Source organism: Diuraphis noxia, unplaced genomic scaffold (genome assembly GCF_037042655.1).
Source record: "Diuraphis noxia isolate RWA-SAM2 unplaced genomic scaffold, SU_Dnox_SAM2 contig0006, whole genome shotgun sequence".
In the NCBI taxonomy this organism is placed as follows: domain Eukaryota; kingdom Metazoa; phylum Arthropoda; class Insecta; order Hemiptera; family Aphididae; genus Diuraphis; species Diuraphis noxia.
In genome coordinates, this window is record NW_028301716.1 from 2,596,008 (window position 1) to 2,668,096 (window position 72,089).

The 72,089-nt window shown below is 31.2% G+C and overlaps 8 protein-coding genes across 8 annotated transcripts; 5 read left to right on the top strand and 3 right to left on the bottom strand.

Moving 5' to 3' along the window:
• The first annotated feature begins 543 nt into the window (after positions 1-543).
• Positions 544-2,182, top strand: LOC107172135 (uncharacterized). The gene is made up of 3 exons (XM_015522414.2): positions 544-868; positions 967-1,795; positions 1,888-2,182. The coding sequence occupies exons 1-3, from the start codon at positions 544-546 to the stop codon at positions 2,180-2,182; spliced, it is 1,449 nt and encodes a 482-aa protein (XP_015377900.2).
• An 11,234-nt stretch (positions 2,183-13,416) lies between these two features.
• On the top strand, positions 13,417-18,503 carry LOC107172674 (52 kDa repressor of the inhibitor of the protein kinase-like). Its single transcript, XM_089230121.1, has 3 exons — positions 13,417-13,506; positions 15,915-17,628; positions 17,704-18,503. The coding sequence occupies exons 1-3, from the start codon at positions 13,417-13,419 to the stop codon at positions 18,501-18,503; spliced, it is 2,604 nt and encodes an 867-aa protein (XP_089086247.1).
• A 4,395-nt stretch (positions 18,504-22,898) lies between these two features.
• On the bottom strand, positions 22,899-28,225 carry LOC149054553 (uncharacterized). The gene is made up of 6 exons (XM_089230122.1): positions 27,932-28,225; positions 27,623-27,823; positions 27,359-27,555; positions 26,292-26,431; positions 24,804-25,402; positions 22,899-23,045 (listed from the first exon to the last, which is right to left on the bottom strand). The coding sequence occupies exons 1-6, from the start codon at positions 28,223-28,225 to the stop codon at positions 22,899-22,901; spliced, it is 1,578 nt and encodes a 525-aa protein (XP_089086248.1).
• A 9,029-nt stretch (positions 28,226-37,254) lies between these two features.
• LOC149054554 (uncharacterized) lies at positions 37,255-39,906 on the top strand. Its single transcript, XM_089230124.1, has one exon. It carries the CDS (start codon positions 37,255-37,257, stop codon positions 39,904-39,906), a length of 2,652 nt encoding a protein of 883 aa, XP_089086250.1.
• Positions 39,907-39,930: 24 nt separating this feature from the next.
• LOC149054555 (uncharacterized) lies at positions 39,931-42,451 on the top strand. Its single transcript, XM_089230125.1, has 2 exons — positions 39,931-40,803; positions 41,096-42,451. Exons 1-2 carry the CDS (start codon positions 39,931-39,933, stop codon positions 42,449-42,451), a joined length of 2,229 nt encoding a protein of 742 aa, XP_089086251.1.
• Positions 42,452-59,410: 16,959 nt separating this feature from the next.
• Positions 59,411-60,706, top strand: LOC149054556 (uncharacterized). The gene is made up of 4 exons (XM_089230068.1): positions 59,411-60,133; positions 60,193-60,285; positions 60,346-60,429; positions 60,491-60,706. The coding sequence occupies exons 1-4, from the start codon at positions 59,411-59,413 to the stop codon at positions 60,704-60,706; spliced, it is 1,116 nt and encodes a 371-aa protein (XP_089086194.1).
• A 172-nt stretch (positions 60,707-60,878) lies between these two features.
• LOC149054557 (uncharacterized) lies at positions 60,879-62,129 on the bottom strand. The gene is made up of 2 exons (XM_089230126.1): positions 61,727-62,129; positions 60,879-61,645 (listed from the first exon to the last, which is right to left on the bottom strand). The coding sequence occupies exons 1-2, from the start codon at positions 62,127-62,129 to the stop codon at positions 60,879-60,881; spliced, it is 1,170 nt and encodes a 389-aa protein (XP_089086252.1).
• Positions 62,130-64,030: 1,901 nt separating this feature from the next.
• On the bottom strand, positions 64,031-64,840 carry LOC149054558 (uncharacterized). The gene is made up of 2 exons (XM_089230127.1): positions 64,750-64,840; positions 64,031-64,692 (listed from the first exon to the last, which is right to left on the bottom strand). Exons 1-2 carry the CDS (start codon positions 64,838-64,840, stop codon positions 64,031-64,033), a joined length of 753 nt encoding a protein of 250 aa, XP_089086253.1.
• Positions 64,841-72,089: the final 7,249 nt, after the last annotated feature.

Here is a 72,089-nt window from a genome sequence, read left to right on the forward strand (position 1 = left end):
GCTACCGCGGCAGAAGAAAACTATCGATTTGAATTCGAAGATTTGTATTTCCAAGCTATTGCAAACAGCGAAAAAATGTTAAATAAAGCCGGTCATAACGTGATCCAAAACTTAAGCAACAGTGAACTACCGGGAAGTACAGCCAGCAGTCATCAAGCGTCAATTGTCAAGTTAGCAGCACTAAACGTACCAGAGTTTAGTGGAAATTATAAAGAGTGGTCAACGTTTAACGATATGTTCACTGTACTTATTCACTCAAATGATGCGTTAACCGAAGTTCAAAAGTTTTTCTACCTTAAGGCTGCACTGTCTGGAGACGCAGCCGAAGTTGTAAAATGCTTCGAGACATCCGCAATAAATTATAAAATTGCATGGGATTGTTTAAACGAGCGGTTTAACAACAAACGAATTATGGTACAAGCACACACAAAAGCGATTTTTGACTTAGAACACATAACAGAGGAATCGTCAGAAAAGTTGAGGCAGTTCGTCGACAAGCTGTTCAGTCACATAAAAGCGCTATAAGCGATCGGCTACAATCCGATGTCATGGGGTCCGATGCTATTACATATCATCTCGATAAATCTTGACAATGCCACGTTACGAGCATGGGAAACCCAAGCTCCTAAAACCGAGGTACCAAAGGTCGAAGAATTGATAGCATTTTTAAAAAACCGTTTCCAAATCTTAGAATCGATTGAAAACGCGCAAGGCTTGCACAGATTTGGAAATGGGCTGTCACAAATGCCGATAAGAGACAATAAAATAAAGGTAAACATTAAGAACAAAAACAAGTCATTATTTGCACACACCACGGTAGTAAAATTCAAATGTTATGTTTGCGAAGAACCTCACGCGATTTATAAATGTAAACAATTTTTAGATCTCGCGGTGAAGGAGCGACGAGAAAATGTTATTAAATTAAAATTGTGTACTAATTGTCTAATTGTTTATCAAAACATAAAGATAGTAAGTGCAAGTCTAAAGGGTGTCGAAAATGTGGAGAACACCACAACACGCTGCTGTACGAAAATATTGCCGAACAAAATGCAGAAACTGTGCCATCTACGTCAATAAGTGCGCATGCAGCTAGTACATCGGGCGCTAAGGTTTTGTTATCTACGGCAATAATACAGATTTTTAGTAGTTCAAACGAACCATTTTTAGCCCGTGCGTTACTAGATTCCGCGTCACAAGGTAATTTCATCACTAACAATTTAGCGAATAAATTGAGGCTCGCAAAACACAAATTTGATTGCGCTATTTCCGGAGTGAACTCTGCCGAATGTCGAGTATCACATGTAGTCACGGCCGAAGTACGTGCGCGGTCCGACGCGTATACAAGATCAATCGAATTCATGACATTACCAAAGATAACGTCTAAATTGCCGACCGGTCCGTTACATATAAACAACACATACACAATACCGGAGTATATTGAGTTCGCCGATCCGACGTACGCGAAACCCGGAGAGATGGATTTGCTTTTAGGGGCCGAAGTATTTTTTGATGCGCTTCGTTCTGGTCAATATAGACCGATGGTAAATGGTCTTGTATATCAAGAAACCGTCTTTGGGTGGGTTGTTGCGGGGTCTGTACAACAGGACTCGCGCGATGTAGAGCATACATTTGTCGCACAGACGATTATACCGAGCGATTGCTGTCAACAGCTAGAAAAACAAATTTCCAACTTTTGGCGTCTGGAAGAGTTAGGAAGCGTAGAATCCCACAGCCTTGAAGAAAAACAATGTATTGAACATTTTGAAAAAACAGTGACTAAAGGGTTAGACGGAAGGTTCATTGTACAATTGCCCTTCAAAGAAAATCCGATTAAAATAGGTAGTTCAAAATCGATTGCATTAAAACGTTTTGTGTCAATGAAAACAGATTACGCATTAACCCGAAATTAAAGGAGGCATATGTACAGTTCATAAACGAATATATAGAACTAGGTCATATGGAACAAGTAATCGACAACAATGAAAACGATAAACCAGTTTATTATTTATCACACCACGCCGTGTCACGCGATAACAGTTTAACGACAAGGCTGCGGGTAGTGTTCGACGCGTCGTGTGCTACAGATACGGGGAAGAGTCTTAATGACATTCTATTAAAAGGACCGTCAATTCAAGATGATCCATGTCATATGCTAAAGTTGGTCAGAAATACTTTTGGTTAGGTTAGGTTAGGTTAGGTTTAATAATAGGTTTAAATAAACGTCTCATTCGGTCGTACCACAGATATCTGTGGGTCGTGCATTGTATGCGGGGGGAAGGGTGGTCGATCATGATGATGATGAAGCGAGGAGTGGTAACGTTGCATACCCGGTCGTATATCGGTCCCGTCTATGAAAGTATGAAAACATTGAAAACGTCGCGATTATGCGCCGGTCGGCTATTTGCTATATAACACTAATTCTGTGACTATATTATATAATATATAATATATCATACAATTATTAGGTATTAAAAAGAATGTATTTATTTTTTATTATACAATTTTATTTATAAAATTCATAATAATACATACTATATGTTTTTGGTTATAAGTACCTATATATAGATTCTTTACACTGAAAAAAAAATATATGAAATAATGAATAATGTACCTATATAGCCATTTATATTAATGCATATATTATAATTATATAAATATAATATCTATACCTATATTATTTAGCCTACAAGTAGTATAAGTATATACTATGCATAGTGCATACATGTATGTATTTATTATAGGTATATACTATATGTCTATATGTACAAATGTTACGGATTAGGTTTAATGATAACAGAATATTGCTAAACTCTTCCATCACAGCTGCAGAACCAGTGACTTTTGGCCTTCGGGTTAAAAAATACATCTTATGCAGTACTCTCGACGACAAGCTTGGTTGTTTTTGTATTTATAAATAATATATTATATAATAATATAATAATGACCATGCTTACAGAGAAATATAGAATTTTAGAATTAATACTACTAAATTATATAAATTATTCTATACCTACTTAATAATAATACCTATACATTAGGTCTAATATATAATAAAGAGACATGAGTAATTGTCGTTGTATATAGTTACTTATAAGTTATAACTATAATTATAGTATATTAATATACAATAATATTAAGATACATTAAGCATTAAGCTATATATATGTATATATCTTAATAATATCTTATATAAATAGGTGTAGGTACTTTAATTTTGTTATGAATTATAATAATATATTATGGCCTTCGTAATTTTAATTATATAACAATACTCGTTCATTGGACAATGGTATATTATATACCTAATATATGATATATATATACATAGTAGGTACTATATAAAAAAATTATAAAATGTATAATATATATTCTTATTTACATTTTAAACTGCTGTCTCACTGCTATACAGTTTGGACATCATATTTAATCCGTGTAACCACATAATAATATGATCTATAAAATATTAACAAATTTATATAATAGCCAATAGGTATACTATATACTATACAATAGGTATATTATAATATTCGCTTATTACTTACCCCGTGCACTTCGCTGCTCGTTAAAAAAATGTTAACTCTATTATATTTTATAATAATATTGTGATCCAAACTTTGTTGAATTTGTTATATTATTATAAATAGTAATCAGTGTAATATTATATGGTGTTCAAAAATTAAACATTTTTATTGACCATTTTGAATATCAAAAAATGTGTGCAAGCATACCACTTTAAAATGTGAATTTCGTAAAATCCTGGTAAACATGGAGGTACCTATTAGTAATAGGCTATTACCATGAAAATTGCAAGCCTCAATAAGCTATGATTGTTCAGGCTCTATTACGTTTAGTCAGGACTCGGGACACACTGCGTGTCACTGTCACACTCGATTATAATTCATATTATATAGCCATTATTCCGCTCTACGTTACCTTATTGAGACTCACTTATTATATATATGAATATATGCGAGCAGTATATTATGAGGTAGACAATTATCCATCACCAACTGCAGCGCTGTGGTGAGTTGCGGACTCCGCTATAGGTGTTTATTACCTACGTAAGATTATAATAATTCTTAACTCAAAGTTATATCAAGTTTGTTGTTTTTACTTGATCCAACCTACGGTGCATATTACTATATTAGTTACAATAATATAATGCCATCTGGTGGTTTTTGATATAGCTGGTATAACTATAAACTTCACTGGGGAAAAAACGATCAATATTATATTAATACAAATACGGCATTTTATTGGTGATTCTCGGTTTTTGTACAACTTCCCAAAGTTTCATCGCGATATCGGACACGTTAATTATTATTCAACGTGTGCTATTTTTCCGCGCTGCGGAATATGATATTAAAAAATTAAATATATTTATAAAGAATAATTATTACTCAATCAACTAATTATTATTATACAGAATTGAAGACTAAATAAACCTGGTCCGTGATGATGATGTATTTTTTCATTAAAAAAAAATAAAAAAAAAAAAAATCAAGATGATTATACATATTCGGATCCGATGAGAGTAGTTTCAGAGAACAATATTATAGACAAGAGTGTAACAAATAAGTTTTCCATTTTAAAATATATATACAGGGTGATTTTTTTATCGTTGAACACTCATTATTTCAAAAAGTATTTAATTTTTTTCAAATTTTTAGATTCATGCTTTTCTACAATTGTACAACATTTAAATTTTTTTCACCCTTATATTTATTAGGTAAACCACTATCAACTTTTGATTTTCAAATGGCAACCCATACAAAAATTGTTATAAACTAACAAAGCTATTTTTTTTATGAATTATCACGTTCAAATTTTCATTTTTCATTAATTCATTGGCGAGTTATAGCTGCCTAAAGTTGGGTGGTTTTGGGAGGCAGTTATTGTGTGTAAATGTATTATACCTTGTCAGTAGATCAGGACGCTATCAGGATTTTTATGTCCCAAGGCAAAAGATATTACACTTTTCAAATTAATCCAAGTAGTAGGTAGGTACAGTAAGCGTAAGTCGTGTCCCTAAATGTATTTTATAATACCCATTTGACTGGGTGTCATGCAGTTCGCCCCACTGAATGTGATCTCGCCACTGGTCATAATAATACTTATCTAATATAAAGACCAGAAGTTAAAAGTAATAAATTCGATATAGTTCGAACACAAGATATACCTAGTAGTTATAAATGATAATCATTGTACCTACTCGCTACATTAACTTATCGTCATAATGTCGTATTTTAAGTAATCGGACCATAAGTATCACTCGTGGTGGCATACCTACTCACGTATCCTCGCGTAATACCCTCGACCCACTCATTACCTATGGAGTACGCCGTAACGGACTACCTACGGACAGAGAAGACAGAACAATACGGGTAATACGATATGATTTATTAGGCTGAATTGCGATTAGGTGAATCGCGGGTAAAACCGTAAAACTAATTTTGATCAGCTGTTATTTGTTTTGTTCGCTGTGGACGATTAAAGTCTATTATATTGATATCATGGTTCCATGGTCACATGATATGGAAGTAAATCCTATACCTGGTTAACGTTAACCACATACTAACAATATATGCGGAGTGAATAAACGGTTATAATTTTATAAGATAACTGATAAGTGATAAGTCATAAGAACAATATTTGAATCGTGAGTCGTTAAGGGGGTCGGAGCCAGTGCGGTTTTAGTGCAAAAACATGTCTTACAGGAAAAACTCTCGTGCTCTGTAGAATTGTCAGATTTTGTTAATTTTTTTTTTATTTAAAAGAAGAGAATATTATGCAGGTCGGATTAAAGCTCAATTTTTAAAATTAGAATTGTAAAAGCTAAAATGTGCATTTAAATAATACACAAAATTTGTTATTTTTTAAACTTATTTTTCTAGCACTGTTTAAAGTAAAACTAAAATTCGGGCTTTGATCCGACCTGCAAAAAGTTCTTATCTTTCAGATAAAAAAAAAAAAAATCAAAATCCGACATATAATGAAGGCGTGAGAGTTTTTCCTGTAAAAGCATTTTTGTTCATCTAAATAGTACTTCGATAAATAGTAATTGAAGTCGATCACTGACTTGTGCATGCGCGTGCGTACATATTCTTATCTGTGCGTGCATTTGTGTCACCACACATAACCGGTATACTCGTAAATACATCAATTAGCAATTCACCAAACAATAACTTGCTTTTGACGATGCGGCGTGTTGTAGGTAATAGTACGGTTTATCAGTAATAAATTGTAAAAGCCGTCCATCGTATATATTATTATTTATTATTGTAAATCATTATTTAAATAATATACGAATAACAAATAAAATATAAACTAAAAAAAAAATAGTAGATACATCGTACTTGACTAATTGCAGTTATAATAGCTTACAAAATTTCCATTTATTTTAAAATTTTAGGATTTACAATTTCATTCAATAAATGACAGTAATAAAATTCGATCAATTGCGTTTCCATTTTATCCCTCCAGAAGTCATCATCACGCATAATTATTTCTACAAAAAAAACTGAAAACAAAAAAACCATAGGTACATATTTAAAGAGTAACTATGAATTAAAAAAATATATGTAGCTTGTACTGTGTTACCTGTACCCACTAATGTACCTACTTAATTTCAAATGTTTATGTGTAAAAAAAAAAGAACGGTAATATTGGTTATATCTTATATGTAATATATTATTGTTTATTACCTTTAGGAGTCCAAACTATAAAATAACATGAGCATTTATTGGCTACTCTTAATTGACCCTGAACCTGGTAGTAATAGACATGGTTTTTGTTCAATTGCAGATCACCATAATCATTTATATTTAAATATTTAATTTTGTTAGCCACAACTCCTTGGCGAGGTGTCAAATCTTTACTATTGTGTGGGCATTTTATTTCAATAATTTGATTTTCTCCCACCAATCCGTCTGGAGAACCGGCTAAAAAGTTAAACTGTTCGTCAACAAATAAACCAGCTGGTAAAACTTTAACATCGAATAGAGATTCAAATGCTTCCCTAGCCATTGGTTCATATTGTATTCCGTATTTATATTAGCAAACAAAACAAAATGAACATAATAACAATTAATTATTTACACTATGCCTACATTCGTACATTATAGGTATTCTATAAAATATTAGCTGTCCCGTCCGGAGTTTCTCGCGTTAATAGAAAAAAAATTAAAATAATTAATAATTATTAATTAATCACAAATGCCTAAATAAATAAATTATCAACGTAACCTACATAAATAATATAGAATAAAATGTACTGTATAGTATTCTTACGTCATTGCTGGAGTCTTCGATATTAAATCTGCTGCGTACAATATATACTTGACAGTATTAGTCCGAGGAGTACTTTTTCTGAGCTTACATACTCTACCAAAGTTTGAAGCAGTCAGCCGATGTTTACGCTCAGTATGCCAAGTATCACATTTACCCTGAGGATAACATTGACACTATTAAAATCTTCAGAATCTCAAGCTTAATTTTTTTTTTAGTATCCTAAATTTTTATATAAAATTTATATCCTGTTTTTCAAACCTGATCTATTGTGTTTCTTTCTAGAACAAATATTTCTTGGGAATTAAGTTTTAAACTATTTATAACAGTTGATCGTTTGGCCTCCAACTCTGCTGATGAAATTTCAAGTTCAGTACAGCCTAATTCATCTAAGTCCCCATAATCCTTATCAGCCCCAGTAAAAATTTTACCCCGAGTTCTAGAACGAAAAAAAAATTGCTTTTACTATAATATTAATATAAAATAACTTGAAAATTGTCTTTAGAAAGCATACAATTTGGTTGATGTTTTAAAGTTTAGTTTTTTCTTGGTTTTTGACCTAACTTCTTTTGCCCTTTGCAACTTGGAAATGAAACGCTTCGTAAATCTACCGGGGCTTTCTTTTGTAGCTGTCTTGTGTAGTCTTCGTATATATTCCGGACCAAAGTTAAATGCCGATACTGCTGTCATACATCTAGTATATGTCCCTAAGTATATGACCCTAAAATATTGGTTAGGTGAGGTATTTTAATATTGTAAGTGATAAGGATTATCATATTATAATAATAGAGGGGGAAACGCACTAGCCGAGATGGCGTAGCAGTCGTGCCGTATATAGTCTTTGCATTGGATATGTTACCGGCAATATGGATAATCCGGTGTTTTGAAAAATACCTAGGCATTATATAAAATGCCGAAAATCACTCGGAAATAAACACAATACGAGCTTTGCCTAGGTATTATGTATAATGCCAGAAATGAAATAAGAAATATGATCAAAATAAACAAAATGTGTTGGTAAGACCAAATGTCAAAATAAAAAGTGCGGATCGCAATTGTAGTGACTCCCAAATACATGGTATGGACCATTGTTGATATCTTTTTTTAAAAATGTCACCTTTTGATTGTGGGTTAAATTTCCATTATTTTTCCAATGATCAATTGCTTTTGTTATTCCATACCTAAAAACAAAATAAAAAAAGTTATTATGTATGAAGACAATAATACTTATTATTTGACTAAACACTTACCTAATTCGAAGCTTACTATTTTTTAAAAGTTTTCTCAAAAATCCTGGTACCACCTTGCCACTAGAACTTTTTCGTTTGGCTGCCATGTCATTAAGTTTACCGATGTAATTTCGCAAAATATGGTTTTTACACTCAATCTTTTTTACCAAACAGTTGGGTCCATACGGTTGAGCAATACTTAATTTTTTTGTGACCGAACTATCACCATCTCCAATAAGTTTACGGTAAATTAAATTATGCATGCTTATGCTTTGCCTAAATCCTTCAAGTATTATGTCTGACTCCATAGCCGTTGACGTCCCTTCCCAATTTTTGTAACACTTGTGTGTTGTTGGTTCCTTGGAGGTTGCCTCTGCTTTCACACAAACCGAGCAATACTTGTTTCTGATTCCCAAAAAAATAACTTTTTTGGTTTTTTCACCAACAATGCAACCCTAAGATAAATATTTGTTATATTTACTGTCTTATATTATTTATAAATTGATAAATTTAACTATTGTTCCTTACAACTCCAGACAAAGCATTGTAATTTGACTTGTAGCTTCTCTTTGACCAAGCCCCATCAGCTATGACAGTAATCATAGGAAGTCCGTCTTCTCGGACATCACCGTTTGCCACTGCCAGTTTAGCCTCTTCTTCTGCGGCAAGTGACATTGACTCCCAAGCTGTTTCACTTGTAAACTTATGAACATCTTCATGTAGCTTTTGATACAACTTATTGCACATACTAGGCATATTTATAATAGCAGAAAAGGTTTCCAGCTGAGTAAAACCTTGGCCTGAATTCACAACTGCTGTTACTATTGCCGTATTGACGTTCATTAAAGTAGAATTTGGATTTTCAGATTCAATAACCTCATGTTTATGACACATGTTACATGTAAACAAGAATTCACTAAAAAATCCGTTTTTACGCTCTTCAACCAAAAGTAAATTACTAAAATTACAACCATATGGTTCATGGTATATTTGAGCAATTTTTTTAAACATATAACCAATATCAACTATACGACGTCCTTCAATATTGAATCTAAAAACAAAATAAAAAAATCGTTGGAAAAGGTCACTTGAATGGGTCACTGTATTTTTTCTAAATAAAATAAAAGTTGCATATTTTCGTAATTATGACGTATTTAGTCGAAATTCTAACTTTGAATGCTTCTCAAAAAAAATTGTGGAACCTTGTATCAAATTTTCAATCCTTAGCTATAAAAGTTAAATATTTTATAAATTTTGTACAATTAAAGAATTCGTAAATTTTCAATTAAACAAATGTTGTCAAAATTTTAACTTTAAATGGTTATAAAAAAAAATAGTGCTTATGTATTTTTAATATTTCCTATCTGCTATTATATTAACTTATGGGGAACGTTGTATTAAATGTTCAAGTTTTTTGACCAAACGAATAAAATTTTATTGATATTTATAGAATAAAAAACTAAAAAAACGGAAAATTTCAAATGTCTATAAATCACTTAAAAATTGTTGAAATATTTTGAAAATTTTATCAAGTATATTAATTTATGAAATACATTTTTGATGTAAATTTCAAGTTTCTATAATTATTCGTTTTTATATAACAACAAAATAAGAATATCGGTACAACAGAATTAGAGTGAATATCTAATATTGTAATTCAAATGCTCATAAAAATTTAATTTGACTCTCCGGTGGAAATTTTTTTTTTGATAAAAGTAGACAAACTCATGAAGAGTCTTGATTAGAATTTTCAAACCTTAGATTTAAAAAGCAACATTTTTATGAATTTCTAACTCAAAATAAATTGCTCATTTTCGTAATTTTTACGTATTTTGTCAAAATTTTAACTTTCAATGCTTATTAAAAAAAAATTGTGACTGCCTATGTATTTTTAATACTTTTTAAGTAACATTCCGAAATATATTAGGAGCCTTGTAGTACATTTTGAAGCTATTTTACTCAACAAATAAAATTGTATTGTCATTTATAAAAAAAAAAACTAAAAAGATTTAAAATTTTAAATGTCTATATAAATAACTTAAAAAGATTTTAAATATTTTAAAAAATTTATCAAGTATAGAAAAGGCCAGTATGAACATTCAGTAAAAATTTCATGTGTCTACAGTAATTTGTTTTAGAGTTACACCAATATCTAAAATGAATTTTCTCAAAAATTGATTTTGTGTAAAAATTTCCATTTTTCATTAATTTTTTTTTTGTTTTTCCCCCGGTGCTTTTGAAAACTACTGGGAAAGCTACCGAAGTTGAAAATCGAAGCATTATTTAGACAACTGATTGTATACACAAACAAAAAAAACACTACATTGTAAAATTAATGCATTCATCGATTCGCTCAGAATCTTAAAAATAATAAACCCAAAATTTTATATTTATTATTACTTAGGCCTCCAAAAAGCTCAAAATATAATGAAAATTGTAAGCTGCATATGTGAAAACAAACATTTGATAAAAATTTAATGTACCTATCAAAATCTGTTTTTTTTTTTTATAGTTACACCAAAAAGGCAAAATAATACTTATCAAATTTGACTTTGTGTAAGAATTCCCTGTTTTTTAGTACACACAATTCGTTTGAAGCATGTATGATGCCAATTTTCATAGTATGTAAAAAGTTTCAAGTCGTTTAGTTGGTTATTTTAAGAGAAATAAAAACAAAATTGTTTTGCATGTTCGCAGTACATTTCACCGTTTCGGGTAGTTTTTTTTACCATAACTTTTAAAATTTAAATTAATAAAATAACGAATACTTAAATATTATCGTTTCATCATAACTTACTTCTGTTCTGGGGCATTAGGCGTATCCTTTAAATTATTTGTTGAAGTTGCTGTATTAAATGAGGAATCATGGCTAAACACATAGTATAAATACATTTTATGAAATACATATTTATTTTAAATTTCTAAATATGATTACTTAAAAAAATCTTACTATTGATTAAGATCTTTTGACACATTTTCTATAACAGGATCGGGACATATCATTGTTGATGGTGTTTCTATTTTTTTAGAACTACAAACATTTTCTGATTTATTTTTTATAACCAAACTATGCATTATAATAAAAAAAAAAATAATATTTTATGAATGTTTTTCCGTGTAAATAAATGAAATAATTTGTTTACACAAATATTCATTGTTTAGTATCAGTATTCTCTTTATTAAAACCAAAATAACGTACTTACCGAATTTTTTTACGTCCTTTTACCTTCCGGTAAGTTGAAACATTTTTTTTTTTATTTGAATATTTTTGCTTTCTTTCCATCTTCTGATATTTTGCGTCAAAATAAAATAAATCAGCGTTTTACGTAGTGAAGTACATGCAATTTGAGACTGAGGAAGACTACAAGAGTCGGTCGTGGAAAGCAAGAGACAATGTCAAGTCTAATTATTGTTGATTTCCGGTTGATAATAATTAATAATAATAACACAATCCATAATAGGATTTCTATGAAACAGTAATGCGCGGACTAATAAAATATTTTATATACCATATATACACATACACATTATGAAATTCCGATAACCGCGCGCTGAGTGCGAAATATTAGCTCACTCACACTAATACAAACTTACACACTCACACACATGTACGGTCCAAGCGCCGCCGATACAACATGTGAATTGAATTGCCTAAATTGTACTCCTAAATAAATGACCGGCACCGACCCCCTTAATAAGTAATAAGTAATAACTAAAAGAGTATTTTATTTTTTAATACTTAACAATTTTAAGTGTTCAAATTTTGATGGTGAATTTATAATATTAAATTAATAAATTATAATTATTAGTTCTTGTTTATACTTAAATTATAATATTTAACACATATTGTATTTTATTTAGTAATTTAATCAAACATTTAAGTACCTAAATTGGTTAATCACACGTGAATTGGATACTTTGCAAAGTATCTATTGGTAAGTTTTACTAGTTGGTAGTTGCAAAAATTAAAATTAATAAAACAATATATCTCCTAACTTAAGACATTTTGATTTCAGTTCAATCATTTATACATATTATACAATTTTTGTTCAAATGTCTACCTAACCAATAAAACACTGGCACTTAGTAAACACAAAAATAAATATTACTATAGTAATTATAGTTACAACCATCTAATATGTACCTGAGAGTTACTTTAGTGTTTTACTTGCACAATTAAATGTGGCATATTGAGAGTCTATTAAGACAGATGATTTGAAGCATAAACTGGGTCTTTAAAATGTTGTCTAATAGTAGATTTCACTATGAAATATGTAAATCAGGAAAATCTTTATTATACATATTCAATTAAAATATTTCAACACACTACAAAATAAATTAAGTAAGTAAAAATATTTTTAACTGTAATATTATTTAATTATTATATTGACATACAAATATTTTAGATTATCAGGATAATTGCAAAGAAGTAGAAAAAATCTAGTTGGACTATAACTACACATTACCAATGATATTTATTGAAAAGATGATGTTGTTGTAATCGCAGAAAGTGAAAAAGACATCACTAACATGTTCGAAAAAATGAACGACATGCTTAAAGAACACTTAAGCTTCACATACCTATTCAATCACAAGCGATGGAAATAGTCATACAGATCCAGTATGTAGAATAGCGCATGCCAAACAGGCCTACTATAAAAAAATTAATCTTTTTACCTCAAATAGAATAAGTTTGGACAGCAAAAAATCAGTTATAAAAGGCTTTGTGTGGAATTTAGATATATATGGAGCAGAGATTTGGACAATACTGAAGACTGAGAAAGCCAAAATAGAAGCTTTTATAGCATGGTGTTGGAAAACACTAAAATTTCAATAGACAGAAAAAATTAAAAATGTTGAGGTTTTCAGGAGAATAAATACCCAAAAATCAATATGAAATATGCTAAGATTGAGAAGAAAAGCATGGATCGGACACGTAATAAGGAAGAAACCTGGAAGAGAATGGCTTAGAACTCCATTTCTGAAGCAAGTGATGGAAGCTATCAGAATAGCCCAGATAGCAATTTCATAACATTTATGTTGGGATAACATTTTAACTAGGTTGAATTTAAAATATTACCATTTTATCATTCCTATAATATTGTATTGTGTTTAAAATATTAATATAATTTTTAAAATATTTTTAAAATATTACGATTTTGTTTTTTTTGTAATATTCAATTTTGAACTATGCCAGAATATTATAGTAACATTTAGTTATAAATGTAAAGTAACATTATTTTGAGAATATTTTTTGCATGTTTCCAGTTGGTTAAATTTATAATATTTTAATTGTAATTTTCCCAAAACATTTAAATAATGTAAAATTAAAAATCTAAAATAAAATCGATTATATATATATATATATTGAATATATAATAATATGTATATATAATAATATATTATAATATGTTACGGGTAAAGTACAAAATACGGTTAGTGTTCTCATTACCCGGGTAGTGTGAACACTACCTGTCCTGTCAGGCGCGGATCTATGGGGGGGTCATGGGGGTCATGACCCACCCCAAAAAATCAAAATTAAGTCCTTTATTTTTATTTAAAAATTAAAATATGCAGAAATTGTGTTTTTAATGTTTCACAGATTTTTTTTTCAAAAAAAAAAAAATATATAAAATATAATATATAGAACATATTTTATTTATATATTATATTATATAGGTACCTACAGGCTACAGCCTGCATTTAAACTAAATCATCACTTGTTCATAAAATCATGATTTCCAATAAACATATATTTTCTAAGAATATTAATAGTGTTTATAAACTGATTGACGATTGACGATAATTAATAAGAAATCGGCGGAAAGAATATGTTCGTCGTTCGGCGGAAATATTATTTTCAACCCGTATAATAAATTAATAATATAAGGTACACTTACACAGTTACACTTACCTACCGTCTACACGCGACACGCGTACGTCTATATATTATATAGGTACTTGGAATGGCGACGCAGCCACCGCTAATCACTAATTTGCGTTCTAATAATTTGTTACAACCATATACCATATACAACGTTAAATGTTTGACTACTTATTGAATCATTTTATTTTGCTGTGAACGTCTGGGACACGTGCATCAGTCGTCGAGTACGAAAAAAAACTATGGCGAGTATATAATTATAATTATTGTAATAATCGATACAATTCCTATTCGAATGAAGTTTCAATCGAGCATTTTATTATTAAAATGATTATAATGTATAAGCTAATAGTTTATATTAGGAGTCTACAACTGACGCGGTCCCGCGTAATAGCCGTTTGAATTCAAACGGCCTGTGCGCGGAAATCCGCGCCGTCTATTCTCTCTGTCAACCGCCAATCGACGGCGGTCGACACCGACACGCGATAAGCGCGCCTGGAGATGTCGACCGCCGGTACCGCGAACCGTGTTGTAGCAAGTTAGTTCTACGACCGCGCTAAGAGTGACACGCACACCACGCACCAACCGTCCTCGCCGTGTCGCACGCTTCTCACCAAAACCACACATTGTGTTTTTTTTTTCGTTATTTCGAATCTAATCTCTGATTGTCGTAATAGTTTCTGTTTTGTAAAAAAGGAATAATGCAACGCAACCAATTCACGACCTATACAACGTGTGTTTAATTTTTTTTTGTTAACACCATCACGCTCACCTTTGTGGGATCCGTCCAGGACCGCCACACAACCTTTTTATGCAGTGGGCCTATTATTTTCTAGAAATCTTGAGGGACACATCCGTAGTAAAAACATGTATTTTGTATAAAAATTAAGTTTATATAATTTATAACATACTAACATATAATTGAATTTTAAATTTTAAATTTTAAATTCCAAATTATTTATTTTTCATTATTAAAATAAAGTACGAACTAATTCATAATATGTTTATAGCGATATCTTATATAGTCGTTAATTATAAGTTAATTATATTTGATTAAAATTATAGAAAAAATACAAGCTATACGTAAAATGTGATCCCGCAATGCAGTAGCAATTATGAAATGTGTAGCAATAAATTAAAAAGTGTGCAATACTTTTATAACATTTTTAATATATCTTTATTTATAATGCAAATTCACTTTTTTGATTCATAAATCTTAAGTTTCTCGTCATATATCAAGGACTTTTATTTTATAATTATCATATTCAACGGCAACATGGTTGATTGTTAATACTTAAATAGGTTGTTACTGGTATAGTTTAATATTGGTAGCACAATAAAAAAAAATAATATTATAAATATAATTTTTTATATTTGTTAAATGATAAAATATTTAATAAGTAGTAGTGATTTTGATTTCTGATATATTATTTATTCTATACCAATAGAAAATTACTTATAATCTATAGGTATACAAAAATATCTAAAATTATGTCTTTCTGTATTTTATGTAGGGTGATTCATTTAAAAGAAATAGCGGGTCGGTAAGAAAAATAGACACATTCTTCAGTAAGAAGCCAAAACTTGGGTCTGACAATCGACAAAACGAGTCATCTATATCTACTTCGGTACCTAATTCTGACCATAGAAATAATTTGGCGATTGACATTCCGTGTACGAATACGTTATCTGCATCTAAATCTGAACAGAAAAACGACTCCCATATCAATTTTGATTACTCTTCAGATATTGGTTGTTTTATAGGAAGCAAAAGCATTGACAATTCTTCTAAAGCTAATCTTCTTGAAAAACACTGGATGCCACCTATAAATTACGAATTTCCTTTTTGTGTGGTCACCAAGAATGGAAAACAAACCAAAAAGTACGCTCAAAGATCACATCTTAATAAATTCCATTGGCTCGTTTTATCACACAAAGACCAGGGGCTGTATTGCAAGTATTGTGCTCTATTTGCTTCAGGCTCAGGTGGTGGAGTTCAAACAAATACGCCTCTTAAACGGCTTGTTAAACAACCTTTAAAAGCTTTTGATGACCTACTTGGAGAAAAGGGGTCTCTATTAACACACCAGCGAAATAAATATCACCAAATGTCGGTCGAAGCTGGGAAAAGTTTTCTTGTAACTTACCATAACCCTGACCTTAATATTGCTAACCAAGTCTGTAAGCAGCGAATGGCGCAGGTAAAAGAAAATAGAGATCGTTTGCGACCAATTGTCAGTACAATTGTATTATGTGGCCGCCAAAATATTCCCCTGCGTGGGCATAGGGACGACGGAAAAATAATTCTAAATGTTGACAAAAATGAGCAAAATAGCGTGGTAGCAAATCAAGAGGGGAATTTTAGAGCTCTCCTAAGGTTTCGTATCGAGTCAGGTGACTCAAATCTGCGTCAACATTTAGAAGTAGCAAACTCCAATGCAACATATATCAGCAAAACAGTGCAAAACGAACTGATCGATACATGTAAAGATTTGATTCAAGAAGCTATTTTAGCTAGAGTAAAGGAAGCGAAATTATTTTCATTAATATTTGATGAAACAACTGATATCTCTCACACTGAGCAGCTGAGTCTCTCCATTCGATATTTCTATAATGGAGTAATCAAGGAGGATTTTTTAACTTTTTGCGATGCTTACGAGATGATTCATTTTGAGGACGCAAGAGCAGAGCGTCGTTTGACAGGCGTTGAATTGTCACGTATAGTGGAAGATCTTTGTTTTAAATTTGATATTGATTTAGCATGGTGTGTTGGTATTGGTACAGATAGCTGCTCTGTGATGGCTTCTGAAACTAAGGGTGCGGTTCATGAACTTTCTAAAAAAGCCACTAACGCTAAGCGTTGTCCATGCAACAACCATATTTTAAACAATTCATTAGCCAAATCTTCAAAAGTTTCGGCTTGTCGTAATGCTTCAGCAACTATGAGGAAAGTAGTAGCTTTTGCTAATGCGTCAGCAAAACGGCACAAAGTCTTTGAAGAGGAGCTTGAAGGAATGGCTCTACAAGGAATATGTGAAACTCGTTGGGTTGAAAGGCATGATGGACACTTACAATTTCAAGGCGATAACTTGGTCAAAATATGTAATGCCCTGCATCGAATTACAACTTGGGAGGACAGCAAAACTGCGAGTGATGCTCAATGTCTCCGACATGTTTTATGTAGTTCTGAGTCCATTATTGCATCAGTATGTTTGAATGATGTCTTAGGTATGTGATGATTTATAGATTTGTAAAAAAAAATTTATGACTTTTTATTTAATGTATTAATATTTTACATTTTAGGAACAACTGTGTCACTTAGCCGTTTTCTTCAGACTTCGTCTATTGACTTGAAAAGGGCAACCGACGCAATGAAAGACACTATTTTTCTTCTGAAGCAAAAGAGAACAAATAGTGATGTTGTTTTCCAGCAATTATTTTCAGAGTCAAAAGAGATTTTCGAGCAGTTAGATGTGGAGATAAGATTACCAAGAATTGTTCCTAGACAGAAGCACCGAGAAAATAATCAGCCAGGTCAAACTGCAGAAGAATATTTCCGCAAAAGTATATATATTCCTCTCTTGGATTCAATAATAGCAGATTTAGAAGAACGACTTTCTCCAGAAGTGCTTTCATTGTTTAATTTGGGTGTATTTTTACCAAAAACTGTTTACTCAGAAGTTGATTTGGTAGCCGTACGGGAAGCAGTTAAAAACTACACTGAACTTCTACACAGGCCTCATATATCTACGGTATTGTCAGAATTTCAGCTTTGGGTTACAAAATGGAAACGTGAAGTAGAAAGTGGAAATAAAGTACCGGAATTCTTACCTCAGGTAATAGAACAGTGTGACACAGATTTATACCCAAATATAAATGTTCTATTGCAAATACTCGCAACACTTCCTGTACGTGCAGCTACAGCGGAGCGATCGTTCTCCACTCTCAGGCGCCTTAAGACGTGGCTTCGTTCAAACATGGGAGAGGAACGCCTCACTGGTCTCGCTTTACTCAATATTCACAAGAATATAGCAGTAAATGTTGATGACATTATAACCAGATTTGGAAAAACAAAACAAAGAAGACTAAACTTTGTCATTTAATTAATTAAAACAACAATTATCAATAAAGTTCTTATTTTATTATGTCTTAACTGTGTATTAAGTTTTTGTCTTTTCGTAAATATGACCCCCCCTCAATTTTAGTTCTAGATCCGCGCCTGTGTCCTGTACCTATTGGATAAAGTAAAAATACTATTTATAAAACGTAGTTTATTTTGTACATTACTCGGGTAATTTACACATATTATCTACGACTGAGTGGGTAAAATACTTTGATAAAATAAAGATTGTATACTGTATAGACAATTGTTTTTTATGATACACAACAAATACTATATATATATATCATCTATTCACTATTGTATATAGTATTTGTACACACGCAATAACTTTTATAGTACTTCAGTGCTATCTGCATTCTACTTAAATATTTAATAATAATTTTAACTCCGACCCACGAGAGGAGTATCCCGCTACGGCGCTACGCGCATGCAGAATTGCAGACTGAGTAGACTGACGCATCACGCATAGATAAAGACGGCAGTCGGCAGCGACCGTTCCGAGGCCTCTTTGTGTCATACTGTCATTCAGTGTAGGGCTGTAGCGTGCATACAGTGCGAAACAAGCGCTATACAGAGTGATTATAAGATATTGTCATTCATAATATATGTATTATTATTATAGCCCGTGCGGAATAAAACTGAATTAGATTTTTTGTTATTTTTTAAATATTCAATCTGTTTACAAAATTGAACTATAAAAACATTAACAATTAAAAGTATATAAGTAGATAATATAGTGGCACAGACGTATTAACACATTATAGCGAGTATACGTTATGATGCATATTATACAACGAGGAAATTCTGTAGCGGAAAACGTTTGTTAACGAAGAAATTCGGACGGTCTGTTTGCTAAATGAAGCTACAAACTTAACGTTTGCAAACGCCATGATCCAGCGTTTGGCCTGTTTAGTTCTTGACGTTCTTGTAATACAAAACCGTGGTAGAATTTGTTTATACTTTTTCCGCTATCGCTTTATGAATCACGACTTATCAGTTACCATGATTAACTTTTTATGTCTTACACCACCGTTAAACAACACACCGCACCAAACCAAGCGCTCACGAATTTCTACCTTTTCAACGTTCATACAGAAAAACGTTTTCCGCTACAGAATTTCCTCAACGTGGCCTACAACTTAGATTTAGTTCATTCATTCTCTTTGAACTACATGCATTTAGTCTGTTTGGGTGCTGTTAAGAAATTAATTTTACTTTGGTTGCATAAAGGGCCATTGCTTGTTCGTTTACATAGTCGTAATGTCAAGAAGCTAACTTCTTCATTGTTAGATTTAAAACCGTATATTCCCTCTGACTTTGTTAGAAAAACAAGAGAAATACAAGAAGTATGCAGGTGGAAAGCTACCGAGTTAAGGTTGTTTTTGTTGTACATAGGACCGGTTGTGCTAAAAAATATTGTGAATGAAGATGCTTACACCAATTTTATGGCCTTACATGTTTCTATGTTGGTACTTCTAAGTCCTGATTACCAGCAATATGTAAATTATTCGAAACAACTTTTGAATTACTTTGTCCAAACGTTTGAAATGATATATGGCTGTCAACATATTTCGCACAATATTCATGGACTTACACACATATCAGATGACTATGAACGCTACGGTCCTCTTGATAATTGTAGCGCATTTGTTTTCGAAAATTTTATGAAAGAATTGAAATCCAAAGTACGAAAACATGATAAGCCTCTTGAACAAATAATAAATCGATATAATGAAGTATATTATAGTAGTGAAATACAAAAGAATGTTTCTCAAAATCCAAAACAGTATATTACATCAAAATCACATACCTACGGATGGATTAATAATATTGTTGGAATTCAATTTAAAAAAATACAAATAGGCCATATAAAACTGAACATAGCCATTGAAAAAGAAAGTTTTTTTTTAACTAACAGCGGAGAGGTCGCTAAATGTTTGAACATTGTACAAAGTCAAAACCACATAATAATAATCGGAAGAATTTTTGAAACTAAAAATGCATTATATAAAAATCCTATTGATTCAAAATTATTAAATATTTTTATTGTTGATTCTCCTTCTAAAAATTTAAAATATTGGAATTATTTTGAAATAAATAAAAAAGTTATGTTGTTAACTCACAATAACATATTAATTGCAATGCCTTTAATTCATACATAAACTTGTATTTTTATTAACCTATTTAATTCATAATTATTATTTTTAAACTTTTTACTATACTTAATACCTATAATATCTTATGATTTATTAAAAATGTATTTAAATTATTTTTATTATTAATATTATTTTTAATTATTATTTATTTATTCATTTTAATTTATTAAAATACCTATTAATTTGTTTATGTTATTGTTTTAATACTGACGAAACAGCATAATGTGGTTTGTTGTACATTTTCTCAAAGATAATACAATAGAGTCAGTTCCTAATGTTTGGTTCGATAAAAAGGATAAAAAATGTGCATGGCCATTATCAAAAAACTCTGCTAAAAGAATGATTGAAAAACGGACTTATCCAAACAAATTTGAATTTCAATGGTTTTCAGCTAGAATTCTTGGACATCCATATGGTAAGAAATATGACCAAATTTTTTAGCTGAACTTCAATATTTTAAAGTTATTGTTTATTTAATTAATGTGTGCTATATTTTAGGCAGTTTAGTTGAAGCTCGTTTAAAAGCTAAAAAAGCTCAGTTCTTGTCAGATTTATCTTCTGAAAATGAAGATTTTAAAAAGAAAAAAAAATCCATCAAGAAATATGAAAATTCTTCAAAGTCTTCACTAATTCCAAGTCCTCCATCTTTAATAACAAGTAAAATACATTTTTAATAAGTTTTTTTAAAAAATAAGTCAATTTTAAAATAGAAATAGGTATATGATTAATTGTTTAATTTATTTTATAAATAAATATGAAACACTTGTCAAATTTATAATAATGTATACTTAGATATTATTATTAAATTTTATAAATGTAAATTAATTAGTATCATAGATGGTGGTTGTAAAGAAATAATCAAATCTGTCCAACATAAAAAAATTTTTTAAGATGACACTATACCCGCATGTGTTGTCTCCGACTTACAAGTTTAGAACATAGCAAAAATTGTTTTGCGTGGGAAAGAACTGAGAAGGCTACAGTAATAATTAAGAAACTAAATTTTCACCACATATAAAGGAGAACTTTGGCTGTGAAATTTCGTTTTTATTTTTTTCGATATCGGAATTACAAAAACAGTTGTTCAAGTTTTAAAAACACAAAAAAAAATGTATTTTGAAATAATAAGAACTTTTTTCGTATAAGTGATATCGAAAAAATAAAAACAATATTTCATAGCCAAAGTTCTCCTTTTTATATGGTGAAAATTTAGTTTCTTAATTATAACTGTAGCTTTTTCGGTTATTTCCACACAAAACAGTTTTTGCTATGTTTTACACTTGTAAGACAGAGACAACACATGTGGGTATAACGTCCTCTTAATGTTATTAATTGTCAGATTTTGTATAGAAATATCTTATCACCCATCCACCCTCTCTACCATACAATTAAATTAAATTGTTGTCCATGATTAGTTCAATATTAGTATATTGATTAATGTACATTAAAATAATAATTAAAATAATTTGAATTTGTACAGAAAAGAAAAACTCTCTGGACAAACTAGTTGATTTTAATAACATTTCAGAATCTGAAATTGAAGACATAGTCGATTCAGATAATGACCCAGAGTACCTTCCCAAATATTCAGAAAATGGTATGTTTAAATTCTTTATAATAATTTCCTTATATAATATATTATATTGAATATCTATGTAGGTTGCTAGATATACAATTAACTATAATTGTTATAATATTGTATATTTTGTATTCAGTTGATATGAGCCCAATCAAATCACCAGTTAATACATACAATACACCAGTAAAATCAACCATTGTGTATGATAATGCGCCTGATAAATCTCCAGATAATGTCAACAATTACTATTTGAAATCACCAATCGGAAAAATACTTGTTGAAAACGATAATATTTTGAGCAGTAATAATCAAAATCATTTTATTGGTTCATCATCCAAAAAAATTCAAATAAACTATGTATTAAATATTGAATTTTTTAATCAATAAAAATTATATCTCTTCATATGAAGATATACAATTGTTTGAAATTTTTAATGATTTCAAATCAGGTAAATCATTTATTTTTTGGTTGTTAATGTATTCAACCCAACAATCTGGTGGTTCTGTGTGCTTGTCCGCTCCCGTCTTTCTATCAAATATGCAACACCTTATCTGAAAAGTTTTTATGTATTTATTAAAAAACTATATATAATTTTTCGAAATTATTAGATAATGAGTGACTCAGACATTAGTAAGTTGTCTAATGATCATCAATACAAGAATAAATTACCTGTCCTTGTCTACACCAATACTTTATGAAATCTTCAGTGATAAGTAAAGCTACATCAACTGAAGTGATGAAGCGTTTATCATTTTGTTTAGCCGCAAATGGCAAACAGTTCGAACACTTATTAAAATATAAATAATTATTAATATAGTTTGTAATAATATTATTTAATATCATAATATATTTTAAGTTATACATATAAGTATATTATTTGTAAATTACCTTGTATCAAAATGCTTCTTCTTTTAAATCAAATTCTTCATGTTTTGAAGACTAATAACATCTTTCGTTACTTTATACCTAGGACACAAACATTTAGTAAATGCTCTACAAATAGTTATTTAAATTTTATACTTGGACGCATGTAAAAGCCCGGAAAATAATTGTACGGACCGTAGGATTCCGGAATGTAAATATTCGGACCGTAATATCACGGACCGTAAGAATCCGGAAAGTGGTAAACCGTATATTTCCGGACCGTAAAAATCCGGAAAATAAAAATGTACGGACTGTTATATCACGGACCGTAAAAATCCGGAAAGTATAAATGTACGAACCGTTATATCACGGACCGTAAAGATCCGGAAAATATAAATACGCGGAGTGTAATGCCCCGGACCGTAAGAATCCGGAAAATAAAAAAACGTTACTAGCGCTCTCAAGTGGAGTATAATAAATTGCCTTAACAATAAATAGTAAATATTTAAACTGTTAAAAGCGCGATTATTATTGATCTGTGATTATATTGTTCCGTGCTATAGTGGTATAAAAAGACGTATAAAAAATATATTAACGATTCATAAAATTATCAAAAGAAATTAAGAAACTAATTAAAAATGATTGCGAAAATTAAAAATTAACTAGGTATTACAAAAACTAGGTATTATAAAAACTAAGAATAAAATTGCAATTTATAATTTCTATAATTGGATTATCGTGCTTTTTACCCACATGAATTCATCCAAATATCTGTCTCTATGTTGACGAGCCGTACGTACTTATACGTTTCTTGTTGCGCCATTTAAAGAATCCCTACAACCTATCGATATTCAGTATTTCAGTGTGTATTTTATTCTGTTACTGTATTTGTGTATTATGTCTATATTTGCATAGTGTCTTGCTACATTGTTGCAAGTAACATTTATTATTGAATTTCTTTAACACTGAAAAGTAGAACTTGCTTCTGTAACAGTTACCTATAATATTGTGTTAAACCTACATTTTAATAATGTTATTAATTGAAATTCGAATTTATTTATTTGATATTTGATCATTATACATTAATACATCAGTCGTCGTGACTCGTGAACAAAATTTTATTCAATGTGTGTTTCTATTTTCTTTAGGTACCATGTAAGTACATAGATTTTGTAATATTGGTTTTTACAATTTCCAATTTATTTGTTTATATAACTATTGAGCTATCATAGTTTCATACTAAAAGCTAAAAATAAAAGTAGGTATACATAGATTAAGTACCTATATGAAGTGTCATAAACTGTGTTAAGTAGGTATACATTGTTATATTCTGAATTTATGAGTATGTGGTAAGCATATAACATAAAATATCTATCTTTTACATTATTGTACTACAAAATAAAACTTAACTATTATGAATATTTTAAATTACTAATTATGTTAATTATTTTTGTCAATTTCGGTTGAATTATGAGTTATTGAGTATTTTTATAAAAAAAAATTGCTAGTAAAATAAATCAAATCTCTTAAACGGGCAAACAGCGTGGAAATAAAATAAAGGTTGGTATAAATTTATAAATATGTATATTTATAAAACATTTTGTTTATCATTATTCATAATTAATAAGTAAAATATATTCTTTGAAATGAAATATTTCTAGTACGACACATGGGGCAAACTGTATTTGGAACTTCCAACTGTCTGACACATGTGCTGCACACCCATGCATGACCACACGGTATCACAATATATTGTTCTGCTGTTTGATTTAGTGATATAGTTGTACATATCATACACACATTTCCATTTCCAATACCGTCTTGCATTTGCGGTGCATTTGGAGATTCAGGTGGAGAATCAGGTATATCATTATTAACTGCTGCAGGCCTTATTGGTTCTTCTTGATCCAATTCCATTAAAATCTCTCTTATTATATTCCGATTAGGCAGAGGATTTTCAATCTGGACAATTGGCTGTGGATCAACTGCATTAGGGACATTATTGGGCAAAGGATCTGCTTCAATTGGAACATTGGCTGGTTCATCAGCGTTCATTATCTCCCAGTTCCGTTGCCTCTGCTCGTATGCTGCACTAACATATGAGCATTGTTGAAGAAATTGCCATATTGATATGAGTCCCAAGTCATACTGCTCGGTAGAATTTTTTATTCGGCGGGAATTTGCTAAGAACTTTGTCCTCAAATGCCTCGTTGGTCGCAAGTTGTTGAACAACTGTTGCTCAATTATGTGGTAGTTTTGGTTTAAATGAGTTAGATGGCCTATGTAAAAATTCATAAATAATGTAAATATTTGTTCCAACTATTTAATAAGAATAAGTTTTCTCTGTAATTGTTATGGTAATATTTTTATTTATTACCTATAAATTAGGTTTAGTTATTATTAAATTAAATTATTGCTAGTTGGTAACAAATATTTTAATACATCATTTGGACAAAGTTCATATAAAGAGGGACAAAAATTCCTACTTTTCAAGAAACCCAGAAAATATCATCAAATAATTTCTTTTACTCTATTCAATTTGGTTTTTAAATATGTTTTATAAATAGTTTTATATTTAATATTTAAATGACTTGTATCTTCTGCATTTAAATTTAACTGTTATATCACTTACATGACTTAAGTATGTTATGCCCTTTTCATAGATCAAAAATCAAAATTAATATTATTGAATTTTCCACCGTCATATTTTAACTATTTTTTTTTACTCTATCTAATATTTTTCCATGTTAGCAATAATATCCACTATCAAGTTTTAATACCTATCATTACATTCATTATTTCTACTTAGTGGAGATCAATATGATATACAATTTTTAACTATACTAAGTTTGGTAGACACACCTTCAAGAGATAAATTAATTATTATTAATACATTGTTGAACTATCTTTTTATATGGTAATACCATTGATTATCATTATTATTATTATTATTATTTTTGATTATTCCATAATGAATGGTAATACCAGTATTGAGAAGTAAAGTAATGTAATTAATAAATTATTTGACTGGTAAAGCTACCCCCTCCCCCCCTGTCCATTATGTTTTTGACTAAAAATAATAAAAAAAATCAAAAAATAATAACATTTCTGTACAACTATACATTCTTTGTCAAATTGAATTTATTGTATGTGATATTATTTTCTTACCAAGAAATACCCACAAACTAGGATGAGTCACAGAAAACTTAATTCTTAGAGCATTATGAAAGCTTTCTATGTTGTTATTAGTTCGACGAGGCAATCCGTGAACTGATACAATTTGTGGACCAACATTTCTTATCCAATACCTTTAAACAAAATTATTGATTTCACCTTTGTTAGATTAATTTTCTATACAAGATTAGACTTTTTTTAATTTAAAATTAGAATTTAAAGATATAATAATTATAACGATAATAATATATTCAGATGAATACAACGGAAAAGTGTCCAATAGTACACCTGATAATCTGATATAGATCAGATCTAAACAATGTACTATGTAGGTTACTAGGTTATAGTGTATATACCGTCAGTACTTAAAGTTAATAATAATATAAAGCAAATACATTTTTCTCTTACTCAATTTTACATATTACAGTTTAAATGTAAATTTAGCCAACTGTAAGTTTATTACACAAAGCTTTGGCTCTTGGGGGAATTTTTTAGTAGAACACGAGAGTAAAGTAGTTATTGTAAGCTAGAATGTTAAAACATTATTATATTATCTCTGCAGGCAAATCAACTGTTATATGTTATGTATTTCTTATTGACCTCCCTTGGACTTAAATGATTTATATAATATTATATATGCATTTATGAAATTCTAGAATTAAAATTTGTTTTTAATTATAATACAATTTAAATAAATATTTCCAATAAAACCCATAAGTTGTAAAGTTATTATCTAACAACAAAAATGTATTGTGTAGATAAGTTCTAAATTTTATTATTTTAAGATTAAGACACCTAATGGAAATTGTACAGGATGTACGAACAGCTAAGAATAGTTTCTTAACTACTAATGTAATGAGTAATGACTAATGTTATTGAAAATTATTGGCTTCAATAAACTGTTAAATGTTGCCTACTGACATTGCTCATAGCTTAAAGTAGTTGTTAGGTATTTAACAAAATATTTATTTTAATAATCTAGGTTTGTTATTAGTTGTAAATGTAAATGTATAATTTTTTGTTAATTAAATTTTAAACAAGATATTTTTATTATAAGTTACCGTTCATAGTATGTCAACAAACGTTCTAGATGCACTCCATGGTTTCGACAAAATGCCCGAATCAATAAAAACCCACTGTTTATATCTCTGGCAGGTAATAACGGAATAGACAAGAGGAGTCTTAAAGCTTTCAACGCATTGTCATTGTTGTTGACATGGTGTAAGTAGCCTAAGTTTTTCATTTTTCTCCATACAGCCTTAACAATGTACATACAAAAATATTATGTCATTAATTTTTATTTTTTTATTTATTTTAATAGGTACTTGATTATGGTGAAAAAAACACCCAACAGCACGAGATTCTGGAAATGCCGAAATCAGCGCATCCCTCAGTGCTGTTTCATAATCTGTAATTATGGTTTCTGGAGCTAAGTTTGGCAATAGATTATTTCTAATAAATCGTATTACACAATCATACGAATTCCTCGACTTGCTTTCCATTAGAACATATACTATGGGTATGGACTGAAATAATAAATTTAGCATTTTTAACCTTAATTTTTCATATATATGAAAAATTATTGAAATAATATTAAATTTTATTAGGCATATGAAAATAAAACAATATCTTACATAGTTCTGAATCATACAGTGTATTGTCAACAACTGATATCCCATATTAACCGGGACCACTTTAAATGTTGCATCGGCATGTATTTCAGTGACAACATTTCTAAGTACATGCTGTATCAAGTTGGTGCATGCGAAAATAACATTACTCCTGCCGTCAACATCACGTACACATTCTCTAAAGAATGGAGCATCACAACATCCAAATCTATTGAGTTGTTCATTTTCAAACAATGTGGCCAAGTCGGATAGTGATTTTGGCAGTCTTGGCATTGTACTTCTCCTGGTAAATCGCATAATCGATTCAGCAGTAGACCATGGATATAATCCTGCTGCTACCACATGCCTGTATTAATTATTTTTCAATATCAATAAATTACCTACAGTATAAATGACACAGTATTTAATAAAAATAAATGTGAATAATTGATTTCAAATGAAGGTCTTTAAGATTCTTTGTATATACCATCACTTATTTTTATTTTTTTATTCACTTTATTAAATAAATGTTTATTAAATTTTAAAAACATTAGGGCCTTATTCAATATTCATAGTCAATGCTTAAGAATACATATAGCCTAAGCTAAGTTTTATAATTTAAAAATACAAATCTGTGATAATAACTTAAAGCAACGCTTAAGGTAGGTCTCGGGCCAACCTTAATTTAAGTAGGTAATACTTTTTCTTTTTTTAAGCCAAAGTCTCGTTTATGTATCTCATTTGAATCATAAGTGTAGCTTAAGCAATACTTATTCTTAAGCATCGACTACAAATAGTATTAAATTGAATATGGACCTTAGTTTTCAAAATGTACATATATTTTTATTGAATATCTATTGAAAAAACCTGGTTTTTACAAACTTTTGGGCTAACACAGAAATACAGAATACTAAATAAAACTTACTGTAGTTGGCAATAATAATTTTCCAACCAAATATTTTGAATAAAAATAAAATGTTTGAAAAAAAACAAAATTATTCAATACAATTAAGTATTTAATACAAAAAAAAAGTATTGTAAATACTTCATGCTGAAAGTATATAGAAAATTATTCAATATTTAAAAAATATGGATATTTATATTTTCCAAACATACGTCAATTTTTATTTATTCTACAGTATTACCAGTTACAACATCTGCAACAAGTGAGATATTTATCAATTCTGAAAAAGATTAAATGTTGAATTTTAGAATGACTGTTATTGGGGACTATCACTATTTTTCATCTTTTTATGACCCTAAGAACATACCTTCTTGATTCTTCATCGTATATGCTTTTCAAGGGTATATTCTCTGTAGCTGCTCGATGTTTTAAAACTGCTCGGAAATTAGAGATCAAGCCCTGGTTATTGATCCCTGGTTCTCTACCATGACCTCTGTGTGGTTTAACCGTAACGAATGTACCATTTTCCAATCTTTTTATAGAACCGTTACAAAAATGTGTACGAGCTTTAATGCATTTAAAATAACTGAAATATTAAAAATAAATAATTACAATAACTGCATGTTTATTTTAAATTCATAGTTAATTATAATAACAATGACGTGTCTTAAATTATTACCTATGTTGAATATGACATATTAACTGAAAAAACATCACTATTGCAAAGGTAATACAATTGAATATTGGAATTTGAATAGGTATAACAAAAAAAATTCAAGTGAAATGAATAAATTGTGCAAAATTAATATAATTTAAGTTGGCATAATTACTAGGTAGGTAGGTATTTATAATTAATCATACTTACGTGATTCCATTTCGACTGCCATTATTATAATATTTGTACCCATCATTGGGGTTCATTTTTAATTTTAATTATTTATAATTAAATTAATTTAGGTATACACTATACAGTATACACTATACAAATGTATAAAAATATTAAATATGACACAATCACAATAAATACACCAACAAAGACCTCAAAGAAAAACAAATCTCGAGTGGCTCGTGAGAATATCGAAAGTCGATAAAGGGCAAATCGCAAATGACAGTGGCGAGACGTCTAAAACTGTTTAATTTTTAAATATCACAATGTTCTTTTCCTATAATTTACTGTACATATCAGTGGACTAGTATGTGAATTATAATATATTGTAATATATTTTTAGCTGTGATATAGTCCTTTAAGATAAGCCAGAGTCACATGGTACACATGTAACGCAGCGTTATCAAAGGGCTCTTGTTATAATTAGACGTAGCGCGGCGGCGGCTGTGTTGTTTTCCTATTTTTGGGTAATACCCTAATTCTCCGTATGCTTAGTTTATAACAACCCGTATATCCATTTATAATATATGTATATACAAATACATATATATATATATATTTATTATATACATTATTATCGCGATCATATCATACACAATAATAATTGATCAACAAAATTAATAATTATATTGGTCTGCAATAATATAAATATTAAATAGTATAATATTCATTATGTTTTTATGTCCTGTACTGCTGACTCGACTGTTTGTCTATTGCTGGCTGCTGCTTACGACAATACGCGTTTTACGGCTCTTATGCGCAAAGTTTGAGTGTTCTAGTGTTCTGGTGTTTTAAACATATGCGTAGGGTGATCAAATATATCGGGGGGGCTGCAAAAATAATAATACTTAATAAGAAAAAAAAAACACTAAACTAAATGAAAATAAGACATTTATTTGTTTTCAACTATAATTCCAAGCGTCTATTGGTTTTTGAATAGATATTTAATATATCATTAGAATCAATATTATTTGAAATATCTCTTTCAATATTTAGTATTGCCAGTGAGGAAAAACGGTCTTGAGTCATAGTTGACCGTATATATGTATTGACACGTCTCATTGTCGAAAATGTCCTCTCACATGATGCTGAAGAAATTGGTAAGGTCAGAGCTAAATTTAAAAGTTTATATACATTAGGAAAAGTTGAAATAGTTATATTTTTTTTGAATAAATTTATTTGATTTTTTTGTTCAGGTCCCGGTTCAGGTTTATTATTATAGTTTTGAATACAGTTTTTGGCAACCATCATTTCAGCTTGAAGTGAATTCAAATCAACTTTCAGTAAATCCTATATTAATTAGAACACATTATTAATACAACTGTATGTTTTTCTTAATAATATTTTTCATATTTTATTTATTAAGTATATAAACGTTCACGTCCACGTTCTATTTGAAAAAAACGAATGACGTTCGCATATCGTTCACTAACTATAAACGTGAACGTGCGTTTATAAACGACGTTCTTTCCAAACACTGCCAAAATGTACCATATTTGTAGTTAGCATCAGCGCAATATTAGTTGTCTTTCTCACTCATGAGCGACTTGGATAAAACGTTCTCACTTACAACCGTTTTTCATGATTTTTGAGTAATTATAAAATAAAATCATCTACTTAAAAAAATGATAGTGGATGACATTTTCGAGTGTTTCACATATCGGTTTTATATTTTGTTATATTATTTGACTTTGTACTCGACAGTTACCCGACGCGGCATTACATAGCGATTTTTGTAAACACACACTAATTTTCATTTACTACAGCTATAGATATAGCTCAAAAGTTTCTGTTACGTGAATTGCCTAAATATTACTCCTTAACTCTTAAGACATGATGATATTATGCTGGAGCCCCTTATTGTAAATTCAAAAAGTATTATCATCACATGTTGTTAATAAATCATGGAGTTCCGTCGATGATGACAATACAGTGAAACAAAGTTTAAGTAAAGGAAAGCCATTAAGAGGCCGTCGTGGTAAAAGTGAAAAACATACAACGCTCAAGAGATGGCGTTGTATTCCGTATCGCCGCCGTCGCGGCTGGCCGTAACCACGCCCATCATCTACGCGCCGCGGCGCTTGTGTTATAATCGCGGGAGCGGTACATTATTATTAGTGATGGGAATAATCGAATGATTTTAATAATCGAATGATTAGTAATCGATAAATTTTATAATCGAATGAATCATTCGAATGAATTTTTCACTCGAATGATCCAATAATCGAATGCTTTTTTATCTCACTAGTATAATAGTACTGACTACTTTATACTTTTATTAATTGGTTTTATAAATATAGTCAATAATCATTACTCATTACTCATTGGTATAGTGTTTAGTGTACCTAATGGCCAATACCTATATCAATAAATAATAATATAATTAGGTAATACTCAGTTGAAGTGTATTTACCTATAGGTAAATTATAATTGTTTTTATCTATAAAAATAAATTATAAATTCCTTAATTTGGGCAGAAAATCTATAAGATTATTTTATTATTCGAATGATTATAGTTACTAACTAATTGAACTATTAGTTAGTGCTACTGATTTAGTGGCAGGTATATTATTATTTTAAATCATTTATAATAAAATAATCGAATAATAATAATAATAATACCTAATAATAATAATATAATACTTAAGTCTAAATTAGTAGTACCAAGTGCCATTTTACTACAACACGTCAACACTTCTTATTCGACTAATGTCAGAAATCGCAATGATTAAATTATTATAATTTAATAATACGTAATATTGTTTTTGGTATCTTATTCTTATTGCAGCCTATTGGTTATTACTTCTATAATACTATTAATACTTACTATTAGTCCAAAACTATTTTTAGAAATAATCGTATTGCATGATACTTATACAATTCGAATTGTTATATCAAACTATTTATAAGTTTGTATTTATCATTATTTAGATATTTTATTGCTTTACAATTGTCGAGCTAAATAGTAACTTATATACTGAACGTTCCTTAAATAAAAAAAAAATTGTATTGCATTTCTTATTTCCGGTTTTTACTTTTTACTTTTTGCTAGGTATCGAAAATAAAGTGAATTTATTATTCTATTCAATATACCCACAGTAAACCACAATATGAATATTAAATTTATATTTATAATATAATATTATTAATAATTGAACAATACAAAAAATACGCTGCAACTGAAGGCTGCCCAATGGGTATAGGTATAGTGGTACTATACTACTATAAATAAACTATATTATAATAGAATATATTATATTATATAATATTATATATATATTTTATACAGTAGTCAGTAGTATAATTATACGGGTAACGCTTAGGAGTAAATGAAAAGTGAGATAAGAAAAGCATTCGATTATTTTTACCATAACATGTTTATTTTATCCTTAGATAAGATTTTATCATGATTTTTATTTTTTACAACTAATTTTCTCATTCGAATGTATTATTCGATTATTTTATCATTCGAATGTTTTATTCGATTATTTTATTATTCGAACGATTTTTAAAATAATCGATTTGATTCGATTATTCAAATAATCGAATGATTCGATTATTTCATTCGATTATTCCCATCACTAATTATTATATCACGGACCGTCGTTATAGACGTTTCGCGTCAATGTAGTTGACCGTTGCGTAAATTGTCATCCAAGTATTTCTTACTATGCACTACCGCTCGGTACGTAGCTCCTAGTTCACGAGTCACGAGTCGCAACCTATTTATTAATTAAAGCCCCTGCTTACTTAAGAATATTAATCGATAAATAAAGCATACAAATAATAATACACCAAAACTTGATTTGTATTTCTAACCCAATTACTTTTTAAAATACATGTAATAACATGTAGTAACAATAATTTCATTACGATTAAATAGGTTTTTTTAGTAACTGTGTCACGTTTTTTACGATATTACTTATTAGTGACCTGAAGTACTTATCGTACGATATTTTCATCTCCAATTAGTATAACGTTTTAAATATTTTTGTTAGTATAAAATACATACCTGTTTACTTATTTTATTTTTAAACTTAATATAGGAAGTTGAGTGTTATACATAACATATTATATGAAATAAATAGAATAATACTTTAATTTTTTATATTATTTAATACAATAGCAATTTGCAGTAAAAAAATAATCTGTATACAAACATTACAAACTTATCATGTTCATATGATCTATATAAATATAAATAATGTAGGTACTTACAAATGTAAAGAACACATTTAATTTATGTATAATAATTAATTGAAACATAACATTAATATATATTTAATAATTTATTAAACGGACGAACCCAATTACAATAATTATAATATGAAAACATAAAATAACGATATACAGTATATAATATAGCTGTGGTGAGAGGTGTTCAATATTATTTAAGTGATTAAATTATTAATGTATAAATTAAAAGATACAATAGAGATACATATACAAATTTGGATTAGAGACAAATTTTTACTATTGAGAATTTAGATTCATATACAATGGATAACTAACGTATGAATAAGCTTATAAATATGTGATATGTACATATTGTACATATTGTACAATGTACATATTATCTATACACAAAGTGCATAATTACCTAAACGTACATAATAATAAAATAAAATATATAATATAATATAATGTACTTAAATATTTTACGCATATATTTTCCGCAATAATAAAAAAACATCGGTGACTAATTAATTTTATTTGTGACCATAAATCGTTACAGATGATTTTTAATTAGCGCGGCAAATAAACATGTAAAATATATTTACAAAAAGTTATATTTTATTGTTATGCACGTAGGTAATTATGCCCTTTTTACATACAAAATATTATAATAATATGTACATAAAAAAAATAACATAAAAAATATTTTTTATTTTTAGATTCTGAACGAAGTGATGAATGTATTGATTTTACAATGATGTGTGTTTCTTTTTTTTGTGTGTGTATAGCATAACTAGTCGAAATAATGCTTCGATTTCAAACTTTGGGGGTGGTTTCCGATGTAAAATTGAAGATCCTTGGTGCATTATAGAGGTCAAAAGTGAACATTTTCCAACAGTTTTCAAAAAAATCGAGAAAAACAAAAAAAACAAATGACAGAAAAACGGGAATTTTTACGCAAAACCCGTTTTCGAGCAAATCGACTTTTTTATATGGTTGTCATTCAAAAACTAATCACTGTAAATACTTGAAATTTTCACCAAATGTTTATGTTAGTGTTATCTATATACAGTTTAATTTTCAAAAATTTTCGAATTTTTTTTGAGTTATTTATAGACCTCTGAAATTTTCGATTTTTTTGAGAATTTTTATTTAAAATGTTGGACGACCAAAAGAACTTGAAAATTTAATACAAGGTTCCTTATAAGTTTTTCTTATTGTAGCTAAAAAAAATTAAAAATCGTTAGTAACAATTATTTTTAATAAGCATTTATAGTTCAAATTTTTACGAAATATGTCGAAAACGCGAAAATTTGCAAGTAATTTAAAAGTTGAAAAATCATAAAATGTTTTCTGTTTATAACTAAGGATTAAAAATATAACACTAAGTTCTCCATAAGTTTTCCTTCAAATAGCTATAGAGAAAACTCGAAGCGTCGTTATAGGAAAAATTTTAAGTGCGTTGAATTTTAAATGTTTTCGAAATAGTGTAACGATACAATATATCCTCAAACGATTTTAAACATTTGTTATTATTCAAAAAGTATAAGTCGTAGATACATGAAAATTTTACCAGTTATTTAGATTAGCATTTTCTTTACATGATTTAATTTTTAAAATATTTTGACTTTTTTTAGGTATTTATAGACAAAAGAAATTTTCAATTTTTCTGAAAAAATTTTTTTGAAGTGTTGATAAAATTTTTTTGGCCCTATCAAAATACTTGAAAATTTAATACAAAGTTCCTCATAAGTTATTGATACAGTGATTAAAAAATTACAAAAATACATGGGCATGATTTTTTTTATTAGCATTTGAAGTTCAAATTTTGACTAAATACATAAAAATTACGACAATGTTCAAATTATCTTAGATCGAAATTCATAAAAGTTTTTCTTTTTATACCTAAGATTTGAAAATTTTATACAAGGCTCCTAAAATATTTATACAATATTATTTGAAAAATAAAAGAAATATAATATAGTCACACATTTTTTTAATAAGCATTTACAGTTCAAATTTTGACTTAATACATAAAAATCACGAAAATTCGTAAATTATTTTATCCTAGAAATTCATAAAAAAATTTCCTTTTAAATCTAAGATTTGAAAATTTAATACAAGATTCCTTACAAATTTGTCAATCTTTATCTCAAAAAAAATGTCAACCGGAAATTCAAATTAAATTTTTATTAGCATTTGAATTTCAAATATTGACAGAAATTCGTCAAAACCATGAATATTTGCAAATTATTTTGTAGTTCAAAATTCATAATATTGTTTGTATTTATATCTAAGGTTATAAAATTTAACACCAAGTTTTCCATAAGTTTTGCTTCAAATAGCTATAGAGAAAATTTGAAGCGTCATTATAGGAAAAATGTTTTGAGCGTTTGAGTTTTAAATTTTTATGAAATCGCGTAATGATAACGATTTATCCTCAAACGAGTCAAACGAATTTAAATATTATTTGTTATATTTCAAAAATTATAAGTCGTAGATACTTTAAAATTCATATCGACACTTCAAAAAAAATGTTCAGACAAATTGAAAATTTCAGTCATCTATAAATATCTCAAAAAAAGTCAAAATATTTTGAAATTTAAATCATGTTAAGAAAACGCCAATCTAAATAACCGATAAAATTTTCAAGTATCTACGACTTATACTTTTTGAATAATTACAAATATTTAAAATCGTTTGAGGATAAATCGTTATCGTTACCCTATTTCGTAAAAATTTAAAATTCAAACGCACTTAAAATTTTTCCTGTTTAATGTACAATATTATTATCGATAATGTATAGCACCATTATTATCATTTATGATATCGCTATGGATCGGGCAATAACACTTAAATATTAAGGCACGGATCGTCAGTTCGATGTCGACGACGCGTCGGTGACAATGCCGGTCAATATACGCGACGTAATGTAAATTCACATTATTATAACAATTAAAATAGTGTTTATTATTTAAAATTATTATTCAAGTATTATTAATAAAATATATCAATCAATTATACAGTCCACTAGTATTTCTTTAGTTTTTTTTTTTTTATTCAAATTGAAACTGAGCCGAAACATTGGTCCAAACGAACCGGATCGTAACGTACGCGTCAATATTATTACACGCATTGTAGTATTTTGAATTACAAGTTCACGGAAGAAGATCAGTAAAAAGCTTCAAGAAAGAAGACAGCATCAGGTGAGTGAGTCTCGATTTAACACGTATTTAAATAAAAAGTGGCCTCATATAAGTCTTATTAATTCGTCCTTGACTCAAAATAAATCCGTTAGGGAAATTGTGCTTAAGCCTATATCCAAAATATTATATCATCATAACATTATAAACGGTAGATATTGGGTAGAAGTCGATCACAATGGCTAGCGATGATAATGAATTAGCAGCATTCGTTCTACGTCGCGGTCAGATCAAAGGGCAGCTTACACGATTTCAAACATTTCTGGATGACCCAAAGTCCAATGTCACAACGCAATTAAGATTACGGGCTGAAAAGATACGTGAAGCATGGAGCGAATTTGATGCCATACAAAATAATATAGAGATATTAGACGTTAGTAATGAACAGGTACAATATAGGTCCACATTCGAAGACTTATACTATGATTTATTGTCAAAAGTCGACGAGAGATTAGAGGGAAATAACGCAATCGCGCAAGGTCGACAATTAATACAGGCTGATCAAAGTGAAAAAGCAAGTCACAAATTTTCATTTGTAAAACTTCAGCCGATCGAAATTCCTACATTCACGGGAAAATTTGATGATTGGGTAACGTTTCATGACATATACTGTGCAATGATACATACAAATAATTGTTTATCAGATATCCAAAAATTTTATTATTTAAGAAATGCGTTAGAAGGCGAAGCAACTTCATTAATAAAAAATTTGGAAACTTCCTCATCGAACTATGAAAAAGCGTGGAAAATAATTACCACAAGATACAATAATACACGTATGTTAATACAAACGCATACAAAACGTATTTTTGATCTAGAGCCAATCAATAAAGAATCGGCAATCAAATTAAAACAATTAACTGATTCGATAAACGGACATATGCAAGCATTAAAAGCGCTAAACCATGACCCATACAATTGGGGTGCGTTGTTATTACATGTAATTTACACGAAACTTGATACGAACACTATCAAGCAATGGGAAATGGAAACGTCCAGAGAAGAACTACCTAGTGTAGAAATGTTAGTGGAGTTCTTAGGTAAAAGGAATCAAATGTTAGAGTCAGTCGAAAATGCTAGATTACTAACAGGCAAGCAAAACGAATTTAATTATTCACTATCAAAAATCTCAAAAGTTGGAACATCAAAGAAGGGTGCGTCAACATTTTTATCTACATACAAAATGAAATGTTACATGTGTCAACAACCACACCCAATATACAAATGTACCATATTTCTGGCACTTGACATAGCGTCCAGAATAAAGAAGGTCGATGAATTAAAATTATGCAAAAATTGTTTAAAAAAAACAGATCATCATGTAAATTTATGTCCATCGAGAAAATGTATAAAATGTCAACAGTTGCATAATTCACTTTTACATAAGGAAACAAGTTCAGTTGACGAAAATGTCAATATATTATCAAACAATGCAGTAGTATTTGCGCATACAGCAAAAGTCAACATTGATAGCGAAGTGTTGTTAGCTACGGCAATAATCAAAATATCGAGTCCCGCTGGCAGGCATTCGCATGGGCGAGTGTTGTTAGACAGCGGATCACAGAGCAATTTTATAACAAACAATTTGGTAAACAAACTCGGACTTCAGCGGGAAAAAGTAAACATTCCAATATGCGGTATCAGTGAAACGAATAATACAATAAAATATAAGGTAACAGCTGTAATCAACTCATTAAATAACTCGTACTCTACGATAATTGACCTATTAGTGTTATCGAAGATAACGGGCCCATTACCACGAACGTCTATACGCAGTGTGAATGTTCCGAGTGATATATATATGGCAGACCCGTCGTTTAATTATCCAGGTAATATTGATATACTTATCGGCGGAGATACTTATTGGGACATAATGTGCGCTGATAAAATAAAAATCAATGATGGACCATATTTACAAAAAACATTGTTCGGATGGGTAGCAGTAGGTAAAACGACGAATAATTTAAGTATGACAAGACCAAACACATGCTTGTTAGCAACTCGGAATCAATATAAAATATTAGAAGGTAAAATCGAAGCGTTCTGGAAAATGGAAGAGGTGTCGTTAAAACGTAATTTCACTGACGAAGAAAATACATGCTCCAAACATTTTATTGAGAACGTCACGAGAAATAAAGACGGTAGATTTGTGGTGAGGTTACCATTCAAGGACAATTATCGGCAGTTAGGTAACTCATATGCATCAGCATTACGAAGATTCTTATCATTAGAAAAACGATTACGCAATAATACCGAGCTATATACGAAATATAAAATGTTTATGCTAGAATATGAAAACCTTAAACACATGGAGTGCGTATGCGACGCAGGCGGTGATAAACAGGTAATCGATGACAATAATTGCTTTTATCTACCACACTCGTATGTGATAAATGACCGCAGTAGAACAACAAAGCTTCGTGTTGTTTTCGACGGGTCAGCAAAAACAAGTACCGGCATATCATTAAATGATACATTAATGAATGGTCCGAAAATACAGCCTGATTTGTTAGAAATCGTCATTCGGTTTAGAACACATAGATATGCGTTCTCGGTCGATATAACAAAAATGTATCGACAGGTATTAATACACAAAGAAGATCGCGATTATCAACGCATATTGTGGAGATCTGATCAAAATGATGAAATAAAAATTTATAAGTTGTGTACTGTAACATACGGTTTAGCACCGGCAGGATTTTTGGCAGTAAGTTGTGTTAACCGCATTGCTGAGGACGCCGTCAACGTAAAATTAAAAGAAATTATAAAAAACGATTTCTGTGTAGACGATTGTCTCACCGGAGCCGATACGTTAACGGAAGCAATATAATTACGTAATGAACTGATTTCAATTATGCATAAGGCAGGATTTGAATTATCTAAATGGACAGCAAATCATAAAAACCTAATCCCGGACACAAATGAAAACGAAACATCGTCAGTATCAATGGATAAGGAAAGTGTGAAGACCTTGGGTTTATATTGGGAACCAAACAGTGATCATTACACTTACGTTGTTCAACCACCGAAAATAAACATTGAGGTAACCAAAAGAGATGTTATTGCTGGACTAGCAACATTATTCGACCCATTAGGTCTAGTAGGTCCAGTAATATTAGTGGGCAAAATATTACTACAAGATTTATGGCGTGAGAAAATTGAATGGGATAGTCAAATTCCACCACACATGCAATCGGTGTGGAACGGGTATATCGATTGTTTAAATGAATTAAATACTTTTAATATACCACGTTGGCTTGGATCCAATAATGATAAACAAATTGAGATACACGGGTTCGCAGATGCGTCCATGAAGGCGTATGGCGCTTGTATATACATGCGTACGTCAGATAAGGACGGTAATATTACATGTCAATTAGTGTGTGCCAAATCTCGTATTACGCCAATAAAGGTAATTTCTATTCCTAGATTAGAGCTATGCGCGGCGCTACTTTTATCACGTCTAATGTCCACAGTTATACCAGCACTTAATATAAGTGTGTCAAAAAGATATTTTTGGACAGATTCCACTGTCACCTTAGCTTGGTTAGCTGCAGATTCAGGCAGGTGGAAAACATTCGTTGCGAATCGTGTCAGTGAAATCCAAACATTAACTAATAGTTTGGAGTGGGGACATGTGAAATCGAACGACAATCCAGCTGATGTATTGTCACGAGGGTGTACGCCGAACGAATTAAAAATCAATACGCTTTGGTGGCATGGTCCGGTATGGTTAATAAATAATGAATTTAAACATTCAACAGCATATATAGAAGGTTCCGCACATATAAATGATATCAAAAATGAAGACGCCTATTATAGTGTGTACTACAAAGGTGGGCGCGTCGTTTGACATTGATAAGTACTCGACGCTGAACAAATTATCGCACGTCGTTGCGTACTTATTACGATACAAAAATAACTCATTATCAAAACGTAATAATATTCCGCGAATTACCGGCCCGCTTAATACAGACGAGGTATTAACTGCAATAAAATCAATAATTAAACTATTACAGGGCACATATTTTTCCTCGGAAATTAAAGATTTAAAAAGCAAACACTATGTGTCGTTGAGTAGTAATATACATAAATTAAACCCGTTCATAGACGATGATGGAAACGTGCGCGTGGGCGGTAGACTAACCAACGCGACACTTATTGATACAGATCAACGTTTTCCAATTATTATACCTAAGGAGACAAACTTTTCGAAATTAATTATGTTACGCGAACACGAAAGGTTAATGCACGCTGGTCCTCATGCTACACTTGCAACGGTGCGATTAAAATATTGGCCACTCAATGGGCGGAGATGTGCGCGAAAAGTCGTACATCAATGCGTAAAATGTTTTAGAGCACGACCGAAAAATGTGTCACCTTTAATGGGTAATTTACCCAAATTTCGAGTCGATTGGGCGAGTAGATGTTTCGAGAATTGTGGGGTAGATTACGCAGGACCGTTTCTATTGAAATGCAGTAATCGACGAAATGCCGCAGCTCAAAAAGCATATATATGCGTGTTCGTATGTTTCGCGACGAAGGCTGTACATTTAGAACTAGTGTGCGATTTAAGCACAGATGCATTTATCGCTGCTTTAAAAAGATTCATATCCCGCCGAGGTTTATGTAAAAATATATATTCCGATAACGCCACTTGCTTCGTAGGTGCGAACAATAAATTTAACGAATTAAAACAATTAATGTCGGTGGAAGATCACAAAATACGGATTAATCAATTTATGACCAATAATGAAATGACATGGCATTTCATTCCTCTACGGGCCCCTCATTTCGGCGGACTGTGGGAGGCGGCGGTTCACAGCATTAAAAAACATTTAAATCGCAGCATAGGATCCGTAAAAATGACCTACGATGAGTTCTATACGCTAATAGTACAGATTGAAGCGTGTCTAAATTCACGACCACTTACCCCGTTATCTACTGATCCTTTTGATTTATCCGTCCTTACTCCTGGCCATTTTTTAATAGGAGACTCACTCTCAGCGTTGCCGGAACCAGAAATAAATAACTTAACCAATAGTTTGTTGTCACGGTGGCAAAAGGTACAACACATTACGCATCAAATTTGGAGACGTTGGAGCTTAGAGTATCTAAGTCAACTCCAGGAACGTTCCAAATGGAATAAGCCAGATAATTCCGTTTTAAAAATTGGTTCCATGGTATTGATAAAAGACCAAAATTTACCCCCGTTACAATGGCACCTGGGACGCATGAGCGAAGTATTTCCGGGCAGTGACGGCGTCGTACGAGTCGCAACGGTCAATACTCCAAGTGGGCCGAGGAAGAGAGCGGTGAGGCTATTATGCCTATTGCCAATGCAAGATAACGATGAATCAAGTCAAAAAAAATAAAAAGTTGTAAAAAAAAAAAAAAATGTATTATTAGGGTATTTTTTCAATTAATTATTGTAATTTGTATTTATATTAGTTGAATTAACGAATTATTTATTATGTATATTATTTTAGTATATTATTTAACTAATAATTATAATTTTGTACTTATATTATGGTGAGTTAACGCAAACTTTATACAATTTTCAATAATCTTTTTGATTGTGGGCTAAATTTATTAGTTATTAATTTAATATGTTTTTACCTATTTTTGTTCCATTCAGAGACCGTGACCTTAATATTATTTATTGTATCATGTTGAAGACCATCCTTCAAGGTGGCCCCTATGTTTAATGTACAATATTATTATCGATAATGTATAGCACCATTATTATCATTTATGATATCGCTATGGATCGGGCAATAACACTTAAATATTAAGGCACGGGTCGTCAGTTCGATATCGACGACGCGTCGGTGACAATGCCGGTCAATATACGCGACGTAATGTAAATTCACATTATTATAACAATTAAAATAGTGTTTATTATTTAAAATTATTATTCAAGTATTATTAATAAAATATATCAATCAATTATACAGTCCACTAGTATTTCTTTAGTTTTTTTTTTTTTATTCAAATTGAAACTGAGCCGAAACATTTCCTATAATGATGCTTCGAGTTTGCTCTATAGCTACTTGAAGTAAAACTTATAGAAAACATAGTGTTGTATTTTCAATCTTTAGTTGTAAACGCAAAAAATTTTATGATTTTTCAACTTAAAAATTACCCGCAAATTTTCGCGTTTTCGACATATTTCGTAAAAATTTGAACTATAAACGCTTATTAAAAATAATTGTTACTAACGATTTTTAATTTTTTTTAGCTACAATAAAAAAAACTTATAAGGAACCTTGTATTAAATTTTTAAGTTCTTTTGGTCGTCCAACATTTTAAATAAAAATTCTCAAAAAAATCGAAAATTTCAGAGGTCTATAAATAACTCAAAAAAATTCAAAAATTTTTGAAAATTAAACTGTATATAGATAACACTAACATAAACATTTGGTGAAAATTTCAAGTATTTACAGTGATTAGTTTTTGAATAACAACCATATAAAAAAATCGATTTGCTCGAAAACGGGTTTTGCGTAAAAATTCCCGTTTTTCTGTCATTTTTTTTTTTGTTTTTCTCGATTTTTTTGAATACTGTTGGAAAATGTTTACTTTTGACCTCTATAATGCACCAAGGATCTTCAATTTTACATCGGAAACCACCCCCAAAGTTTGAAATCGAAGCATTATTTCGACTAGTTATGCTGTACACACACCAAAAAAATACACACATCATTGTAAAATCAATACATTCATCACTTCGTTCAGAATCTAAAAAAATGTATATGATGTATGTTTTATATATAAAAATAAAAATTTATAGTAGATTTCATACAATAAAATGGCTATAAATTATTAAACTTTACCTAATTGTTTCCCTCGATGAGCATGGTGTTTGATTAACAGCTCCCAAGAAAAAAGGTGCCATAACAGATTCTATGGCCTCTGGATTGTGACTTAAAAATAATTACAATAAAATTGTATTATATAATTAAAAATCATACTAGTACATAGATTAAGTTTAATTATAATTTATTTTTAATTAATATTATAGTTATGGTATTATACATTTGAATAACAACCTAAAAATTATTACACCTAAAACTTTACCTAATTATTTCCTTTGATGAACATGGTGGTGATTGTCAGCACCTAAGTAACATGATTCTACAATAGGTTCTGCGATTTCTGGATTGGGACTTTGTTAACATAATTTTATTGAATTGTATTAAATTAATAATAATAATATATAGGTACCTACCTCTTAGTCTTATCACGAATTCCTAGAATATTCTTCACTCGAGAACTCAGCGATTTTTTAACTGATAATTTTTTTGATGCGCAGCGACGAGTTTTTTTGTTGAGTTGATCCATTTTCACGTGAATAAATAATTAAAAAATATATAAACCGTAATAAAAATCTAGCGAAAATGTATTAGTTACTAGTTTACTACTACCAATAATTACTGGCGTGAACAGTTAGACATGCAGGATGTCAATATTTGAATCAATTTATTTCAATATTTAATGTTTTATCATAATAATTAAATAGTTAAATAATTGTTAGAATATAATTACTACAGTACTTGCACCTTACAAATACAATATAAATTAATAAACGTAATGTAATACGTAATCTTGAAAAATATATCCGTAAATTAGTAATATTATATAAATCGTTTAATGTTTCAGCAAATTTTGTTTGACAGACAATAATAAAATTGGCGTATATTATGCTGATTAAATGTTAATTAATATACAAAAACAATAATTTGTGTACTTAGTATTATGAAATATTACATATTTATTTATCCATCGTTGATAATTTTTTTTACAGCGTATGATTTAAAGTTTTTAAATAATATACAGTTATACTGATTTAAATGTAAAAAAATTCATCTGAAATAAAAATTTCCAATTTTATCGAATAGTTTACTACAGTTTGAAAAAAAAAATTGTTTGAATCGGACGTTTTCTTGCTGATTAGTTACAGTTTTAAGATTTGGTTCCATTTTGCGTAAAATACGATAGTAATAGGAATTAGGAATACGAAAATATTGGAAATGTAAAATAATATTATTCAATGACAAAATTATTATTTTCATATTGACAATTTGGCTATTTATAACCAGCGCGCGGCCGAGATAGATAACCAGTTTTGACCTACGGAGCGGTACCGCTGCTTATGAACGCGGGGTGGTGGCAGAAGTACTATTCAAAATGCTGCCACTGTAGTCACTAGAGCAGCACATGACGACGGCGAATTCATGATTTTTTTGCCAAAAACATACTTTTTTATTTCCAATAGTACTCAGGCCTCGTTGATCGTAGAAACATGATTTTAGTATCAAAATAATCACGAGAAGTTGTACTTAAAAATCTTGGAACAGATTTTCGATACCTCAATTTGCTGATTTTATATAATTTTTAAAAAAAATTAAAATTTGTTACAAACTTCAAATGCAAATAAAATTGGTTAGAAAACATAAATCAAAAATCTGTTCCAAGATTTTTAAGTACAACTTCTCGTGATTATTTTGATACTAAAATCATGTTTCTACGATCAATGAGGCCTGAGTACTATTGGAAATAAAAAAGTATGTTTTTACGGTCGATTTTTTCCTACTGTGACGGCCTCTTAATAATTGTTCATGCTGGAGGAGAAGAAGGTTTTGTTCCTAATGCATTACTAACATGGGAAGCTCAAAGCTCTAGTGGTGATTACCACGATAATATGAATAAAGATAATTATTATAAATGGGTCACAGAAAAATTACTACCAAATTTAAGTAAAAATTCTGTTGTGGTATTGGATAATACGACTTATCATTGTCATCAATCTAACCGTGCTCCAAACTCAAATAGCTTAAAAAAAGACATGGTAAATTGGTTGACTGAAAATAATATAAGTTTTAATTCAACTATGTTTAAACCACAACTTCACGATATAATACGTAAACACAAACAAGTGTTTGTTAAATATTCTTTAGATGGTATATTAAGTAAAGAAGGCCATGATATTATTAGACTACCGCCGTATCATCCGGTCACAAGTAAAACAGTACATTGCAAAACAAAATCATAATGGTAGCATAAAAAAAATCGCAGAACTGTGTAAACAAAAAATGGAATCTATGTGTGATTCTGAGTGGGGATCAGTTTGTGCAAACGTGAAAAAATTAGAAGAAGAAATGTGGAAAAATGAAAGTTTTATGGACATCGAAATGGATAAATTAATAGTAACGTACTGAGAAGATACAACTGACGACAGTGATACAAGTACTGAAGATGATGACGATGATTTAGGTGTAGCACCACTCAGGCGCGGCTCCAAGGAGGGGGCCACTGGGGCCATGGCCCCTCCCCAGACTTTCCAAACATTTTGATTTCTACATACTATTGCATATTTGTTTTTGTGAAATACCTGCCTAACAATTATATTTTGTCTAAAAAAACCATATTATGATAATATGATATTAATATGAGGCGTGTATCATATAATATAGGAACGTAGTCAAACTGTACTAATTTGGGGAAACGACTATTATCAGTGAATACTCAATTACAGTCATAACATTTTAACATATTATTATTGTTGACGGACGGTTTATGTACCTATAACCTATATTTATTTAAGATAATAGTCCTTAGATACATAATTATACAAAATAATTTATTAAATAAAACCATGTATAATGTGTAAATACAAGACATTATTTATTGACAATCTTACGTTCCAGGTTCGGATACTCTCTAAGTCCCCTTTGCTATTTAGTCATAGCAAAAAAAAATGGCCCCTCCCCTTGTAAGTCACTGAAGCCGCGCCTGGCACCACTACAGCCATAACAAACTATTGTTATATAGTTATGTATGCTATGTATTATTATTACTATTATTATATTAATTATATTATTTTACAATTTCTACTTTTTGTATTTTATTTACTTTTTTATATTTGATTTTAAATTAATATCGTAAAATATTTTTTGTAACAATAGTTGGTTTATTGATATATTTTCGGTAATAATATTGATCTATCTGGCATTTATCTGGCAACGACTGTACCTATCCTTAGTCAGTGACCAATATATATTTTTGTTCCACTTGATGGCGTTAGCGTCGTATGTTATACTTTTCCGGAATTTTACGTTCCGTGAGATTACGGTCCGTGTCATTTAGCTTTCCGTACAATTACAGTCCAGGAGATTAAGGTTTTTGATTTCCGGGATATTACGGTCTGTGGTATTACGGTTCACTATTTTTTAATTCCGGATAAGTACAGTCCGGACAATTACGGTTCGTAGTAATTCTTTTTCCGGATTTTTACGGTCCGCGATATTACGGAAAAATTCCGGATTTTTACAGTCCGCCTTATTATTTTCCGGGCATTTACGGCGCCCCTTATACTTACGGGCAGATATGTTTGGCAAACATCAAAAACTATAACGTGATCGTGGTAAAATCAATGAAAAAATAATATCACCGTCATTAACCATATTCTAAAAGTTATACGCATAATAATATTATTGTTCTGTTATAATACTGTTTAATTATTGTTTACACCTACTTTACTGTTAACACTGGAACCAGATAAACACAAGACCACGGTTGTAAATTGTACAGAACGATAAGAATGGTTATCAAGAGTTGAGATTACAAGTTAATGACATAAGCAAAAATAATAAAAAGAACATCAATAAAATGTCCATAAATAGAATAGCATTGTCCGTACCACGGTTATCTACCGTTATCTATCGATAACCGTGGTCCGTACTATACCTCCGTCCAAAGAGAGAAGTTGTCCGGGAGGCGACCAAAACTCGTATTTTTCCACGCATTCCCACCACTTTAACAGCCAGATCACCGATCGTGCGCCGTCATCGACAACAAAATTCGTGCGGTGTCTGCGAGTGCATGATTTACTATACTTGCGTCTATGCCGACTGTCACATAGTAGGGGAAATTGAGCCACAACGGCTGAACGGCCCAGATTAGTCAATATAAAAAATATAAAACGGTCTACTTCTCTCATGGGATTGATTTTTTTTTTATGAACACCATCTATTGGTAAATAAGTAATAACTATAATAACTGTTTCTATTAACTGTACGTAAGACAGTGTGCGTGCGCCGCGCGCCGTGCATGTCTTGAGACCTTAAATTATAATAGGTACAAAGTACAATGATTATCAATCGTGGATTTAACGATATCGAATTTTTTTCTATTATAGCTACTGGTCTCGACTACTTGTTCCGACGGTGCTGATTGTGTAGTAAAACCTTTTAAAACCACCCAACTTTAGGCAGCTATAACTCGCCAATGGATTAATGAAAAATGAAAATTTGAACGTGATAATTCATAAAAAAAATAGCTTTGTTAGTTTATAACAATTTTTGTATGGGTTGCTATTTGAAAATCAAAAGTTGATAGTGGTTTACCTAATAAATATAAGGGTGAAAACAATTTAAATGTTATACAATTGTAGAAAAGCATGAATCTAAAAATTTGAAAAAAATTAAATACTTTTTGAAATAATGAGTGTTCAACGATAAAAAGATCACCCTGTATATATATAATTATATAATAATTATTATAATATATAAATTAGATTATATACATTGCAATTATATAATATATAATATAATAATATATTACCAATTATTATAATAATTCACAATTCTTTTTCAAAGATGGTAAAATACCTCGAAGTCACCATAGACCCGAGAAGATTCTTTTGGGACCATGTGGCAAGCGTCTCGGACAAGTCCTCGGAAATGTTCAAACGTCTACGCTCCATGACATCGGCTAACTGGGGAGTTGAACAGAGTACGTCAATGGTTATTTACAAAGCGGTGTTCAGATGGAGGATCACTTATGCCACCTCCATCTGGCAAAAAGCGTTAGAGCTTAAATGCTCAATAAAAAAGCTTGGAAGCATTCAACGGCAGGCGCTGCTCGCCATCACAGGGCATATAAGACTACGTCGACTGCGGCTCTACAAGTCCTATCAGATCAATTATCACTCGATCTAGAAGTGCGACGCTTTGTCCTTCACAGAGCCCTCAGAACGAGCGACATTTCGCACACAGAATTCGAACGGGGCCTCCAAGAGTTACTAGAGGTTTGGCAAAATCGATGGTTCTCGCAGGGAAAAGGTGAATGGACGTTCCAGCTCATCCCAGACGTAATAAACCGGTACGGACTACCACTAACCATGGATCATTACACGAGCCAGATAATAACCGGACACGGAGACTTCCGCGGGAAGCTCCATTCGTTCAAATTGGTACCAGCTCCAGGATGTGGCTGCGGAAACGGCAGCGAGACTGTGAAGCACGTCCTTCTCGCGTGCCCAAGAATTGATAATCAAAGGGAACACCTAAAGAAAGCACAGCGCTAAAGTGAGGTCCACGGTTGTAGCCGCAATGCATCAAACCCGGGAGTCCTCGTGTCCTCTTTCCCCAAGCGAATACAGACGGGGAGACTGGTCCGAGGTTATTACGGAGTTCTCTCTGGAGGAGGTTGGTGCGGGCGTTCGTTGTTTCAGGAGCCGCTCCAGGGTGCCGGGTCTGGAGCGTCTTGCATCCGAAGAGTTCCGGGCGGCTTCTCAGCGTGTTCAATCTCTGCCTTAAAGAAGGCGTCTTTCCCGTCTGATGGAAGCGCACTCGGCTTGCGCTCTTCGCGAAACCGGGAAGCCGGAGGGAATGCTGTCTTCGTACCGTCCGCTGTATCTTCTCAACGACGTCGGCAAGATCTTCGAGTTTCTGCTGGCGACCCTGATGAACAGTCACATGGCGGCTTCCGGGGTCGGGCTGTTCGATAGGCAGTTTGGCTTCCGGAGCGGGCTATGCACTGACGACGCGTTGCGGTTGCTTCGCGGCCGGCTATACTCCGCCGAAGGTTAACAGGTAATAGTATGTGAGTCTGGACATCCGGAACGCATTCAACTCCGTCGGGTGGGGCGTTGGGTATGCGGCGCTGGTGTGTATGGGTTTCGCGGTAAACGTCTGGCGGGTCCTCGATTTGTACCTCAACGACCGGGTCCTGCACGTGTGCTACGACAACGGAGGCGACCCGGTTAGGTTAGGTTATACGTATAGGGTACCTTTTTTTTTTTTTTTCTTGTTAAATCGCTACATGGAGGCCGAACTGTTTTCACATTGCTTAGCCCCCATGTAACATCGTTTATTTATAAAATCAATATAAATATTTACACAAATGATTAGTCATAACAGTCTGGGGATACCCTTTCCACAGCAATCTGGTATATATGCGAATATCCCTATCCTGTTATGACTTTACAAATCAATACATCATAAGTAGGGACAAGCAGGGTTAACCCGCTATATCCCCTAACGTATAGGGTACCTAACCTAACCTGACCTACCGTCACGGTTGGAGTCCCCCGGGGCTATGTGCTCGGCTATCCGCTCTTGTGGAACGTCGCGTTCGACAATGTGTTCCACTTACCGCTGCCCACTGGTGTAACCATCATTGGGTACGCGGAAGACACGCCAGTCGTGTCCCACGAGACCACGGCAGTCGTCGAACGTACCATCCCCATCTTCCTGATGGCCGAAGAGTGATTCGCGTCGTTCGAGGTCAGAGGGCGAGGCGGTCGGAACTCGTGACGGGGGATCCCCTTAGTCGGACGACTCAGCGGAGGTAGTGCGGGCAGACAATCCTCAGTCGCTGGTATCGTGTGCTGGCAAAGTGGGCCCGGGGCTTGCAGGAGGCTGTGCCACCTGTGGGTAGTGAACGCGAGTGGACTCTGGTTCTGGTTCCCCCGGACCTGCTGTGTCGGTGGGTTTCCAGGAAGCACGGAGAGCTGTCCTTTCACCTCACCCAGCTGATGACGGGCCATGGTTGGTTCAACCGGTTCCTCTGGAACCGTGCACCGTCTGAAGGGTGTTCCCAATGCGGCCCACCCGGTGGCTACGGCGAGGAAGTCGAAAACGCCCATCACATCTTCGTTTGCTGCGAGGCGTTCAGGGGTGAACGTGAGCGTTTGATCGGCGCGATCGGACAAATCGACCCGGGCGGACTTGTACCCAATATGCTAGAGAGTCCGACTAACTGGGAGGTGGTTGCCGGATTTGCGAAGGACGTGATGTCAGCCAAGGAGGGGGCATAACGGGACAGGCAGTCCCGACAGGGTGTCGCTCCGTCAAGGCGTCGGAGGTGATGTGGGGTGCCTCCCGGGGACGGTGGCCCGGTTGGCCTCGTACCACTGGTGGCCGGGCTCCGGTCTTTGGCTCTGGGGCCATCTATATTTGTAATTTGCATTGTTAGGGACCATGGCGGGGGGATTGGCACATCCATGCCCATTGCTCAACCTGTAATTGATCATGTGAGAGGTTGAGGTTGGGGGATTGTCCTTTCTGCTCCCCAAAAAAGTCGTCATTGTAATCATTTTAGTTTGTTAAATGATGGCTACTCACCACCTAAAGCATTGCTTAACGGCAGTTTCGGGTTAGTGTATTGCCGATTATATAATTATATCCCACATAACATTTTCCAATGTTAAAACTTCTATCAATGTTAAAGTTGAGTTGAATTTGAAAGGTTCAGAAAATAAAATTTATTAAAACTTTATGAAGTATTTTTTTTTAAACATTAAAACTAGAATACATTTTCAATGCTATATAAACATTAAATTTAGTTAAAATTTTAAATATTAAACTTTACATTTGTATTAAATGTTGAATAAACGTACAATGGCTAACATTGAATTAGAATATCATAAATAATGTTTACTAAGCCTAAATTTAAAAATGTTTATAATAGGTTACCAAGTTAACATTTTGTACATATTAGATTTAAATTGCCTTTTAAATACTCAATCTTTAACATCTATTAAACGCTTAATAAAATTTAATCCACATTATTATTATATATACAAAATAATTTACAAATATTTCAGTATATATATTTATTGTATAATAATATAGGTAGCTAATAGCTATATAATATACATAAATAATTATTTTATATAATAATATTTTATTAAAATAAAATGCATACTATGTATTCTTATTTAATTATATATACCTAATATTATATTATATAGTATATACTGTATAGTTATATATAATATATGTATATATATACGGTTCTTAATGTAACCTTATTTAAAAAATATAATATTAAAAAAAAAAACAATCAATTCTCAAATACTTATAAAATAGTACCTTATACAGGGCGATTTTTTTATCATGAACCACTCATTATTTCAAAAAGTATCAATGTTTTTTAAAATATTTTTTTACAAAGTTTCATATTGTTAAAAAAACAACGTTTTTATGAAAAAATTATATTTTTTAATATTTTTTATCCTTATAATTTTTTAAGTTTTTTACTTTTTTGAATGGCAACCTAGAGTTTTAATTTCATATTCCAAAGCAGAATATTTTTCTAAGTATTTTGATACGTAAAAATCGAATTTTGGACGAATAGTTCATGAGTTATAAGTATTTAAAGTTTAGACAAGCGGAGTAGTGGACAAACATTTTGCGGGGTAACCCCGTACCACTCCACTCCGCCAATCTAAACTTTAAATACTTATAACTCATGAACTATTCGTCCAAAATTCGATTTTTACGTATCAAAATACTTAGAAAAATATTCTGCTTTGGAATATGAAATTAAAACTCTAGGTTGCCATTCAAAAAAGTAAAAAACTTAAAAAATTATAAGGATAAAAAATATTAAAAAATATAATTTTTTCATAAAAACGTTGTTTTTTTAACAATATGAAACTTTGTAAAAAAATATTTTAAAAAACATTGATACTTTTTGAAATAATGAGTGGTTCATGATAAAAAAATCACCCTGTATATAATAATAATAATATACCATAGCATTATATAATGACTAATTATAACTAAATTATACATTTATAATAATAATATCATTACAACCGCAGGGCTAATGTGACCTAACTGTTGAAGTCTTTACTCTTAATAAATAAAAAAAAATAGTAATAATACAAATTAATATACATATTATGTTATCTAACATAGCTAGAAAATGTTTAGTATAATATATACAAATAATAGTTATATACAGGGTGATTTTTTAAGCATGCTCGCCCCATTTTTATGCTTAAATTATGCATATTATATTCAAATTTTGATTTTTGGAATATTTAAGTGTAGTTAAAGCCGATATTTTTGAGTACTTAGATTTTCCACAACTTTTAAGGAGTATCCTGTAGCGATACCAACTTTGGTTTTTCAAATGACAACCTATATGTTTTAAAGCAAAATGTGATTCAGATAATTTTTCTGAAAATTTTGACATATTGCAATCAAAATTCGAACGAAAACTTCCAGAGTTATTCTACTTGAAATACTAAGGAATAAGGATAAAAGTCTAATACTTAAATGCCTACGTTGTAAATGGATACACGTACATATTTCGCATTTGTGCTATTGTACACTATTGTTCGGTATTTTATTATAAGTAGGTATACCTATGCTATACAAATATTAACGTTGCCTACAAGGTATAGGTAACATGGATAAAATAAAATGGATATTATTTTATTAATATTTTCTTTTCTTTTGAAAATTGTCAGATGCAATATTTGGCCATTTAGTAATGAGAAGTGATTATTAACAAATATTTTATTTTTATATTGTATACCGAATTATAATTATCGTATCCATTTACAACGTAGGCATTTAAGTATTAGACTTTTATCCTTATTCCTTAGTATTTCAAGTGGAATAACTCTGGAAGTTTTCGTTCGAATTTTGATTGCAATATGTCAAAATTTTCAGAAAAATTATCTGAATCACATTTTGCTTTAAAACATATAGGTTGTCATTTGAAAAACCAAAGTTGGTATCGCTATAGGATACTCCTTAAAAGTTATGAAAAATGTAAGTACTCAAAAATATCGACTTTAACTACACTTAAATATTCCAAAAATCAAAGTTTGAATATATGCATAATTTAAGCATAAAAATGGGGCGAGCATGCTTAAAAAATCACCCTGTATATTATGCTGAAGCTGAATGATGATAAGTTTCAATAAAAAATATATAAACATCTTATATTATAATAAAATAAACCGTAGGTAATTACAAATATCTACAATATTAAAACAAAATTATAATATTATAACAAGTATTTAGTGATCAAATCACAACTTTACAAATGCTCTTAAAATTAAATATATGATATACAAAATTAAAATACCTATTATTTTTTATAAACTATTAGTGGTATATATGTATGAATAAGAGTGAAAGAAACAGCATTATTTTCATTATATTTTAAAACCATACATTTACATTTTACACAGTCCACTGACCAATATTCTAAGCAATTTTATTATTTAAATCACTAACTGAAAAAATATTTAATTTTGAGCTGTTTAATGGCTTTTGATAGAAACTAGTTACTCTTTTAAAACGGAATCCAATTATAATTTCTTCATTTTCTGCTGTATGGCATATATTAACAATTTTCACAATAACCCCTTTTTTTGTTTGTACATAACAGTCGGAGTCGTTAATTTTTACTTCTGTGTTTTTGAAATTTATACTTTTAAACTGACTTTTGATCTTTAATAAATTGTGTGGCATAATAGGTCCATTACTATGTTGATTTTTATACGTGAAGATATTATTTTGATTTGAATTATCAATGGCAATTTGTGGTCTAAACGTTACGTGTTCTGAATACCGTTTTACAGCTTGTTGTAAAGGTTGATGGCTTTTCCTTACAAATTTTTTTAGTGATTTCATATGGTTTTCGAGAGGAAAACAGCTGCATTCGTCTAACTGTCCAAACATTTCATAATCATCACATATATGAAAAACTGAATGCACATTATGCGAAATCCATTCTTTACCATAAAGAACAGTAAACTTTTTTACAAAATATACAAGTGGTTCATTACAATAATTCAAAAGCTGATCATTTAAATTCGGTGTTAATAATAACGAAATACTTGTATGTAAACACATAAAATTTAAATAACATTGCTCACTTATCACATTTTTTAACACTAAAGGACCTAAATAAATTAGAAATGTTCTGAATTCGGTGGCTTTCCAACGGCTTACTTCATCAACGCCACGAGGTTTTCGTTGAAAATCATTAGTTATTGACGATTTTAAGGAAAGTAAAAATGAACTAAGAATTTTACTTTTTGAACTTTGTATTCGAACATTTAAAGGTCCTTTTAGCTACAATTTAATCAGTTTCTTCACTATACCTAAACAAATTAAATGCATATAATCAAGTGAAAAACAATTGATTATATTTATATTGGGTATATTAATAAGAATAGATGATCCAATGTGATGCTCTTCTTGTTCTTTGTTAACAAACTGTTCATGTGTTCTTTTTACAAAATATAAGTCTGGAAAACATACTCCTCGATTAAGGTAGGTATTCTCCTTCTATCTTACAGCGTGAACACGAAAAATAACCACTATGCCCTTTTGTCTTTAGTACAAATGATTTTGCAGGGACATCACAACAAAACACATCCAATATAATTTGAACTTTATAGACAACACCTGATTTGTTTGTAATCTCTAAGCCATTTAATATTAAATCTCGAATTTCAGTACGAAAATCAATCAAAAATTCGTTGCTATCTGAAGGTTTTGCGTTGCCCCAATATAAGCCGATTGGGAACACGGATTCAGAATTAGGTCGTATATAACATAAAATAGGCCAAAACATACTATTGGAACTTTTCGTTAGCGGAAGCCCATCAATTCCTATTACCAATTTTAAAATACAATTTTTGTGATCAAATATATAATTATTTTTAATGCCGTTTGCAATGCCAAAATGAAAATATTTTCCAGGACTAACATCTTTAAGAGGTATAATGCTTTTAGATAAATCGGTTTTCATTAGTGTCCTCGCATCGGTGGGAAGTGTAAGATCATAACAAGATTTTAAAATTTTTAATAAGTCAGACGTAGCTGTATTTGGAATACCATGTTTAACTACCCACTCGGCAAGTTGAATATTTGCAGGAACTGGTATGTGTTCATCATCTGCAGTTGTAAATCGTGGCATCGTTTCACAATTTTTCTTCGGTTCATCGTCGTCATCAGAACTAGTAATATAATTGTCTTTATCACTATTTGACAAAACCATCACCGAAGATTCTTGAACTATTATTATAATAGATAAAAATAATTTACTATAATAAGCGCATATCATTATAAAATATAATAATTGTGTTTATACAATTTCAAATGAGAACATTTTATAAGTGCCTATAATATATTTAAGTTATACGAAACTAACTACTAAGAGAAATATTTTAAGATACCTACCTATTATCTATTTTATTATGTTCTTACAGCTTCTTATAATATTATAAAAGCTAGTAAACTGCTTATAACTCGGGGTTTGAAACCGATCCGCGATTGAATAAAATAAAATGTAATTAGTTTTCTTATTATTATATTTTATAATATAATTTAATAAATTAATAATATTTTATTTTTAGATAATATTATGCTATTTCTGTTTTGAATTGCGTTATATTTATTATCATTAACGAATAACGTGTACGAAGGTACCTATCCTATTTTATATTGTGTTCACTGAATTAAATTATTTCTTCAGTATATTGTATTATTGTTACTAAAACGGCGAGTGGGTCTCGTAAGTATTAAGGGCTGAGGCAGACATATTTTAGAAAATTTTAATAGAATAGAATATATACTATATTTATATATATTATACAGTACGCATTTTTCCAAGGTACATAATATGTTTACAGTGGCGTATACAAGGGGGTGACGTGGGGGTCTGATCCCCTCCTATTGGCTTTTTATTTTGTTTTTGCTTATATTATGTAGGATATGCAGGCACGGCACTAGAATTTTTTTCCAGGGGGGCAGAGTGGGGAAAATATTTTTTACATGGGCTACGATTTTTTCAACAAATACTGAGGTTGGTTATTTAAATAAAATATAAATATTTTCGTATCATATTATAACATGATAATATAATTATTAGCTATATAGTACTCAAGTTTTTATATTGGTATGCTCTAAAAATCTAAACAGATAATAATATGTACAAACTTTCGAACGGTTAAAAAATAAAAATATTTAAACACACGGCCTACTACAACTACAACAATTAATAAAAAGGGTTTTTCTATTATCTATATAACGGCGCGGCGGTGGATGCCGGAATGCCGGATACTCGTCGACAATGAATGTCTACAGTAACACGAATACAGAAAATATAACGAATACGAATAATACGATAAGCGAAGGCGCAGATAATGACGGGATTACGGGAACCACAAGGCGCAACCGCTGCCCAGTGTACCAACCACTGCGACGAATATCTCGCTAAATACTAAACTGATCTTAGTGGAGGATTTTCCAATTTTTACCTCCCATAAAGCTTTGTCGGTTTATTTATCCCCCTTACAGAAATCATGTATGTATAAGCCACTGCATGCATAGGCGTGCGTACGGTATATGTAGGGTGTGCAGCTGTACACCCTGCAAAAATTTGTGTCTACTTTAAATTTTTGATGAAAATTGTTTAATTATTTAAAACTGATTATTGAGAGTAGGTTAATATGTGAAATATAATGTGTAAATTAATAATTGTTTTTATTTTATACAATACCTAGTCAATAGTAATATTAAATTTACATCTAAATTCTAATATTCTTTATTTTCATTATCAATAAAACAACGTCTAAAAATTTAAATTTATTTTAATATAGAGACATTATTTATCTAACTGAATTGTAGTAGGTAAAGTATTAAGTAACTCGTCTAAAACAATTCTGCACAGCCTGTGAAAAATTCCTGCGTACACCTATAATGAGTCTATATGTTTTATTATAATATAATATCACAATGTGAAATTACTTTTGGTTGAGGTTTTGATTGTGAAATTATTAAAATCATTAATTATTTTCGGAAGCCATAACATTTTTAACATAATTGTATAAAGTTAATAAAAAGCAATAATAAGTAATGAAATTAATATATCACTAAATCAGTATAAAAATAATTAATAAATAATAAAATAATATTTGAATACTAAATAAAGATCATTTTAATTTTTGCAGATAGTAGGATAAAAAGGAGAGTTCAAAAACCTCACCCTCACCATCACCCTCACCCTGACCCTCACCCTGACCCTGACCCTCACCATCATCCGAGTGCGCCGCCGCCGCCGCCGCCGCCGGATCGCGTACGTGTGAGACATATATTACCACTTATCAGTTATCATATTATTGTTATCATGTTATCACTTATCAGTTATCATATAATTGTTATCACTTATCACTTATCATATTATTGTTATCATATATATCCGAACAAGTGTGAAATTGATATATGACGGTTAGGTTCAAAAACCTCACCCTCACCATCACCCTCACCCTGACCCTCACCATCATCCGAGTGCGCCGCCGCCGCCGCCCGATCGCGTACGTGAGATACATTTAACCAGTTATCATTTATTATCACATATTATTGTTATCATATACGATGATTATCTTTTACCGCCGTTATCACATCGCCGTTCTCCCACGGTTATCAAATAAATTGTTATATTTATCATTTGTTATCAGTTATCAGTTATATTTTTATTTAACCCAGTGGAAATCGAATGTTATACATTATTATTGAAATATGCCATAGTTGGGCGTTGGGCGTCGTATTAACAATAAGAGACATTAAGTAGGTATATTTTAGCGCTGTTTCGATTATTTACAATAATAGATATATTATCCGTATTCAATTAAATATTCACACACACCACCTGGACATTAGTGATTTTTTCCTGCCAAATGGCAGTAATAATCACAAATAAATGCCTTCTTAATGTGCCCTATCGGTCGCCTGGATGTCGCGGACTCTTAATAGTCGCTGGCCACCACCGCCACCACCACCACCACCACCACCACCACCACCACCGCCGCCGCCGCCACCACCACCACCACCACCACCACCGCCTCCGTATATTTCCTGCCATTAGGATTATTCGATATTAAAATACCTATTAGTGAATAACTTAGTAATAACCGATTTAGTTGCCAGGATGTCGTTAATAGCCACAATGGGCATTTATATTGAAAGACACTTATATATGTATCCTTATTTAAATAAAAATATACTAAACTGCAAAACCATTTATATTGATAGATGTATTGACATTAAGTTTCAATCAATTTATTACATTCCAGAAAATCCATTAATATTGAAAAATGTCCCCACCTATTATAGTGACTCCTGACTAAAAGAGTCGTTTGGCGTTTAGTCCGTCTACTGCGTTACACCGTTGTGCACGTATACGTCTTTATAAATTTTAGTGAGTTTTTATTTTCAAAAATAATTTTAAACATGGCCGGTTCTATAGCCATCAACGCTGCGCTATACAAGAAGAAGAATTTTACTTATGTACCTCCATCACCACCAGTCGAACTTATCGAATCTACATCTTACACACTCGACTTCGTAGCCCGTAAGTTTGTGCATATCGGTATTGACCCGAGCGAAAAATTCCAGGTCGTTGTCCATTTTTTAACTCCATCGAGACATGTCAAAATAACACCGGATTTTCTAAAACGTATATTTTCACTGATGGGTAATATGCTCTCATTCGTATTGGAGCAGACACTAACATATAAGCGCACGTTATTTTTGGAAACCAAACTTTATAAAATATCTAGTATGGTGTATGGCGGGGAAAATGTGCTAGTGATTGAGTCAACAACTCAGGACGGATGCAGAGTACTGTTGAATCGAAAGGACCTAATACAACTTCAGTATTTGGAATGGTGCATATTTGAAACGATTACACGAAAATCAATTATAACACAACCAGCTGTCTTAAAACAATTCGAAACGTTTTTAAACTATATCGATGTTGAATTCACCAAAGTTGAAACACCACCGAAAACACCTGATGAAATGGTCACATTTATCAAAAATGTACGCGATGAAAGTGTAATTTCAAAAATTCCAAAAAATGATGTCAATTTCATCAGTCAACTCAAAATGTATGCTTCTTCACAATTAGCTGAACATTGGGCGCAACGATGGAGCGGAAAAATGTCTCCAGAGGTAAGTCTTTAAAACTTATTCACTCGCAAAAATATAATACATATTTTATTATTTTATAGTTATTCACTGAATCCGAAGTGAGGCTCATTTCACCTCCGAGATACTCGAGTATGTCTCCAATGTATGATGATTTCGACCCTTCGCAGGCACAGGTAATTTATAACTTATATATATTGAAATAATACAAGTATTAATTATAATAATTATTTTAGGCAGCTGACGAGGATCGTGGTATAGATGATTTTTTAAACCAAATCAACCTTACACAGGCAACATGGGCACCAGCCAAGTCATTGGTAACATTTAATTTTTAAAATAAATATATATATATATTAACAAATTATTATTTTTGTATAGCCTATTTATGATCCTGGCAGTCTACCACCGTCGATCACAGACACTCTTCCCCAATACTTTGATCCAGCGCCTCAATATATTGAATCTAGCCCTACAGTTGATGAGAACGACGGTCCGACGTCTTTTAACCACTCGCCATCTCTTCTCGGCTTCACGGGTCAAAAGTTGACAAAAAAATCAACCAAGCGGAGCGCAAAACGCAAGATGTTCGAATAATTATTGTTTTAAATAATTTTGTGTAAATAAAAAAACAAGCATGATACATAAAACAAGTTTTTTTTTTTTTATTTATTTATTAGATTAAGTTTTTACAATAAGGATTACAATTTAAAACAAGGTATAAAAATAATTATAAGATATTTACAAGGTATATAAAATAATACAAGGTTTACAATTTTCTAACATCTCCACTAAACGGATTGTAAGTTATAATCTGGTCATGTAGAATTAAACAATAAGCTGCAGTCTTTTCTGGTATAACTGTGTCCGTTTCAAAGTCTATTCTTAGGTCCACGGTCGATGATTTAACGTTGTCATTCTGATACGACAAATCGACAACGACGATTGGCACATAGTTTTGAAAAATATGTTTTGATAACAATGGTTCACAGTAGTCTCTTTCGTAATACGATTTTTGAAAGTCTGTATAAGCTTTGTAGAGTATGCTGGTGGTATTATTTTTGAAATCAGCTCGAAAGTCTTCATATGGATACACCTCAGAGTTTAAGTGTACCTTAAGATTTTTTAGTTGACAGTGATCAAATCGTCCGGCATCAGTTTCGATATTGTTTTTTCTACTTGTTTGTAATCCGAATAAAACAAATCTCGGTTTTTCCAGTAAGCTGCTAGACTTAACAGTCCACGAATGAGAAGTGTTTCTAGGGAGCACGGGATACTCGCATAGATCCCAGGTCCTGAACGCACACGACAGTGTTTTACGAGAATCTAATACTTTCAATAACTTTAATTTTTCTCTATCACTGACTTTGATAATAGGCATCTTCCAAGTCACCTTAGTCAGTTCAATTGTAATTTTTTTATTTTTATCGACGGCGGCGGTTGCGCCTTCGCCCACAACATGTATCGCATCAAGGTCGGTAGACGCGCGATTCAAAATCAGTTGCTGATTGCAATTGAGTAATATTTTCTTATAATCTTCACAAAATCCGAATACATGTTTTAGAGGAATACACCCGGAAAATATATTATTGGTCATAAAATTTTTGTTATCTTCACTATCCATTGCCGAGTCCCAAGCCGCATTCTCTAATGCATTCAAATCGTTTGGAGTATACGAGCAGTATGCTTTCAAGCAAGAAGACACTCCAGGTGATTTCAATTTCTGTATTTCTATTCCGTTTATTTCATATCGCATCTCGGAGAATAAAAATACCAAACCGTTATTTGAAAAACGAACTTCCCCCGCTGCATCGGCTGGTTTGTTAACTTTACCCTCGATGTAAATATAACTCTCACACGGCAAAGTGTAAGAATCCATGTTTTGAACATTAATTCTAATTTCTTCATTGTATGATAGAGCTGTGCTTGAATACGGCGTGAACGAATGGTAACTCTTTTGAGTTATTTTACAATCGTCGACATAGTCGGCCGTCACGTCTAAATATGACTCATCCATCATTGTAAAGAACGAAGAAAATTTAAATTATTTTTCGTGAGCTTGATATTTTTCGGCTTAGATGTTGATTTCTTAATGGCGGGCGGTATACTGACAGGTTTTTTGATTGTGGCTCTTTTTATATTAAATTTGAGCGCCATATCCACGGGTTATTTGTAAACGAACTGTTATTGGCTCACCGCGTAGATTAATCATACAATCGTTTTGATCTTTTAGTGCGATATTCACTTTAGTTATTGTAGTCGTATTGAGGCCGTAAAAAACTGGATGCCTAGGTACCTCAACGTTTTTATATCCCGCTGGTACAGTAGGATAAAGCTCGTGTATGATCTGGCTCGGCGCTCCGTCACAGAATGATCCGGTGATTAAATTACACTCTACTTTTATACAGTTTATTTTCATTATGTTGACAATATTTTCAGATTCGTGAGTAGCACCAGTAGTATATAACACATTTCTAAAACCTAGCAATTTCGGTATGCTATTTTCGACCCCTAAATCGACTTCATGACTACACGATAAACTGCACTTTAATGTTCTGCTGTTTGCTTTTAACTCAAAAAAACTAACATAGTCGGGCATCATGTTTTGTATGATAGACTCTAACTGATCCAACTCATAAGTTCCTGTAGGCAAGGCCGGATTAAGGGGGGGTCTAGCCGGGGCGGAAGCCCCGGGGCCCTCTCAAATACCCAAGTGAAAGGGGCCCAAACAATTTTAAGCCGATACATAATTTTCAGTGATTTAAAAAAAAAAGTTTTTCTATATTTTAAAAACCATTTTTTTTATCGACAAAAATAACTAAATAGTAAATACTTACAAAAGCACAATGGTAGAAAAGATGCATTTTACCACGCACTAAGACATATATATTATGTATATCTTAGTCCGTGGTTATAATTTATGTTATTTTTATTTCTGTAATAACATAGACATAAAATTAGAAAATAATTACAAGTCTGTGGGTAATATTGCCAGTATTGGTGGAATACGGGAAATCGCTCGCGCTCTAGTATTGTACGAGTATATCTTATCTCGATTCTCGATGCATTTAAGTTATTTATAGTAACCCGTAGTGCTTATGATATATTAATCTATACGATCTAGTATCATTTTATAAAACTATTGCAAATACGAGACTAGTGACTACTAACTAATAATATTCATTTAGTCGGATATTTTTGCCATTTTCGGTTAAATATTATTACAAGCTTTATAGTTCACATTTCTTTCGTGTGCAGTGTATTGTATTATCTTTCATATTGTGTTAACATTATATTGTAAAACATGTTTTGTCAAAAGGGCCCATATAAAATTTCAGCCCCGGGGCCCAATAGGTGCTTAATCCGGCCTTGCCTGTAGGTATAATAACGTTCTCGTTATTATTTATTATATTACGAAATCCGATAGTATTACAACCAGGTTCTATGTTCGGTATAGAATTATTTGTCTGTAAACTCAAAAGACATATCTGTGCAGTATTTTCTACTTCCAACGGTGGAAAGATCTCGCATGACAACTCACTCGAGTTTCCGTTTAACGTTAATGTGAACATGATAAAAACTTTAAACACAAGTGTCCGCAGTTTGTAGTATTATATTTCTGCTCTCTGCTGTAATTGAAATGTATGTCGCATCCGTGAAAATATTTTTGTACTTCTAATGGTGGAGGTAAATTTCCAAAGCTATCAAAGTATTCGACTTTTTTTCCGATTTTTTTATACGCTACCCAATGCGTTCCTGTACCGTTTTCCGCATCCAAGTTAACAATGGCCGATTCTTGACGTTTAGGGCGTTTAGACAACTTATCTCTGGTAAACACTCCGATGAAATGAGGTATTTTCATTGAACGAGCGATTTTTATAAGTTCGAAATCGTACAACGCTCTACTGGGTAACGTGGCAATTAGTTTTTTGATTTTCTATATTTTTTCGCTTTTGGACCCCCACCACTTTTATGCGGTGTTTCTATTTTGTATGAGTTGCCTTTATACGGTGTGAGATATAGTCCTTTTCCCAAATGAGATGGTGTGTTTCTATTAAATTCATTAGCCACTTTCACAACGTTGGCCACACCACCAGTCAGGGCTCCCAGAGCTGACAACCCTGCAAAAATCGGTATGAGTGGTAGCACACCGCCTTTTTTCGGAATATTTATTGTTCGTGGAACTTTGGTCTTCTTAATTTTGAATGTTTTTCGTGCGACGGCTACACATTTTTTACTTAATTTCATCAAGTTTTTTTCACCGACATTTTTCTTGATAACATTTTTAGCTGCTTTAAGTGCTGCTTTGTATCCACAACCACCACCTACTTTACGTTTTGCTTTCATGGCGGTAGTTACGCCCCAAGCTACAGCTTTTTCTTTTAGACTGGAATCTTTCGACTTGAATCTATCCCAGGCTCGCTGCTCTAATATATAATCAGCTTTGTTACGATCTGCGATGGAGTTGCTATGTTCGTATGCAATATCGTGGTCTCTACAAGCAGAGTCCAGTGGGTTTATACCTTTATCACCTCGAGCTAATCGTTTTTTTAAATTTGTACCAGGTCCACAGTATTGATAACCTGCAAAGAAATATTATTATTATTATGATAATATCGGATTTATTATTCCGGACTTACCAGGCACGTGCAGCTCAATTGGTAATTTATTTATAAGCGTGTTGATAAGCCCTCCGCCCTTATTCTTGGTGCTTCTTCGAGCGAGTGACATTGTGTACTGATTACGTTCTCGTCGTTGCTCAGTTATTTATAATGAAGTTCATCAAACAAGGAATAAAACTAACAGTTGAAAACATGGATCCGCCTACAACACTTAAGAAACAAAGACATGGATCGCTTCTACCTAATACGATACGTGCGCTTATCGTGGGCCCTTCAGGCTGTGGAAAAACCAATTTGATATTTACCTTATTAACGCATATCAACGGAATACGATTTCACAACGTATACATATATTCAAAAACATTAGATCAGCCTAAATATAAAATGTTGAGTGATATATTATTCTTATCTATATATTATTTCAATAATTGTTTTTTTTTTATCTTCAGTAAGACAAGAATCTCCTACTGTTATGTATGACGAAAAATCAAAACCCATAAATTGTAACGGGACGACAAAATGATTCAATTTGCTTTGTCGAATTCAGTTACTTTATTTAAGTGATTTACAAGAGATATACATTATTTTCTTTTATTTTTTAATAATTATTGCTTTACAGCGTATAATAAAAAGTCAAGTATTACAAGTGATATAAGATGGTGATATTTTGTATAATAATATGATTGTACTGTAACCAACAGACCATAACGTACACAAGGATAAGGACAGTGAGTTGGTTGTGCCGGAATTGCTACGATGGTGTTCCGTAGTCCGTGCACAAGGATTAAGTAGGTGTGAATGGACTTACTGGTCCTTGGCGTGTACTGCTCTGCGTTGTTGTTGGTGGCTGCTGCTGGTGGTCGCTGTTGGAAGCTGCTGCTGCTGGTGATCGTGGACGGCGGTGACTTCTGCTGGCGGTCGTAGACGGCGTCAACTTCCTTAGCCGATCGTAATATGCGATATTCTGGAGACGTGGGTATGTTGAGATATCTCTACCGTCTCCTCGATATCACATATTAGATCGGTCGGGAACTGTTGATCTCTGGCTTGTTGCCGGTCATACTTATGCATCTCGGGTTAGGCAGGCCAAGTGGAGTTGTTGCTTGTGCACCGCGTGATCTTCCAATGTCTTGCCCCTTTTCCTTTCCCTTATTCTAACTGTTGATGGTTATACTTATTACTGGCATATATCTCTTTCCTTTTAGCACTTGGTGTGGCCCGTACGTAAGTTAAAAGCATTGAAACGGAAGCTGGCCACACCAAGATTTTAAACACGGTGGATTTTGTAATGATGACTACTACTCTACCTACAGAAAATAAACATTAATATAATTGTAACGTACGTTTCCCCAGCCCCCCCACATTGTATTTTTGCAATTTTTTTTTGGCCAATATTTTGTACTGAATTTGTACGAATTTGTAAGATAAACACCTAAATTTGTACGATTTTATTTTCAGAACCATACAAGAATTCGAGTGGGGGGCTATAGAAATGTTTCGCCAGCCCCCCCGTTTCTAAAATTATCTATTTATATAAAATTTCTATGCAGATATTTAGTATGGAATTTGTACGAATTTGTACGACCATTTGCGAAAATTTTAGAAAATTCCTTACAACCGAAAAACGCATTTTCCTAATATGACGTTTCCCCAGCCCCCCCCCCCCACCACACTAAAATTACGTTTTCCGAAAAAATTTCTATGCAGATATTTAGTACGAAATTCGTACGAATTTGTACGACCATTTGCGAAAATTTCGGAAAATTCCTTACAACCGAAAAACACATTTTCCTAATATGACGTTTCCCCAGCCCCCCCACCACACTAAAATTGCGTTTTCCGAAAAAATTTCTATGCAGATATTTAGTACGGAATTTTATCTTCTATATAACATTGTTCAAATAATTATTGTTAACCAATTAATGGTAACTAATTTTGCAAAAACAGTTTTCCACCTCTGAAATATAATCTTAATAAATATCACCTACCTAGTACCTACTTGAATATTGTATTGATTTACATAAGTAGTACAATTATAATATTCATAGTTATTTACCACCATAATAGTCTATAATACACAATTATTATCATAAGTGCCGCATGTTAAACAACCCGTTTAGGGCAACACTGCGTGCAGGTGTACGTTTCAGTTATCATTTTTGAGTTTATTATTATAACAATTATTATTAATATGTATTTATGTTATTTTTATTATTTACAATAATTTATACTACTTCTAACACTTCCTAATATGACGTTTCCCCAGCCCCACAAACCATACTAAAAATACGTTTTCGCACAACTGATAGTTTAATATCATAATGCAGGTTAATGCAATTCATGAATAGCGTGACATACGTCACAAAGTATGATACCTATTATCACGGACGTATATACGGGACTGGCCACGGACGCTGATAACTATATAAGCCTTCAGAAAATTAGTGTCACGCTTTGGGCCCACTATGAACTACGTCGACATCTAGTGACCAATTAAGCAACTAATTTGTTTATTTTTAAATACATATTATTTGGATCAGCATTCATAATATTATATAATAATTTATATTCTAATAATATTGTATGCATTTTATACATCAGCAATATAAATATATTTAACCTTTTTATTTATATTTTGCATAATAAATGATAGTATGATACATTGATACATCCATAAAATAAAATGTTATAGTTAGTAAATTAATTATTAATTATTCCTATTCTATTATTTTATCCTATTAACTTTCCTTTGTAACTTAATTAAATATGGTACCGTTTTATTGTTTCCCAATTGTGGGTCAAAAAAGGGACAAAACATTTCTTCGTAAGTAGTATTAAAATTATACATTTAATCATTAATAAGACAGTTGTAGGGAATATGTATGAGTACTATACCTATACAATTTTAATTATTAAATTGTAATTTGTTCAATTAATTGTAGATTTGGATTTCCAAAAGAAAAAATTGTTTTTGATAAATGGGTTTCATTATTACAGACCATTAATATAAATTATGTAAATAAAATTTCACATAGGCTATGTGAAAAACATTTCAAATCTAGCGATATCGTAGGAAATTGTATGACTACAGTAGGTTTATATTTATATTTTTTAATTTATAGAATAAGTAGATCACAACTTATTTTATTTTATTTTTCTTATTATTAAGCTACAGAGGGAACGTAAAAATTTGAAACCAGATGCTATACCACAGGTATAAAATTTCAGAGAAATAACTTAAATATATTGAGTAGGTAAATACTAGATTAATTATTTTATTTAAGATTGATATCATGGGGAATAATTTAGAACATTCTTTTAAAAACAATATTACATTCAATGAGGATATGTTACCATCAGCCGATATAAATAATTCTGAACCATGGCATTTAACACTTAAGAGAAGTTCTACTCCAATAACATATTCTGCACACAAGAATAAAATACATAAAAATGATTCAAATGATAAGGTTAGAACTTTAATATAGTAACAACAGGGAAGTACATGTGTATTGCATATGTGTGTGTGTTCATACACCAATAATTTAACTACTTAATAATTTTGTTATTTATATAAAAAATAATTATAATTATGTTTTGCAGTTAAATACTTCTGTAGACATACCACAACATGCATCTTCGGGTACTATAATTCAAGATAATGTATTTTCATTAGACACTGATTCTGGGTATAATAATTCAATTATATCTCCAATAATCCATCAAAATCCAATGATTGAGACTGAAACAGATATTTTTCTTAAAATTTACAATAACCTTCATAGTTTTTCATTACCGACCAATTATAGTTATCAAAAAATGATTAATGGCAATATGAATGTTGTGGCATTTTCTTCTTTTATGTTTTCAGACCATTTGTAAATGGTTGTACCTTATAAACAAATCATACTATATAGTAATCTAAATATTGAAGTAATTGTTGTTGGGAAAAAATATGCTACCTACTCGTCTATTATAAAATCAACAGAAGTACTGTCCAAAACAATTATGAATATAGAAAAACAGCCAGTATGTAAAGGTTTTAATAATATTTTATTGTCCTCAGTAAGTACAAGTCCTTACACTAAAGATATTTTTGGAACAGTTCGTCATACAAAATGTTCATTATTATTAGATAATGTATCTGAAACAGTAAATACATTATGTTCATTTTGTAAACGAATTAAAACCAACGAAAGGCAAAACTCTTATAGAAAATCAGTCTCTAGATCAGAAAACTTGATTAAATATAAGAAAAGAATAAACATGCAAGTTAGTCCACACAGTAAATCAAAGTTATTATCCCTTCGTAAATCCATGTATAATTGTCGTAAGAAACAAAATAGTGCAGAAAATAGTTTAAAATTATTAGAATATGAACTACATGATTGTAAAAATAAAATGAAAAATATTGATTCATTTAATGATCAGAACTTACCAGAGTCTTATAGAGTTGTTGTCCAAGAAATTTTTAAAGCATCTAAGCATCAAAATAAAAAAACAATGCGTTACTCAGAAGACTGGATCCTAAAATGCCTATTGTTTCATATAAGATCAGCAAGTGGTTATAATTTTATTTTAAAAAATGATATAATACCTCTTCCTAGTCCAAGAACTTTGCGTCGATACTTAAGTGTTATGGATACAAAATTTGGATTTGATTCCGATTTTTTTTCCATCTTTGAAAAACATATTTCATCAAAAGGAGAATTACAAAAACATGGTATAATACTTTTTGATGAAATGTCAGTAAGAGAATCATTAAGTGTTTGCTCAACTTCACTAACCTATAAAGGTTTAATAGATTTTGGTAATGATATTGAACCCAATTTCCCTAAAGCAAGTACTATTGAAGATAAAGCTAACACGGCATTGGTTCTTATGTTTCAACCATTATGTGATAATTACACCCAGCCAGTGGCTGTTTTTGCTTCAAGAGGAACCGTTCATGGAACTGTTCTTGCACAGCTGCTACAGAAGTGTATTATACTAGTAGAAAAAGCTGGGGCTAAAGTTCATGGGTTTGTGTGTGATGGGGCAACTACAAACAGAAAATTATGGTTAGAGCTTGGAATAAATGGAAAAATGAATGAACTCAATAATAGTTTTATTCATCCATTAGATACAACTAGACAAATTTTTGCATTTTCTGATACCCCACATCTTATAAAAAATATTAGAAACCGTTTGAACAATAAAAAACAGTTAAAGGTATTTATTATATTTTAAACAATAAAATTATTCTATTAATGGTTGTAACAATTTTTACCTCCGGTTTCAATTAGTTAAGTGGACAAAATGATCCAATAAAATGGCATTTCTTTGAAAAATTGTATCACACCGAAAAAGAAAATCGAGGTCTAGTTAAAGTATGTCCATCCATCACAAAAAATCATGTTTATTTAAATTTCTTTTTTAAAAATGAAAGTAAAACTTGCAACTCAGGTATGATTGTTATTGTTCCTAAAAATTATTGTTTAATTAATTATTATTGTTGCATGTATAATATGTTTGTTGTATACTAATATAATTGTATACATTTATGTGTATAATATATATAACTTAATTGTATTTTGTGGTATGTTGTTTATTGTCAATAATTTGTTAAACAAACATTGAGTACCTATCCACATGTTTAGTAGGTAAGTATTAGAAAATTTCAAAGGCCAAAGTTGATAAAAAAAAAGTAGTTATTATTTTAATATATACATATTATGTAGTATTATTATCCACGGGTATAATCTAAATTAACATATTTATCAATAGTATTAAAATACAAATGTGTTTGGAATTATGGAATTTTGTATGTGTTTCCATAGAGGTGATAGCTTCTTCATTTATCAACTGGTAAATTATATATAAATTATTATACTATAACCACGGACTATGTACGTCCGTGACTATAATTTATTTACAATTTGTTTGATAGATATTTAGTGAAACAGTAGCAACTGCACTAGAGTATTATAAATTGAAGAACTATCCAGAATTTCAAAATAGTGATGAAACATCAAATTTCTGCCGAAAAATAAATTGCTTATTTGATTCACTAAATAATCTAAATCCATACCATGGTTTGAGTGTTGACACTGAAGGATGGAAAGTAAACTATTTACCTATGTGCTATATTATATTGATTTATAACTAGAAAAATTACTTTTCATATTTTAGACTATCAGGTCAAGTATAAAATGGCTTGATGATTGGGAGATGGCACTGATAGAAGGAGAAATAACTGAAGAAGAATTTCTGCCACTCAATACATCACAGGGCCTTAGAATAACTATGAGTTCTATGCTTGACATGTCATTATATCTAATAGATAAATTTGATTTTAAATATATTCTAAGTGGCCGTATTAACCAAGATCATCTTGAGGTTTAATAATTCTGTTTAATCGTTTAATAACTAAAATCAATAATATTACATTATTTAAATTTCAGAAATTTTTTGGCACTATTCAAGCTACAGGTGGACAAAATGACCATCCAGCAATGCCAAATTTTCAACATATTTATAAAATGTTGTCAGTTTATAGCATTTTGAAACCGCCAAAATCAGGAAACTGTACTGTTATCGAACATAGTAAAAATCTCATCAGTTTAGAAGAGTTAAAAAATATATTTAATAAGCCAAAGGTAACAGCAATTGATCTAATAAAAGAAAAACTCAATGAATGTCTTCAAAATATAGATGACATTCATGAAATAGAAGTAAGAAAATTTCAAGTTTGACAATGAAAATATATGCAGTAGGAACCTTACCTTCTAACTTGGAAATCTGTTTTTAATCATAGGTTTTTGATATAATGTCGGAATCTTCTAGTCCATTTAACTCTACAGATGTTGTTGACTGTATTATTTATTATATTGCTGGATACTTTACAAAACAAGTAAGTACCCATCATTAAATTTAATCTTAAATCTAAAATTCATCAACAAAAAAAAACCATCTTCAGTCATGCAGGGTAAATTATTATTTCACTAATTTTTAACTGTTTTAATAATCAATTGGCTGATGTAAGAATTGCAGGATTTTAAGTACTAAGTAGTCTTAATATTATCAGTTTTGAAAGGTTTAAAATAAAATATATATTTACCATTTTTTATTATACTGTTTGTTTCCTTCCAATATCAAGGTTTCAAAACGTTTGAAGTGTCAGCAATGTATCGAATCATTTAAATTTAATCATACTTCTAATGAAGAAATTGCTCTCTTAACAACAATGAAGTCACATGGAAGATTGATTCATCCAAATAGTGGAGTATTTAAGATGTTGATTATAATTGAGGATAGTTTTCAAAAATATGCAACATGCCCTGATGTCATTGAACTAGTGACAACTGATATATGTTCCA

Bases quoted from the DNA above. Each gene is read 5' to 3' on its own strand.
- LOC149054558 (XM_089230127.1), bottom strand. From the start codon at position 64,840: ATGTCACTCGCTCGAAGAAGCACCAAGAATAAGGGCGGAGGGCTTATC. The intron at 64,693-64,749 runs GTAAGTCCGGAA...ATTTCTTTGCAG, and splicing joins AATTGAGCTGCACGTGCCTG to GTTATCAATACTGTGGACCT.
- LOC107172674 (XM_089230121.1), top strand. From the start codon at position 13,417: ATGCTAAGATTGAGAAGAAAAGCATGGATCGGACACGTAATAAGGAAG. The intron at 13,507-15,914 runs GTGATGGAAGCT...TATTTTATGTAG, and splicing joins GAACTCCATTTCTGAAGCAA to GGTGATTCATTTAAAAGAAA. The intron at 17,629-17,703 runs GTATGTGATGAT...TTTACATTTTAG, and splicing joins ATGTTTGAATGATGTCTTAG to GAACAACTGTGTCACTTAGC.
- LOC149054553 (XM_089230122.1), bottom strand. From the start codon at position 28,225: ATGCGATTTACCAGGAGAAGTACAATGCCAAGACTGCCAAAATCACTA. The intron at 27,556-27,622 runs GTACCTATTAAA...TACATTGTTAAG, and splicing joins GTTTTTTTCACCATAATCAA to GCTGTATGGAGAAAAATGAA. The intron at 26,432-27,358 runs GTAACTTATAAT...TTTTGTTTAAAG, and splicing joins TTGTTGACATACTATGAACG to GTATTGGATAAGAAATGTTG.
- LOC149054557 (XM_089230126.1), bottom strand. From the start codon at position 62,129: ATGATGGATGAGTCATATTTAGACGTGACGGCCGACTATGTCGACGAT. The intron at 61,646-61,726 runs GTGAAGATAACA...GATTTTGTGAAG, and splicing joins TTGGGACTCGGCAATGGATA to ATTATAAGAAAATATTACTC.
- LOC149054554 (XM_089230124.1), top strand. From the start codon at position 37,255: ATGGCTAGCGATGATAATGAATTAGCAGCATTCGTTCTACGTCGCGGT.
- LOC149054556 (XM_089230068.1), top strand. From the start codon at position 59,411: ATGGCCGGTTCTATAGCCATCAACGCTGCGCTATACAAGAAGAAGAAT. The intron at 60,134-60,192 runs GTAAGTCTTTAA...ATTATTTTATAG, and splicing joins GCGGAAAAATGTCTCCAGAG to TTATTCACTGAATCCGAAGT. The intron at 60,430-60,490 runs GTAACATTTAAT...ATTTTTGTATAG, and splicing joins GGGCACCAGCCAAGTCATTG to CCTATTTATGATCCTGGCAG.
- LOC107172135 (XM_015522414.2), top strand. From the start codon at position 544: ATGTCATGGGGTCCGATGCTATTACATATCATCTCGATAAATCTTGAC. The intron at 869-966 runs GTAAACAATTTT...CAAAACATAAAG, and splicing joins ACCTCACGCGATTTATAAAT to ATAGTAAGTGCAAGTCTAAA. The intron at 1,796-1,887 runs GTTCATTGTACA...CAATGAAAACAG, and splicing joins ACTAAAGGGTTAGACGGAAG to ATTACGCATTAACCCGAAAT.
- LOC149054555 (XM_089230125.1), top strand. From the start codon at position 39,931: ATGCATAAGGCAGGATTTGAATTATCTAAATGGACAGCAAATCATAAA. The intron at 40,804-41,095 runs GTATGGTTAATA...AAACTATTACAG, and splicing joins CGCTTTGGTGGCATGGTCCG to GGCACATATTTTTCCTCGGA.